We start from the raw sequence: 72,089 nt of genomic DNA on the forward strand, positions 1-72,089 counted from the left end.
CACAAAAATGACGGAAATTTTTTTCTTTTTTGCATTTTTGAGTCGCACATTACACACGAGTCATGTACATTGAGTCATGTCGTGTCATATCACATCGAGTGGAGTCTAACACATGTGTCAAACGCTTTGAGTCGAGTCATAGCAATGCAACGAGTCGAGCAACATATTAGGTCTTAGGTCAACCCTAAGATAACTAAAAAGAAAGGCAAAGTCCTATAGTCCGAAATATAGATGCAGGTACATTCCAGCGAGCAAGAATATTTCCGGATTTTTTCGAAAAACCGCAAATATAGATATATGAGATTCTTCCAAGATAAGAAGAGTTTGAGCAAATTATATGGATCAGTAAATTAGAGATGAAGAGCTTTAATTTGCAAAAGATTTGAGCAGATTTGGTTATAAGGAAACGACCAAAATTGAAAGTTCGGAGCGAAACCAGGCAGTGAACAACAGCAGAGGAAAATGAAGAAGAAAGGGAGGGTATTTAAAAAACCCGACCCTGTCACCAAACGACGAGTTTGTCGCATGGCGACAAAGCCTGTCGCTTAGCGACAAACAGAAATTCGCAGCGACAAGCACTTCTAGCTTGCACTGGTGCGGCGACAGGTCACGTGGCTTCATGATGTGGTCATATAGACCTTGTTCAGCAATTTGGGTTCCTTGGTACGCCAGTTAGCCCTTGTAAGAAATTTGACATGATTTACTAATCGGCTCGATTACAATCACATTGAGTGATCGACCTAAAAAAGATCGTCTCACTTAGCTTAAAGCGCCTAAATATTGTCTCATGGCAAAGGCACCGAAATAGTGGTTCATAAGCAATAGAAGCACCGACGTAACGGTTCACAAAACAATGGAAGCACCGACATATTGGTACAAGAGCAATATTAAAGATCAATACGTAAAGTGATCTTCGACGATGTCCCAACGTAGAGAGGAAATTGTCTAATGCCGAGATACTGCCGTGGCGAGATAATGTCACAAATTCTGAAGATGACGAGATATGGTCACCTTTGATGATCTCTCGAGATAAAGAAGAGATTGTCTATAATGGAGACGTACTGATGTGGCGACGTGCTGCCACAACCCTGAGAATGACGACGTGCGGTCATTTTCGACGATGTTCCCGAGATACTGTGGAGGATTGTCACCAAAAATATTGAAGATGACGACGTAATTTTACCTTCAATGATGTCGTTCACGAGATATTGTGGAGGTTGTCACAAACAACAAAATGCAACAACAAATCGATTACCTTCAGAGACGTGTGCTCGACGGTGCAAGATACGCGTTTCTTAACTCTCTTTATCTGTTTAACTAACATTAGTTTGCAGGTATCGGCGTTACAAGAATGATGGTACGTACGAGTTACGAAACCTTACTTTTAGTTGCATGTTTAAGGACGGATCGAGAACTTAGTATTATGTATAGGGATGACTGGGTTAAATTGTTTGGTTATACATTGTGAATTTCGTATGATGTGCACTATTCTATATTGCAAGTATTGTTTATGTTCTAATTATGCAAGGTGTGCTTAGAGGCAAAGGTATGTGATTGGTGAAATGATTTATTTATAACTCATCCATGATTATTGAAATAGGATTAGTAAAGGAAGAATTCAAGTCTTATAAGATGAGGTTAAGGTTTTGGGGTGCCTTATGCACTCAAGGTGTTTATATACCGCAGTAGTTAAAGGAATAAATAATAAATGTTGATTGTCATTAATAAATCAATGATTGAAATTGGAAAGTTATTTTACTTAGTTGAATTGATGATGGCTTGATTATATTGTTTGCATATGAGTCATCACCAAGTCTAAACTTGTAAATCACGTAAAGTGCAAGATGGATGAGAAATAAAACTCTGGATTGGTGCACATCTAGAGTAATTACAATCAGGGGTTGGGGTACACGGGGTATTAGCCGTGCACTTCTCTCGAGGTCGTCTGATCTACGAGTTTCTTATTTCAAATATTTTTCAAACTAGGAGTTAGGTGAGATCTCATACTAACTACGGTCACGGAGTCGCGCCCGTGGTCGTTGGATGTTTATTGATGTTTCCGAAAGGAGGCATCAGGTTTTTCTTTTATTGATGTTCCAAACGGAGCATGGGTTGGACAACCTTGTCTATTGCTTAATCCAAAGAAATAAATAAAATGAGTTAACTAGTGAAGTCTTAATAAAAATCGATAATTGAGTCGTGTGTTGAGTCTATAATTTAATGATGCATGATGATAGATTATTAGTAGCATGTTATGGATTCCTTATTTGTTTCACAACTTGTATGTACTCAGCTTTGCTGATTGCATGCTTTTGTGTGTGTCTTTCTTTGGTCATGGCCTTCGCCTTTCAATGACCCTGTGACGATCTAATTTCTACACTTGTAATATTGGGGAGCAAATTAACCATAGGTTTTTACACATGCAGCATCCGGATCCGGGTTGTGGGATTTTGAGTGGAGGGTTGGTTATTTTTCGCAGTTTATTTCTTTTGCAAGTTTGAATTTATTCTAACTCGGTTTTATTTTACACTACTTCTTTTGGTTTGAATTTATTTGAACTCTAGTTTTATTTACTTACTACTTGTAGACACCCATTTCTGTCTCCCCAAAACCAAACCCAGTGATGAATACCTTTCGCGTCGAACCATAATCGAATGAGGTGAAAGTGTAAAGATTCAAGTGTTGTGGATAGTTTTTATTAAAATTCTTTTCTTTCTGTTTTCGAAAACCCACCCTGTTTTTATGAAAATGTCCAGTCCAGTTTAGTTTGGTCCATGATAAGGGTCCAAAAAATGGTGTAGTTGGATGGGGTTTGAAAAGACCTTTCCAACGATATATTATAAGCCCAATTTCGATGAATAATGAGGAAGTTATGGCCAAAATACTAAACTGGGCCCAAACCGGATTTTACCTACGACCCAATGATCATGAGGAGGGTCCAAAGGTTTAATTCTATTTCTAAACTAATTAGGATTGATTAGAATATTCTATAAGATTCTAAAAGATCTTAATTATCCTTTTTTGAAAAGATAAGATCAAGGAATTTGATTTAAATAAAAACTTTCCTTCTTTAAAAACTTTCCTTTTTTAAATTCCTAATTCTATTCGAATTTAAATATGTTCAAAGACAGTCAGATATTATTTTCGTGCCTCATATTTTTATCCAAATTTTATATGGTTGGATAGATCTTGAAATTATCTTTCCAATGATATATTATAATAATAATTCCGAGCTATAACGAAAAAGATATGAAAAGAATACGAAACTTTATCCAAAACTGACACTGTCCTACTATTTCGGCCATATCTTTTTATCTTAAAAAGATTTTAATCTGATTCTAATTGGGTTAGAAATTAGACTTCAAGAGCTTTCCAACGACATATGATATGCCTTATTTGGACTTCTTGATCAAAAGATATGATAAAAACAAAATACACAAAAACTGCTGTCTACGAGTTTTATTTTGATTCGAATTCGGATTCTTTTCTTAATTCTTCGACCCTCTTTTTTCCTATAAATAGAGTCATATCTCCCCTTTTTCAATCATCAACTCTCATCAAGGATTCCTTGATTCTCTCTCTTTTTCTAGCTAGCCTTTTATCGAACACAATACCGCATTCACAAGATCTTGAAACACCTAGCCAAGTTCGAAGTTGCCTTCGCCCTAGACGTGAAAGGTTTATACTTTTCTAAGGGTTTGGTTCCAAATCCAGTCTAAACTTTTTAACTCTTTCTTTCAATTCTTTAATTCAATTCTTTAAATTTTATTATTTTCATTGAAGTTTACTAACGCGTGTATTTTGTTATTAGAAAGAGGTACGAGGCTTCAAAGTAAAAGATTAGCTTACTCTCTATATTATTTCAATGTAGAAAACATGTTTAGTTTTTATTTAATTCCTAGTATCATGTTAGGATGTTATTATTGCTTTCTAGAATCATGTTTAGGGTGCCTTTTATTCTTTCTAATAGCATGTTAGTATCATATTAGGTTTAAAGCTTCGATTTTTATTGCTTAGTGACATGCTAGGGTTTGTAATTAATCTTGTTAGTATCATGCCTAGGATCTTGCTATTATTATTTAAGCTTTATTATTAACATGCTTTTTATTATTATTATAATTGTTATTATTATGTTGCTTGATATATATTTATTATTGTTATTGCTTGACACGCCTTTTATGCATGTTGAAAGGGAATTTGTATTTGTAATCACGCTTAATAAGATAATTAATAATTTGGTTTAGGATAATATGATTTTAATTCAAGTGATCGCCAATAATAGTTTTGTTGGTGCATTAATATTCAACCAACATAGATAAAACAGGTTTAGGGTTAACCTAATGATTGCATGTTAGTCAAAAAGCGCACATGAATACGAGTAGAATAAAGTAGAGGCCTATTTTATAGGGCGAGTTCATTCTTCTGTAGATTGGATTCGTACCCTCATCCCCAAACCCTATTTGGTTCAAGACCTTTTGGAGTTGACGATCTCATGGATCGTTAAGGGGCGTAACCTTTACCTCGTGAACGGTTTACAAGTTCCTAACACTTGTTGGCGACTCTTTTTGCTCTCTTTTCTTTCCCTTTGGACGTCACCATACTTTAGTGTATGATCACATTGGGGTTCAAGCTTGGGATTATAATGCTTGAAATATTCCCTAGAATACTTTTGATGGGTTTTGAATAAGGGCTATAATGGTTCCGACTTGTAACACTTAATTTGGTTTTATTCATTGGTTTGAAACTTATTTATAACTGATTTAGTTTTTCCGCTGCTAATTTCTGATACAGCCTTAACGTTTGAACACGTGGCGGCAACACACCAGTAATTCACTTGGATTTTGTTTAGGTTATTCACAGGTTTAAAGAGAGAATTATTGGGGTGTTACAATTATTTTTAAATAGCAGGTCTATCAATTTTATTCTTAGAAGAAACATGTTTGTAGTATATAACAGGATATTAATGGAATAAAATAAAAAGAAATTTAAATACATAGTTTGATTCATTTCTTTGTACCAAACAATCACAGAGGAAATCAATGGGTAATTCATTCCGTTTCCTAGACACAACCAACCAACCAGGCCAAATCAGGGTTAACCCTTTTCGATCTCTTTCTTCCCTCTATGCATTCCATTCCCATTCCCCCTGTGCGAACCAAACAATCCCTTAGTAGATTAAAGAAAGAAACATACTCAGGGGCCGTTTAGTTGGAGTTAATTATCAAAGGGAATGGGTGTCGTTCCCTTTGTTGTTGTTTGCTTGTCCGTTTTTGTCATTCCCTTTCCCCCATTTTATTTTTGAGTTTACTCATTTTTATTCCAAATTGATTCCCTAGTATTCCCTTTCCCTACCCACCACTTCACCACCAGCCACAACCTTCTAACCAACCTTCACCACCCAGCCGCCCACCACCGCCTCTCCCCTGCCCACCGACACCCCTCCCTAGCCCATCGACACCCCTGAAAAATAGTCAGCCACCCCTCTCGAAATTATTCCCCCACCACACAACCACCCCATAGCCGAGCCACCCCACCTCTCGTCGCCGCTCCCCCTCGCCGCCCCTCCCCCACCTCTCGTCGCCCTCCCCCTCGCCGCCCTTCCTCTCCATCCCCCCCGAAATTAATTCATGAAAAAACCATAAAAATCCCTCCACCCCACGAAAACAGTCAGCCACCCCTCCTCCCACCCTCGAAACCCTCGCCTAAGGGTTTCGAAGGTGGGGGGATGGGTGGCCGACTATTTCCCGTGGAGGTGGAGGGGCTTTTAGGGTTTTTTCGTTGGTGGGGGATGGTTTTTCCGGGAAAGAAGATGGGTTTTTGGGGAGAGAAGGGGCGCTAAGGGGCCGGGGAGGGGCGGCGAGGGGTGGAGGAGGGGCGGCGAAGGTGGTGGTGGAGTGGGGTGGTTGGAAAAGTGAAAAAAGGGAAGGTGTTGTATTTGTAGTGGTGGTGGTGGGGTGGTGGTGTAGTGTTTAGAATGGTGGTTGAATTCTCTTTGTTTTTTTTATAATCAAACACCACAATTTGAATGGTTTTTCATTTTATTCTCTTTCTTTCCTATTGTTTATTCCATTCCGTTTACCCTATGTGAACCAAACGACCCCTCATATTAAACAATATAAAACAAAGTCAAAATCCGAATCCAATTAATAATTTGCGATACATAAATAAATACTCCGTACTCGATAAGACACAAGAATGAGAAGCCCAATCCAATCTCAATCAACAACAAAATCCAAAGCCCAAAAATCTTTTTTAAAAAAATAAAATTAGCGTCGTCTTCCTCATTTTCTCTCATCTTTGTATTCAATTTTTAGGTTTTTATTCAATTATTATTATTGATTATTAAAATCAAAATTATTATTGATTTTCTCACTTTCTCTCTCCTCTTTCTAGTTTGTTGGGGTTCCTTCCCATTTCGATCTTCCCCTTTGGTGGCTGCTAAATACACCAACCCCACCATAATTCCCTTAATCTTCTCTTTCAATTATAATCACAATCCTTTCTAAATTCATCAATACCCATAATTCTAATTCAATTTCCCTTCACTTAAATCTTCTCATCTCACCTTCCTCTTCACAAATTTCTGGGTTAAATCATCAAATTTCGATGAGAAATTTGTGAAAAAATGGTGGGATTTTGATGTGGGTTCTTAATTTTTTGATTAGTTTATGAGGTGGGGTTGTTTAAATGAGGGATCCAATGTGGGTGGATGATGCAAGTGCCCCATCAACCTCAAACACTTTGCCGCGTCCAATTTCAACCAATTCTGCTCCTCGACGCAGGTGGGTTTTTACTTTCGATTTCGAATTTTTGTTCTTGATCTTCTAATTTAATTTTTTTTTGATATAATTTTTACAATTTAGAATATGTTTTTGTGAATTTAACTTTACTTGAGCTGAAGATCTGGTAGATTTAGATGTTGAAAGCTTTGAGATTTTGTAAATTGGATTAGTTTTGGATAATTTGATCTTTGAAGTTGCATGTTGGTTTTATTTTTTAATTTCTTTATTTTGTATATTATATATACTTTGTATATTTTTATCTGTTATTATTACAAATAGGGTTAAGAAATTATATATGTGTTGTGAAAATGATTTACATTTAGTGAAGATATTTGAACATTTATATGGTAATTGTGTATTACAGTTGAAGATTTGTTCATATGGTAAATGGTGGAATTTCCTTGTGATTAATTTTCCTCTTTTAACTATTTTTAGTCATTGATTTCGTAGTAGACATGGTATTCTATAAGTGATTAAGTGGGGCTCCAAATTATTATGAATAACTATGCGTGTTGTTAGAGTCTTATGCCGGACTTAGCATTAAAGCCATTAATAGATCTCTACTGAATTTTGGGTATGCTATTGATTTTTAAGCAGTGGAGACAATGTATTCAACCTTTTAGCTCGTAGAGAGATCAATCCTCGAACAAAGCGTTCAACGAAAAGGTTGTGGGGTGAGAGTTCAGAGGGTGCTTTTGATGATCTTAGCCGTATATTTGAGGCCGGAAGAGATGCAAGACGTAGCCTCATATCATGGTAGTGCTTCTCATCTTCTTGGTGGCGACTCTTTTAGTTTCCTTTTATTAAAAAAAAAAAAACCTTGATGTATCTTTTTAACTCATATGAGTTGTATTCTCAGGGTTGAGGCAGAGTCCTTGCGTCATTTATCAGCCAAGTATTGCCCTCTCGTACCACCTCCTAGGTCAACAATTGCAGCAGCTTTCAGTCCAGATGGGAAGACACTTGCTTCCACACAGTATGTTTTCTTATAACCCGGACAAGTTTTGTAGATAGAGATGTAAGTATCATCTTAATGTTTTAAGTTTTTACTCATGCAGTGGAGATCATACTGTAAAGATAATTGATTGCCAAAGTGGAAACTGTCTGAAAGTGCTAAGTGGGCATCGGAGGACACCCTGGGTGGTAAGTTTCAGTCTCTATTAGTGTAAAGACTTTCAAAAACATTTAAACATGAGTCATTTCATTGTTTGATCCTTTTGTAGGTGATCACTTGCAGTCTGAATTTTTTAAATTCAAATTTATTAAGAGGGTTAAATTACTGTTCTGAGTGTCCTTAACATTATCTTTTAGCTTTGACAATATTTATATGTAAAACTTAACTCAAAAGTTAATTCAACATGAGCATTAAGGTGGTTGTTCTGATGTCTTTAAAGAATGGTGCTGGATATACTGTTAGCATTTCATTTAATGGAAACTTTTCCTGTACAATTTGGAAAGATTGCGGCACGAGGGCATGAGATGTTGAGGTTGCAACCTAATTATTCAGCGGAATTTGATTTGTTGGTGTCCATTTTAGGAAATTGAGGCTCTCTATTTTGCACATACATTTACCATTGTGCTCATGCATGTTGATGAATGACTATGTCAATCTTTTCTTTCCCTTGATAAGGAATGTGATTGCATTTTGAAATAACCTATATAATGCAGATATGATGTTAATATAGAATAGGGATATATGGTTGGCATTGCTACTTTCATATATCTACTTATATTGGCTAGGCCTTTGGTGATAGAAATTTAGTGAATTTAAGGTCTAGAAACACAGCTGCACACTGCACTTAACTTGTAGCTAGCAATTGCTGTATATAAGATTTGGTTTTGTAGAATTTGCCGATAAAAAGGGAAGATCACATGAAGTGAAAGTTTCTTTCCTTCTTTTGAGAAATAATTATGACCTTTTTTGCAAGGGAAATAATATGATAATGAATGGTACTAACATTAATGTGGTTAAGGAACAACTGTGATACTTTGGGGTTGCAAAGAGTATAAAAGAAAATAAAGCCAGACAATTTATAAGGCACAACTTTTGCAGAATACAACTGTGATACCTGGTTAAGTCACTTGCCAACATCAACTAATCAATATGATGATATAGCTGGCTTAACGAGTCCTAGGCTTGGGCTAGAATATTTTTAACAGGTTGAGGTTGTCATTCGAGAGAAGTTTTTAATTCCTGATTCTACATCTGTTTTGGAGTTCTTTCCGGGATCCATAGTAGTTGGGATGCGTTGTATGCCTTTCGGTAAGATGTATGTGAATATCAGAAATGTCATTTGTGACATCTTGACATAGATTGCGATTGAATTTCATCTTTAAGCATGACTTAGATTTTGTGTCTTTGTTTATGTAAATGTGGTTCAGTTTTATGCTTGTAATGTTTTGGCATTTTGTTCGTAGCTTGAAAGGACATGTGTTTAATTGACAAGGGTTAGAAGTTGTTTGCCAACTTGAATGAGATTGAATATTCTCATTCTGAAGGAATTGAAATTTGATTTTTCACTTGAAGTTTTGTTTTCTTGGTGATTGATTGATGTGCAGATTACATTTTATGGTTTCTGTCTTGATAAAATTGTTCTTATTTCGCCTTTTGGGAATTATTCAGGTTAGGTTCCATCCAACAATTCCAGGCTTGCTTGCTAGTGGCAGTTTAGACCATGAAGTTCGGCTTTGGGATGCAATTACAGCAGAATGTATTGGGTCACGGGATTTTTGTAATTACTTCTAGCTCTGATGGTTTATTTAAATGTTTGTAGTGCATTCTTTTCCTTTTTTAAGTTAATATCTCGTGTATAAAATATAAATAAATTAACCTATTTTCCCTGTTCTCTCTTTTACTCGAATAACTCCTAATCTGAATGTTTCATTTGTTGCAGACCGACCAATTGCTTCTATTGCTTTCCATGCCCAGGGTGAGCTGCTTGCAGTTGCTTCAGGACACAAGGTAAGAAAGCTTACTTTTCTAAATTATTTTGGGTTTTATGCTCAATCAAGTGATGCTGAAGTATAAATTCTGTCTTGGCTAGCTATACATATGGCACTATAATGAAAGAGGAGAAATGTCAATCCCTACTGTTGTCTTGAAGACACGGCGTTCATTACGTGCTGTTCACTTCCATCCACATGCTGCACCTTTTTTATTGACAGCTGAGGTAAGCTGGTTTCATTCAAGATGAAATTAATTATTGTGTCAGTATTTTTTGTTTACTCACGATTTTCTCGGCATGCAGGTCAATGACCTTGATTCTTCAGATTCATCAATGACACTTGCAACTTCTCAGGGTTATGTGCGATATCCACCTCCTACTGTATATGTTGCTAATGTTCATGCTTCTGATTGGTCTAGCTCAGCTGAGGAACTTCCTCTCATGTCCCTTCCTTTCTTGATCTGGCCTCCGCTCTCCAGAAATGATGGAAGAATATCTTTTCAGCACTCAGATGGAAATGCAGGTTCAAGTAGTATGCAGCAGAGGTTTGGTCCTTCTTCGTCGGTTAGGTTGCTAACATATTCAACCCCATCTGGACAGTATGAGCTCTTGTTGTCTCCCATTGAATCTAGTAACACTTCTTCGGTTCCGAATGATATGCGGCCTGTATCAGCAGAGGTGGAAGCTATTGCTCCGGAGTCTGCTGTGGATGTTATGGAAACATCTGATGTACAGCCAGAAGAAAGAAACAGTCAGTTTTTCCCTTTCGGAGACCCTGCATATTGGGATCTACCTTTCTTGCAGGGATGGTTAATTGGTCAAAGCCAAGCCGGACAACGCATGGTACGTCCTGCTAGTTCGCAAGAACCTCCTGCACAAAGTGAGATGATAATTCAGGATCCAGTGGCTTCATCAGCCATGCAAATGGGTACATCTTATACAAGGGGCAGCGGTCGGTCCAGTTCTCGACATCGTTCATCACGTTCCCGAGCAGCAGCTAGTACTCCTGCAGCGGAAGCAGCTGCTATTCCACAGGATGAAGGTGACCCTCATCTTGTCATTAGCAGAGTTCAATCTGAGCTTGCCACATCACTAGCAGCTGCCGCAGCAGCAGAGTTACCGTGCACGGTGAAACTTAGAATATGGCCATATGACATAAAAGATCCCTGTGCTCATCTTGATGCGGAGAAATGTCGTTTGATTATTCCTCATGCTGTACTCTGCAGGTGAGCTAATATATTGTTATATGTATTTTCTACCTGTTAAACAATCGAACTATATGAGATAGGCTTTGCTTTCCTGCTGCTAGGGTTTTATCGGTGAAGTTTTCATATATCAGAATAAAGCAATGAACCAACTGTTTTTTGATTTTTATTTATGCTCTCTATGTTGAATTTTTGCATCAAGTGACTTTGTTGTCCTATTAAATTTTGCAGTGAAATGGGTGCTCATTTTTCTCCATGTGGGAAATTTTTGGCTGCTTGTGTTGCATGCATGATGCCGCAGACAGAAGGTGAACCTGGAACTCAGACGCAGGCTCATCATGATGCATTAGGAGCTGCGACTTCACCAACAAGGCATCCAATCTCAGCTCAACCAGTTATGTATGAGCTACGGATATATTCCCTTGAGGAGGCAACGTATGTGATCTAATTATTGTTCTCTGTCTTTTTTTTTTTTTTTTTTTTTTTCCTGGTTAAATCACTTATCAATATGATTTTCTATTGTAATTATTTAGGTTTGGGTTAGTACTTGCGTCACGGGCAGTAAGAGCTGCCCACTGTTTGACGTCAATTCAGGTCTGTCATTGATATCCTTTCCCTCTGGCTTATCTGCTTTTTAGTAATTATGATTCTTGTTTGTGGAACATATGTGTCATGTTACAGTTGCTAACTGTTCACAGACTCTACTTTGACTAACTGTTGTGATTTATTGTCATGATAAAACATAGTCATGTAAGACATTGTTAGGATCATCCCAATGTACAGTTTTAGATATCAACTTTTTTATAATTTTTTCTATTTTATTTGAGATATGAATTGTTGAACTTGTGCGTTGGCAAACATGATAAAAGAAACGTGCGAACTAAAAAGAACATAGGAATTAAATAACCTAAGAAAGGCTAACAATTTTGCGAATAGATTTTTTTTAGACTTATGGAACTTTGACTTTAATGAAAATCTGTCTGTAATAGTTTTAACTCTGATCTGGCTGCTAGCATAAGGGAAAAATATTATTGAACACAACTTAAACAAGTGAACAAAACCACTAATATGAGTGACCTAACAGGCTAACATCACAAGCATATGATTATCTGTAATGGACTGAATTTTCAGGCTTAATATTGCCGATTTTGTAATGCAATAATAAAGATGAAAGCTTTAAGATTGATTGATAATGATGGAAGGGTTACAAAAGATAAGTTAATAGCTTAAGGCTTTTACTCTCAAATAGTGAGTTTAGCTCACAACTCTCCAAACAGGCTTTAGGCCATGACTCCTCTAGGTTTCCCTAATAAATTTTTGCCTACCTCTTCCTTTCCCCTCTCCCTCTATTCATACTAAGGCTATGATACTAAACTTTCCAAAGTGCCCCTCCTAAAGCTAGTTTATTACATTTATTGAGTTTGTCCTACCTTGTATGGAACTCTGTACATTGGGTATTGGCTCTGTTATGGACTTCAGAGAAAATGTAATGAGTTGCCCAAGCCCTTGTATTACTAAAAGAGAATGAATTGCTTGCTAAGAATTTTCTGCTGTACTAACTCAAAGGTAGGCAGCCAATTAGAAATCTGTCGTTCTAATAATAGAGATCAAACTAGTCAACCCGTTTTAGGGGCATCTAACCTTAAAAGTAGAGAATTAATGAAACATAATTTTTTTGTATATAATGAAGTTAATTTTTTGATAAGAAATTTATTTGTGAGGTGTTCTGGTTATAAGTTAAGGATACTAGATCTAGATTTCAAGTCAAATCCGTGATCTTTGATTTTTTCTATCTGTTTTGGGAACATGATGAGTAATTATATAATAGAGTAAGGTTTACTTCTGTCCTTGGTCTCTATTTCTTGGCACTATTGAATTGCCGGTGATCTTACAAGCTACGTTTCTCGGACTTAGCAAATTTTTTCTCGTGACACTGCACTGACATTTGTACGAGATCATTTTGGAGCAAGGCTTTATTGTTGTTGTATAGCTACTTTATACTTAACTTTAAATTTCATGTGCTATCTTATTAGTACACAAACAATTTTCATATTATTAGCACTTTTCCCAGTTTTAGAAACTGCCACACCCGACACCCGAATCCATACACATTCCCGACACTCAAATCCATGCTCATACTCGACACTCCTAAGCTACTCCAAGCAACTTAACTCACAAGTCATAACCTACAATGACCTTTTGAGATGTTGCATGCTGTTTGTTTTTCCTTTTAAGTTTGAACTACAATTTTTAGTTAATTTTTTTTTTTTTTTCTGTGGGGGGAAGTGGGGAAACTGTTGAGTATATTTTGCAGCTGTCACATATCTAGTATCTGCATAAAGGACTAGTTATGATAAAAAAAAAAAAAAAAAAAAGGCTAGTTATGTGATTGATAGGGATGAAATATGATTTAGGCAAAGTAAACATGATCACCCAAATTCTGTAGGGATTGGAGGATAAAGGGTTTCTATAACTCAAAATGAAAATTTCTTAAATGATTCAACCAAGCTGCTGTCTTTTATGGACGCATGACATTAAATGGCTGTGAAAAAGCTGTTGTTCGATATAGTTTGAGGCTCCCTAGTTGATAAACTTTCTCTTATCAGGTTTTGAACAAACTTAAATATTGCTTGACTTATGGATTGGCTTTTTTGCTTTTATGTTGCCTGTCTAATGCAATCCCACTCAATTTATCTGCATAGGACTAGTTGTGTTTGGGCATGGAAAGACTTCGTTCTCAGTGAAGCTCACTAATGGCTTTAATTCCCTCATGTCTGGCCTTGCCAGTTGTCACCCAAAATAAAAATAAAATAAATAAATAAAACCTTGTTGATTCAAATTTTCTCCTACCTGGTTTAAAACAAACTAAAATAAATAAAACTCATGTGTGTATATGGATTGACTTTTTTGCTTTAGCCTGTCTAATACAACCCCACTCTTTTTATTTGCTTGGGACTAGTTGTGTGTGGGGATGGAAAGACTTCTTACCAGTGAAGGTAACATACTTAGTTTCCTCCTTTCTGGTCCTCCCCAACCGGAAAAAAAAAGGGAGAAAACAGTACCGGTGTTAATAATTGTTTAACAATGTTACATTTTAGCCCCTTCTCTCACACTTAACACCATAGAAATTGAAAGATTGATGTACATGATTTTTAAGTGGTCTGGATATATATGATGGTAAAGATCTTGTAAGTTGATTTGTACTGGGACTATTGTTTGAGGCATCCAAGCCCTACCATCAGCTTATAAACTTTATTTACCTAGGTTTTTTATGTTCCATTTTCTTATTTTTTGTGCTTATGTCTTGGTGCTACCTTGCAGTTCTCACCGACATCAGAACACTTGTTGCTTGCCTATGGACGACGCCATAATTCTCTTCTCAAGAGTATTGTCTTTGATGGGGAGACTACAGTCCCCATTTACACGATTTTAGAGGTAATTTTGGGTATACAGAAGTAATCGTTTCACAAATCATGTATTCTTTTGGATGTGGTCATGTGTCTTGACTATTGACTATTGAATTTGATATCAAATATTGTACTCCATTTTCTTTAATATTTAGTCATCCTTTCTTTTAAGCAGGTCCTTCGTGCTTTCTATTTTTCTTTTATATAGAAAATTGGTCTTATTAACTCAACTAGATGTTACCTAATAACATTGCTTTTACTGTTTATGAGTCAGCTTTCTTCTCTATACTGTTGTACTTCTACTTCTAAAGTTTGGTTTAATCTTCCAGGTGTACAGAGTTTCTGATATGGAGCTGGTGAGAGTCCTACCTAGTGCGGAGGATGAAGTTAATGTTGCTTGTTTTCATCCTTCTGTTGGTAGCGGTCTTGTTTATGGCACCAAGGTGGAAATTTGGGATCCTTTTGTGTTATTATGTCATAATTCAATATTGTTGAATCTCTAATAATTTTTTACTGTTGTATGCAGGAGGGGAAGCTTAGGATTCTTCAATTTGACAGTTCCAATAGCCTTAACTGTACAACTTCTTGCTTTCCAGATGAAAACTTGTTGGAGGTAAGGATGGCACCAATTGCTAGTTTTGCTTTCCTAATGCTTGTTTTTGTTCATTTTAGGGCCTGGATTAGCACTGTAGCATTTGTTAACATACGTTTATTGTGTATAGTGCTATACAGCACAAAATACAGATTTTTATACAGAAACAAATATATGAGGAATAAAATACAGAAACAGATGATAAATATGCAGTCTGTTTTTTTTCAAAAAATAATTTTTTAAACCAAGTCGGGTTCTTAGGGAAGGGAAAGGAATTGTAGGGATCAAAATTTTGCATCCCCTTTTAATTAACCAAATCCCTCCATGGTCAGTCCCTCCCTCCCCCCACCTCCCTTCTTCTTCCCTACCCTTTCTCCAAACATAGTGTTGAGGATAATAACTTAATTTTTAAGACACTATACAACATACTTGCTCGGTTCCCCTAATATTTTAACAGTTAGGAAATTTCACAAATATTGCAACATATTCCTATTTGTACATGTTTTATCTCTTTCTCTCTCTTGATCACATGTGTCCTTATCTTTATTCCTCTCTTATCTCTCTCCTCTTAAAATCCATGTCCAACCTCCCATGTTGCAATAGTAGGGGAACGGAGGAAGTATATTTATGTAGGGACCAAAAAAACAGAAAGTACACAAGTATGAATTTTGAAAAGTAAGAAATCCCATAGATTTAGCCATTTAGGTATATGTGTAGAGCTAATTGGTATATATTCAATAAATAAACCAATTTTCTTGCTTGATACAACATGCTGATTATGCTCAAAGCAACAGAAAAGGGTTATGTGAGCAGTACCGAGACATTAGGATTCTGCTGTGCTTGCCTTTTGAATTCATGTATTTTATCATTATAGTTAGGCCACGTCATCTTTGTACTTACTCTAATCTTGTAGCTTGGAACAAATGGTTTGCAGGTTCCATCACATGCTTTAGAATGCTGACATTAGGAATGATTCTCACACCAGGGCATGCATCTGAGTTAAACTGGTTAGTTTTGTCCTTTATATGCCTATATTGAGACTGATTATAGTTTCTTGAATTTTATCGTTTTATAACCTCTCCAAGTGCTTCTCCTCTCCCTCTTCAGAAAAGGTTGGTGTTTATTATGGTTGGTGGAAAAGATTTTGAAAACTTGCTTGACATTTAGTAGTTTTTAATTCGAATTATATGCACATGTTTATTCTATGAGAAAGGTGGATTAGAAATACAAGGTTAGAATTAAATTATTTTGTTCTCTAGTTCCAGGAGCGCAGGGATGAAAATGGAGCCAAGGAATTGACGGTTGGGATGCCACAATGTGTTTTTGTTCCCATAAATGTGAGCGAGGTTATACATTTCTTGTAGCCTGTTTATACCAAAGCTGTTTTAAGAGCTGTCCTCTTAGAGCCTCACACTTTCTTTTCAAATCATTCCACTGCGACTAGTCAGAATGCCGCGCAAGTCAATCATATTTAAGCAAGTTTAGCTACTACTATTATACTCGGAGGATGGGTTTGTTGATTAAGATCAAGCTTTACAGCAGCTGTAGGGGAAGATGGAAGTATGTTTTTGCATTGTATCATTTGTAATTTAACAGGGCTCTGAGCAACTAGGAATCGGGCTCTCTCAAGATTCCAGGGTATAACAGTCAATGTATTAGTTGTATGTCTGTCTGTTCATTTGAAAATTGAAATGCCCGAAGATCTGCATATGGTCGAATGGGTAGTTGTAGCAACTGATGATGACACCGACGGTGTTAGTGGTGGCGTTGGTGATGTAGGAATGCTGTTCCATATAAAAATTGTTTTACTTTTGCTTACATGGAAAAGAAAAATGTAAAAAGAAAGTTGTTCCAGCTTGGAACTCATTGCTTTTCTGGCAAGTACTTGTGGAATGGCCATTTTACTCCGTATTACTTTTTTTATAATTTCCATTTTTCAAAGTTCTATAATTATTGATTAGGAAAAGGAAAAATTATCAAGAATAAGCCAACCTTTGTGCGATTAGCTCAAAATAAGTCAACTTTTTAATTAACTCAAAATAAGTCGACTTTTAAAAGATATTTTCTTTAAATAGGTCAAATGACTTACAACCCTACTAAACAAGTCATTTTCCTTTTAATTTTATTCAATATAAATTATAAAGAAAAATCAACCACCATTACAAACTAGTCGTCCAGCCCCTACTTCGCCACCGCACGCGCCTCCCCCATAATTCCTCCCACCATCTACCCCCACCCATGAGCTCCTTTGTTCTCTTCCGTCATCCCTCCCAACTCTCTGCCTCCTATAATAACACCTCCCCTGGCCGAAATTAAACCCACCTGAATACCACCATACCCACCTTGAATCCCCACCCTAACCTCCAAAATAACATCATATAAGGGGCCGAAAACCACCGCCTCATCACTAAAACCCACCTCCTAACCACCAATAACCCACTCCACACCCCGAATCGACCCAACCTGAAAACATTGAAAAAAAAAAACAGAGAGGTTGAGGAGCAAAGGAAGCGGTGGTAGGGGAGAAAGAGAAAGAAGTCGGCGATGGTGGGTGAAGTTTATCGGTGGTTTCTGGCGAGGGAGGGATGTGGCCGGCGAGCAGCGGGGGTAGAGGGTTGTTCTACGTGTAGGAGTTTATAAGTACTACGCAGCGGAAATAACATGAATCATATTCAATCAAGTACCTAAACCAAGGATCATTGCATAACACATAAAGAACACATAATTTTACCTTTGAAGCGTGATTCCATGTGCGATCGAGCAAGAACAAGGGGAGATAAAGAACCTCAAGCGTGATTCCTCTACTTGGTCCACGGGCATGGATTAAGACCTCCACTAATGCTAGTTAGTTGCAATTGAAACCTTCAATTGACCTTCTATGGAGAAGAGCGAGCAACGAACCACCATGAACCACCACGAACACCACACGCGCCACCTAGGGTGGCCGGCCGTATGGACGAGGGGAGGAGAAGGAAAGCCGTGAGTAGAGAGAGGGATAAGGTTTTTGGGATTGGTTGCCTTGATGTCAAATTCACTGTGTGTGAATTATGACTTTTACATCCAACCCTAGGTGTGGATCTTATTTATAGATCTCATCTCTAAATAAGAGCCCATGTCAAAAGCCCAAAACCTAATTCCAATCTAACTATGCTAGCCCAATCCAATTCATGATTAGTTAATTGCTCATGAGGCCCATTAATGGGCCTCTAACTTGTTTAACCCAATACCCTTGTATGTGACCTCATAGGATCCATTCTAGAGGGCTTTGGACTATTTGACTAGTCCAAAGATCATCTCTCATAGTCTAGCAACAGAGGATGACGCCCCAAAAGAACGAACTTATTATCTCCATAATAGTGATCCTTGATATATCTAGTAATTGCACTTATCGAAGACATAACTCCTTCAATCTCCCACTTGTCTGAGACAAGTGCGCAATATTCAAATTCCTTAAGTCAATGTGTGTCGATTTGATAATATGATTGCATCTTATGTCGTGATCATATTAATCTACAAATCTTTTCTTGAAATCTGAGTTAGAATTACAAAACAAATGATTACTATGTAATCCATTTGAGCACGGCCATGCATTTTCTGAATTCTCCCTCCTCAAGGGGCCAAGACACATTCCTAATTAAATAGGTAGACTCTATCCAATCTTGTGGCAACCAAAGCTCCCACTCAACTTCTGAAATAACCGGGAAACACCCTTTATAATCTCCAGTTACGTACGGGCAGACGTTTGAATGTACCACAGTTATAACATCCATTGAATGAGATCAATGTTCCACTCATGTCAAAGGAATCCACTAATATATCCAGAAGCTCTATACTTGAACTTCAAAGTAGGTCTATAGTTCGATCATGCATCATTCATGCATATCCATGTGATTGACCGAGCATCACTACGCTCCTATAGCCCATGAAACTGCGCTATCCAATCAATCTTAACATGCTAGTCCATTATTGGAAATCATTTATGTCCAGTTTAATGATTCCGAACTAGGAACTTAAATAATATATTAATTTAGTTCACCTGTGGGGTTTCATTCAAAAGGTCATCAACCTAGTGAGCCCATCAATTCATAATTATTTTGGACATTTTATTTAATCTTGAAACCACGATTAAATAAGATTGAAACTTTGTTTCAATTGATAAACATAATTTTGCAAATGAATGTATTACACATGTAACTTGTTTTTCTCCAAAAACAAATACAGCTTCTAATTACATCATTTGCCTCAATCCAGTTTCATTAACATGTTTCTCATGCTTTGGAAATGGAAGGGGTTTAGTAAGTAGAGTTCATGAGACATTCTCATAAACATGAATTTTGCGATTTCTAAGTTTTATAATCATTTTCATCTCCATACACTAAGGATTTTCCTTCGCCCTTTCGCAAGGAACTTAGGAATTTCTAATTTGTATTCCAACGTTACATTGGATTTCGATTGAAATCTACCACTACTTGTTCTAATTAAGAACACATGAATCAAATAGACGAGTATAGTCCATGGTATGCATGATGCATCCTTTGCAAATTGCATAAGGATCATCACTCAAAATCTTAATTTCATCAACCTTTCTCAAAGTATTGGATCATTAAGCAATGTGCCATGTTACATGGGATTGAAACTCTTTTCAATATAATGTTGAACCTTTTAAGAATCTTATCAATATAAGTTTCTTAACCAAACTCAAACATCCTTCGAGACCTATCTATATAGATCTTGAATCCCAAATGTACTCATCTTCTTCTTCAAGGTTTTCATACAAAATGCAATAGCCATCACTTGATCCTTCAATAATTGCTCTCTGTACTAGACCAAGAAGACTTCATAGCTCCCACTAAACATTTTGTACATACAAGACCTTTTCTTCATTTACAAGAACATCATACAATTTGATTAACTTACAAAATTAAGAACATTTACTCCCTGATGCTAACTTCAATCCATTATGGATCTTTTATGCATCCATAGGACTATTGGATCTCCAAACTTTTGATTGTATCATATACAAATCTTCTTTCATGAACAATTTCAAGAAAGCGTTTTGAAATCCATCTACCAAATCTTATAAGGTAGAAATCACTAAATATCTTTAATAGATCTTTGCAACATGACTAATGTAAAGGTTTCATCGTAGTCATAGTCATACTATGAATTTGTTGAATCCATTAACAAGTCTTTGCATTAGTTAGAAAACATTTTTCTTTCTTGTCTGTTTTGCTTACAATGGGTTTCACCCAATTAGGCAAATTATTCAAGTGTCATACACTTGCTTACAGACTTAAAATCTATTTCAGATTTTCTGGTTTTAAAACCACTTGGAGTCACAACTTGTCAAATCATCTTTATTACTTGCATAATCATCATGTTCCAAAATAAATGTTTTAGAACTCCTAGTCAATATGAAATCATATTTCTTTGGCTAAGTTTTACGTATGCTAGTCATCATTATGGGTTTTATGCAACAATTGAAACTCATACAACAACTTTGTTTAGCTTTCAATGAGAAATGACAATAGAGGATTTGTACTTGGAATGTACTACCTTCGACACATGGTTATTAATCCCATTACACTTAATGAGACCACGCGTTGTCATTCGTAACATGAGGTGAATCATGCTCATATTGTTGCTTTTATTCGATTACTTCTCAAATTTCTTCGAGATTTTCGAAATCACTTTTCTTGAACTCTTTTAAGGCTCTCGAACATTTCAAGATTCTTATACTCCCACTTGCCTTTTGAGGAGGCACATTTTGCATAGGGTGAACCAACCATGGTTTGAGCCATGTTTGTTTGTTGCTTTTCTCAAGCACTTTCGAGATTTACACTACTCCCACTTGACCTTTTGGAACAATTTCCATAAGGGCACCTACTTGAGCAACAAACATTTTGTGCTAAGTATGGTTTGTGTAGTAGTACCCCTTGCTCTATATATAGGAATCGAATGTGCATTAAACGTTTTAATACAACTTTTATTCCTTTCTTTGTAGAAAGACTTTATAAGAACGTTTCTTATCCATATCACATATGAAGCCTTGCTACATTTTGATTTGACCTATGTAGTTTTTGTTTAGTTTTGTAGCTTATTTTAAAAGTATATCCCTTGAACAATGGTTGGAAGATAGGTAATTTACATCCATTATCAAAATATATCTCATATAGATTGATAGCTCCCTTTCACTTCACAAGGTTTGCTTTCGGAGTTTGTTGTAAAACGATTTTATAACTCTTGGATGTTTATCAATGTCTTGGCTTAAATTCTCATTATTACGATCATATCGCAATATTTCGAATGTGTTTCCAAGTACATGTCTTGACTTAAATTTTCACAATTATAATCATATTGTAATGTAATCATTTTCTTGTCAAGTTGATACTGAACTTCATACTGAACATTTTGAACTTTTCAAAATTTTCACTTCCATGCTTCAACTAAGCATAAATAGTGATTGTGTCACAAATGAAGTTTCATTGACTGTCTCTAGCCTTTGAGCCTATGGTTTTCTTACATGACCTCGAGTTCACATCACATCATCATTTCTCTAAATGGTGACCTAGTCAAAATTTCAAATTAGAATGATAATTACATATATCAATAGATTCATAATCTAATTGATATTGAAAGTCCATCCCTTTGGATCTTTCGCATGCAATGTTCATTTTCATTCAAATTAATTGACATTTTTAGAGACAACTTGTATATATAGAGAAATGGTTTAATTATTTCTATCATATAGAACTTTAAACCTATTTAGCAATTTAAAACACATTATGACTCAATGAAGCATAGAATAACATTTATTCCATGTTTTTGAATCTTCGACGTTTATTCATTACTAATATTGAATGGTGTTTTGATAATGGCAAGAATGAATAACATTTATTTAACTCTAGCCAATTATTAGTGGTGAAATACTGGTTCTACTTGTAAAGTTGCAACTTTTGCTTCCAGACTCGTAGATTCTACTAGTGAAGTAGCAACATTTGCTTCTAACTTGTAGATTTATTCCTCCTTTAGCTAAATTCTTCCTTTAGTTCAACCAGATAGTGCAATGAGTGATCTAAACAAGACATCATATGTCCAAGAAGTAGCAATATGCTAAATCAATTTCTATAACATACTTCTTAAATTGGAACATTTCCATTCTTTTACCTTCCAACTATATGAGGTAGTTTCTAATCAATTGGAATTGGTCCATTTAATTTGAAACATTTGTTGTTCATAACAACTTTTAGCATGTAAGTAGTTCTAGGTTTGAGAAGCAACAACTTGTTTGCAATTCTTGACCTATAACTTCTTAATGCAATCCTCATATATTCCTAAACCTTTCCTATTTGAGCCACTTAGAACACTTCTCTTAGGTTCAAAATGATACTTTGCTTAACTTCTTTAAGCACTTTTCATGATTTTGCTAAGTCTATTCAATCATTATTCATATAAGAGTTTAATCAACTATTTAACTCTATTTAAAGTGGATGAAGAATAGCGTCATTTGATCAACTTTTGATCATAGAGATTTCCAATCACTTTCTTATATTCGATAATATTGAAGATAAGAGATTTTATTGGTCTTTTATACTTGTCTTTTAGAGGGTTTGTACCTTCCATCTCATTATATCCCTTGAAAACACTTTTCAAAATGAAGATGTGTTGGTATTTTACTCAAACATTTTGAATAAATCCAACCTTAGACATGTGACATGAATTTCTAAAACTTGCCTTTTAGAACAATCTTAGCAAAATTGGAATATAGGTTTATGGATTATCTTTTAAACTTTTTGAGAACGTTTCTCAACTTTATTTTCAATCGAGGAGATTATATAAAATAATAAAATGAGAACGACATGTTACTTATAAGTAAACGCAAAATTCAATTATGTTTATTAAAATTTAAAGTATCATAAGTAGGGGTGGGACTTTTCAAACCGAACCGTGAAACCGCCCGTTACCGAACCGAACCATCACGGACCGATCCTTTTATAAACCGATAAATATAAACCGAAAACCGAACTGAACCGTTCAATATCAAACCGAAACCGAATTGAACCGCTCAATGTCAACCCGTTACGGACCATAAACCGATAACAAACCAAACTGCGCAAATCCGAATCGAAACGAAACCGAACCGAATGGTTTATAAACCCGTTAATGACCCGAACCGTTTATTAACCGAAACCGTTTAAACCGAAAAAAAACCGTTTGAACCGAACCATTTGTAACCCGCTAACCGTTTAAACCGACCCGTTTATGAACGGAAACCGTTTAAACCGCACGTATAAACCTAACCGTTATAATCCGCTAACCGTCTAAACTGAACTGCCATAACCCGTTAAACCGTTAAAATCGAACTGTTTTCGAATCGCAACCTGTTTAAACTGATCCGATTACAAACTGCTTAATTCAAATTGAATTATTTACAACCTAAATGGCTAAATAGTAAATAAAATTAATGTTAATAAATGTAGATCTAATCAAACGGCTTAGGTTTATACAAAGGTTTATATCACCTAGATCTAGGCCAACGGCATTATTAATATCGTTTTAGATTACTTATTTATTTTAATTACAAGATATATCATTTGTATCATTTTCATTCCAGTAATAATGCTAGTCCACCCAAATTATCTTCATTGTTCCTTGATATTCATGATCGTCCAATAACACTCAAAGCCTCAAAGGTAACATAAGATTGGAGATGTATGAGATTGCGTTACACAAGTGGCATAAGCATTAGAATATTACTGTACTAGTCAATAAGGCGTACAATCATTCACATTATCACTTTATAAAACTTTCTTATACAAGTATTTTGCAAAGGGGAGGACTAAAATGTTTATAAAACACATTTTTTTAGCTTTTCTTAAATTAAACCAGATATTAAGTAAAAGAATTTTAATAAATACGGAGGCATCCCAAATCTGTAATCGTACATTAGTATTGCATAATGATTTCATCACCACTTTAATTAGTGATTTCGTGATTTCGTCCATTTAACTTATTAAGTTGTTTGAGTTAGTAATCTAAATAAAGTAACAAACTAAATAACGAATCCATTTAATCTCGTGTAAGTTATAATTTATAAGAAATGCAATGTTTGGAAATGGAAATTGATTCAATACGATATTGTTAATGTATATGTAATTATAGATTAATTATTATGTATATCATATCGTACGAATGTACGGTTGGTATCATTATCATACTATCATAAGTATCATTGTCTCATTGAATTATTGGTATGTACTACAATCGATAAACATATTGACATATCTGATTATTAAAACTTAAAAGTTTAAAACACTTGTTGATCAATCTAATTGAATACTTATACATTCTTAATTATCGATTTATCATATTATAAGTATCAACTCATTAAATCATGGTCATGACGTGATCTTTAAAACAATCATGAATTCATGACCCAAACCGCTTATAAACCGAACCGACATGATCCAAACCGTTCATAAACCGAACCAATTGAACTGTGTAAACCCTCTACTAAACCGGCCCATTTCAAACTGAACCGACATGATTCGCATCGTTTATAAACCGAACCGATATTGACCCGGGTAAATCCGCCCCTAAACCGACCCATTTCAAACCAAACCGGCTTGATCCAAACCGTTTGTAAACCGAACTGACATTGACCCGGGTAAACCCGCCCCTTAAACCGACCCGTATCAAACCGAACCGACATAATCTGAATCGTTTATAAACCGACCCGCTTATGACCCAAACCGAATTTAAACCGCAAAGAAATAAACCGAAACCAAACCGAGCCGTGACTAACCCAAACCGAACCAAACCGACCCGCCAGCTAAACTAAACCGTTTCAATCCGAACCTCTCCAAACCGAAACCGACTCAAACCGAGGTCAAACCGAACCGCCAGACCGAAGTCCCACCCCTAATCATAAGCGAATTAAATTGGTAACTTTAAAGCATTTATTCAATGTTAATTGATCCCAATTGAATTAAATGATTCCAAGATCCTTTATTCGTGCAATAATTGACCGGAATTTGGCCCTGCCATCAACCATTTCATTTTCAAGGTGAGTAAACTCTTTACTGATTACAACTCTTGTAATTCTTGGTTGAATAATTACCCATCACATGTTTAATTATTACCCTTAGCTTCAAGGTTCTAAACTTTATCTTTAGGTAACCTTGTTGAGTATAACCAATTAAAAGTGTAGAATTTATCCTACCCCCACTCCCCAATGAAAAATATGACGCCGAGCTTTGGCATGACCCATCATAAATGTCAAAGGTTTCATCGGGTTTTTAATTGGAAAAGCTGCCTCAATATTACTGGGACCTAGATTTATTATGTTGTGATTAAATAGTGAACTCTAGCGCATCATCACAAAACATCAATAAAATCTAACATGCATAAAATACTGAATGCATAAATAAGACATAGCATGGCCCCTAATCCTAAGAAAACTAATAAAGCAAAAAGCTCCCACTTGAATCTTCATGGATCTCATCCACCTTGCTCCTTTGGGCCTTCACTTCATGGGCTTCTTGGATTATCTGCAACCTATAATTCTATTCTATATTTACTACTTAAATAAAATAAAATAAAATTACAAAAATACTTTATCGATATGTAGACCGTACTTAGATTACAAAAATACATCACGATGCGCAGATCGTAATTAGCAATCTACTGGGCCATACTAGTCATTATATAGCAATAAACAACATCATATATTATAAAATTGCCACATAATAAATCACTCATCATGCTTTCCTAAACTACAACATCGAATGTTCACAATTAAGGAAACATGGCATCTAAATATCTCATATTTTAATTAGTGCAATTAGATAATATCATATATTATTCATGATCATCAATAAAATATCACATATTTTAAATTAGTCATGAGATAGAATCAAATCTTATTTTAATCTTAAAAGATAAATCATATTTATCCTCAAAGATTATCCTAACAAAGTTAGGAAATTCTATCCTAATTACTAGCCAATCACAAAATTTTAAATCAATTATATCCAAAAATAATTATGGGATAATCACATTATTTAAATCAATTATTATCCTTTTGGAATATGCTCAGAATATCCTAACAATTCTTATCCAAAATTAATCACTTTAATTATGGATAATTATTAAAATAACAACTTTAAATATGGATAAGATCAAACTTAACAACTTTTGAAAGATTTGATTTTATCCCATAATAAACAATATTTATCCAAAATAAAACTGATTTTATCCCAAAATAATTTTGTAATTATCTTGAAATAATTTTTCAAAATAGATTTTTTTTTTGAAAAACCGTACACCAGCCACCGTGGTGTGGCCAGCCTAAGCCGGCCACGGTGGTCGTACACCTTGCGGTGCATGCTGCCAAAGCAGCGGTGCAGCAGCAGCGGCAGCAGTGCCGCGCAACACTTTGCACGGTGCTGCTGCTGCTCTTTTGTTCTTGGACCCCTGCTGCCCTGCCCTGCCCCTCCCTCCGGACCACCTGCAGCGGCAGCCGACGTGGCAGCGCCACCCAGCCGCGGTTGCTGCTGCTAAAACCTTTTTTTTTTTTAGTTTTAATTTTAATTAACAACTTTTGTTAAATAAAATTAGTATGGTCCATGATAAATTAAAACATAACTTTTATGCTAATTCATCCTATTAAAATTAAATTCACAATCTAGTTTTAAAATCTAGGGTTCTTCATGAAAATAATCCCCAATTTAATTTAACTTTTAAATCAAATCATTGATCATGCAAAATTCATAATTTATACATGAAATCAACTAGATTAAAAACATGAAGCATGAAACAATCGAAATTATTCAAAAACAAAACACGAAATCAAAATTTTAGGGTTTAGGGTTTCGAAAAATTCGAATCTAGGGTTAGGGTTTTCGAAATTTTCGAGCATAATAGGGCAAAAAAACGGATCTCTTCATGGCTATTTTGAGCATTATTAAATCACATTTAATCAATTCCAAGAGTTAAATCACATTTAATATAATAATTGACTCATAATTAAATATTCTCCCTCCTAATTGAATTAAAATTGTGGACTATCAAAGAATTATAGTCAATATGCGTAAATGCAATAGGCTAACTGATACCACTGTAGGAGTTTATAGGTACTACGCAGCGGAAATAACATGAATCATATTCAATCAAGTACCTAAACCAAGGATCATTGCATAACACATAAAGAACACATAATTTTACCTTTGAAGCGTGATTCCACGTGCGATCGAGCAAGAACAAGGGGAGATAAAGAACCTCAAGCGTGATTCCTCTACTTGGTCACGGGCATGGATTAAGACCTCCACTAATGCTAGTTAGTTGCAATTGAAACCTTCAATTGACCTTCTATGGAGAAGAGCGAGCAACGAACCACCATGAACCACCACGAACACCACACACGCCACCTAGGGTGGCCGGCCGTATGGACGAGGGGAGGAGAAGGAAAGCCGTGAGTAGAGTGAGGGATAAGGTTTTTGGGATTGGTTGCCTTGATGTCAAAATTCACTGTGTGTGAATTATGACTCTTACATCCAACCCTAGGCATGGATCTTATTTATAGATCTCATCTCTAAATAAGAGCCCATGTCAAAAGCCCAAAACCTAATTCCAATCTAACTATGCTAGCCCAATCCAATTCATGATTAGTTAATTGCTCATGAGGCCCATTAATGGGCCTCTAACTTATTTAACCCAATACCCTTGTGTGTGACATCATAGGATCCATTCTAGAGGGCTTTGGACTATTTGACTAGTCCAAAGATCATCTCTCATAGTCTAGCAACAGAGGATGACGCCCCAAAAGAATGAACTTATTATCTCCATAATAGTGATCCTTGATATATCTAGTAATTGCACTTGTCGAAGACATAACTCCTTCACTACGGTGGGGGAAGGGGATGCTGAAAAAACTCATATTAAAAAATAAAGAATTAATTTTGATTAAAATTTTAAAAAGTTTAAACCAATAACATTAGAGCATGTGGCATAATTAACCTAAGCAACCGGTTTCCCCTAAAATCAACCGGTCATGATTTAGTTTGAGAAAATATCATATAAAGGTTGACTTATTTTTTGTTAACCAAAAGGTTGACTTATTTTAAACTAATCATATAAAGGTTGGTTTATTTTTGACAACTCAATTAAATTTAAACTAGATGAAGTTCGGGTGATGCACGGTTAATTTGAATTTTTTAAAACAATTTTTTTTAAAAAAATATATTTTTGTATGTATCTGCTAAAAGTTGTTATATATTTAGATAAAGTTCATAATATCAAAATTAATTTAAACTTAAATATCTCATTCGTCAATTTTGCTTACGTGGCATTTGAATCTCTCTCTCTCTCACACACACACACACACACACCCCACACACCCCACCCACACACACACACGGACGGAGTGTCAATGTGTTATGAATATCACCTATACTTTTTTCATTGTTGCAAAAGGCTAGTAATAAAAACAAAGTACTTAATCGTTATCATTCAAACAAAAAAAAATAGTAAATAAATAAATACAAGGATAGAAAATTAGAAATGAGGTATGCTGAAAATTTTTATGAGGCCGTAGATAAAAGGGAGACCTCACATAGATAATAATTTTAAGATTGTAATTCTTTTAGAGGGGCAACCTCTTTCCCTCCTTCATGGTGGAAACGTTTTTGGAGTCTTCCGCTTTTACCAAAATTTGCAGTGTTTTTGTTGGAAGCTTCTTTACAATGCCTTGCCGTTAACAATGATTCTACAAGTTCGGGGTATCCCTGTGGACTCAACTTGTGTTTTCTGCCTTGAAGGTCCTGAGACTATTGATCATTTGTTTCGAGATTGTCCTTTTGTCTCTTCTCTCTGGGTTTTAGTTCCTTTGTTTTCTTCAATCACAGCGGATCAAGATAAATCCTTGTCTACCTGGTTTGTAGAGTTGGTGGGTTCTTTGTGGCATTCTAAATCTTGGGAGGTTTTGGTCAGTTTGGTTTCTTTCTATTGGGCTATCTGGATTGCTCGGAATCACAAGGTGTTTTGCAGGTTGTTCTTTCTCCGGATTTGGTTCTTTTCTTTATGCAGGATTGGGTTTCGCGGAGTTTGGCAGTTTCTGACTTTAGAGTCTCCATATCTTTATCCAGTAATCGTTCTGGTGCTTCTCTTCGTCTGGCTCCTTTGTCTCTCTGTTTCATAGGAACTGTTGGGTCAGACTATGATATTACTTTGATATTTGATGGGGCGTTTAAAGCACGGGATCAATCAGCAGGTACGGGCTGGATTTTCAGACATTCTACCTCGGATTTGGTAATTGGGGGAGGTTCGAGAGCTTTTACTTCATCTTCTGCTATTCACTCGGAATTACAAGCTTGTCTTTGGGCTCTCCGTATAGCGGATCGCAGGGGTTTTCGTCGTTTGTCAGTCTACACAGATTGTTCGAACTTGGTTACTTATCTTCATGATAAGGGTTGTTCGGATATTTCTTGTTTATGGTTGCTTCAAGGCATTAGGGATGTCATTTCCAGGTTTTCTGCTTGCGAGCTTCGTAAGGTTCCTCGTCAGTGGGTTGCTCCGGCTCATTGGTTGGCTGCCAAAGCTTGTTAGCGACAGATTTTGTTCTGGTCTTTTTAGTTTTTTGTTTCTCTCTTTTGTTGTTGTTGTCTTCTTTCTTTTTAGTTCGTCTTGTCAAAAAAAAAAATAATAATAATAATTTATGATGTTATTATTCATTCAATTACAACTAATATTACGAGTAATGCTTATACACTAAGACTTTATTCACTTTTTCTTAAAAAAAGTAATATTAGTTAAAATGATTTATGGTTAGTAAAAATGAATTAAGTTTAGTAAAAATAATTTAAATTCAGAAACAAATCAGTACTCCCTCCATCCCTAAATTACATTCCTCCTTTCTATTTTTGGTATTCCAAAATTACATTCCTCCTTTCTATTTTTGGTAAGTTTTTTTTTAGTAAATCAACTCTCTTTTTCTGTTTTATATTTAATGCTTTCTCACTCATCCTTACCTAATCTCACTCATAATCCTTGTGCCAAATTACAATGAATATTATTGGTTAAAATTTTTTAATTAGGAGCATGTGATTGGTCCTTTTTTTTTTTGCAAAGGATTGATGACTTGTCATGAGTAATAACTAATCTATCTTTGTACTTCCCATTGCATTATCTAATTATTGTTATTTGTCTTATTCTTCCCTCCTTAATTCCCGTGTAAATTTCCAAAGAGGAATGTAATTTAGGGACGGAGGGAGTAACTTTAATGAAGAATTATAATAAAAAAAAAACCTATATCCCTTTATTTTTGTTTGTGGAGGGTAAGAGCAATTGTTACCTTAAGTTTTAGAGGGGTAGCAAATGGATGGAAACCATAACCTTTAAGGTAATAATAATTGTTACCCAAGCCTGCCAACTAAATACAATTACTTGATAGCGGTAATGGTTTTAGCTCGGTAAAAATAATTTCTATTTAACAAAAATAACTTCACTTTAATAAAAACAATTTCAATTTAGTAAAAATAAGGAAATTTTGACTTTTGCTACCTGGAAAAAGTTTTATTTTATCTTATTACCTATCAACTCCTTTTTTAAAAAAAAAATTTGCTACTAGTTAACTAAATTCGTTAAGTTTTTTATTTTATTTTATTTTATTTTATTTTATTTTTAAATAATAATAAATTTAAAAATTAAAAATAAAAAAAAGCAACCCCTCCCGTCAACCCCCCTCCCCCTCCCCTCTGCCGACGGCCGGCGTCCAAACCTCCTCCTCTCTGCTGGCGACCCCATCCCTCTCCCTTTTCCCCACAAACGCAGCCCAGCCATTCCTTTTTCCCCCTCGTTCTTGCTGCCCCGACCCCAACCACCACAGATTGCGTCTTCTATGGGAAAAAGGACTTCGACTTCGTCGGAAAATAGGGGTGCGGCTTCGTCAGCGAAGGTAACGATCTCGGGGCTGGTCAATTATCTTCAATTTTTGGGTCGATTTTGGGGGAAATCGATTTTTGGGCTGCGATAGTAGGGGAAGGGAGGGGGCTGCGTTGGTGGGGAAGGGAGGGGGCTGGGTTCGCCGGCGCCGGCTGCAGCTTTGGGGGCCGGGTGCCGGTAGGGGGCTGGGTGGCTAACGAGACTACATGAGGGCTGGGCTTGGTGGCTGGTTTTTTAATTTTAATTTTTTTTTTAAATTATGGTGGCTGAGGGGAAACATTTAGGGTGGCTAAGGAGTGGCAGAAGGTGGTAATGAGGGTGGCTGGATCTCACTAACGGAATTATTAACTGAAAACGTTAACTGGTAGCAAAAGTTAAAAAAAAGGGCATATGTTAGGTAGTAAAATAAAATAAAAGTTTTCATAGGTAGCAAAAATGAAATTGATATATTTGATAGGTAGTAAAAGTCAAAATTTCCTAAAAAAAAATTTTAGTTTCTTCCCCAAAAAAAAAAAAAAAAAAAAAAAAATCAATTCAATAAAAATAATTTAAATTTATTAAAAATAATACTTCCTCCGTTTCTTTTTACTTGCAACACAGCCTTGTGGCACGTGTTTTGAGGTCGAGTTTACGTAATGTAAACGGATAAATTATTCATTATAATCTTTACAAATGATATTTAACCCTATTCTAATCTTCGTGTAAAAATTATATTGATAAAATCGCTCGTCTACCCTCACTAATCATCTCCTAAAACTGCGTGCCTAAAAGGTGTGTTGCAAGTAAAAGAAAACGGAGGAAGTATCAGTTAATCGAAAATCCAAAATTAAGGTCTAATACCGTAGCTTAGAGCACTCTCATTCATGGGCAAAAAAATGCCCATGAGGAGAATTTAATGGTAAAAATGCTAAAAATGTTATCCCACTCATGAGCAAAAAAAAATATGCCCATGAGGAGAATATCAAATGCCCATAGGAATGGCAAAAATAAATTGCTACTGTACCTATGGGCCCATGAGTGTTTGTGAGAGAAAATATAGGAGAGATGGTGGTGTGGTTTTTTTTTTTTTTTGTTTAGCCCATGAGTGTGGGTTCTTAAATAAAATGCCCATAAAAAAAATGGAAAAGAGGAGTGAGAAAGTTAGTAGAGAGAGAGTGACATTTTTATTTTTTTGCCCATGAGTGAGAGTGGTCAAAGTGGAGAAACTATAGCCCGTTACCTGGTATGGACCCCCCTGTCCAATACCTGAATAAAAAAAAAATAATATTTGTGAATTAAAAAAAGGCAAAATAAAATAGGGGGTAAAATGAGAACGAGGGGTGGGTAAAAAAGAAAAAGGAGGAGAGAGAAATTATTTTCCCCTCTTTGTTGTTGTTTCCTGTGAAAAAATGACCGGCGCCGGACCGGAGCAGCAAATTTTGTGGTTGATAAAAGGTAGTATAATTGGAGGGCGGAGAAGGATTTTCAAGCTCTTTAAACATCTTGTTTTGGTCACGAGAGACGATGAATTCACCACCGGTGTGCAAATTTACGACTTTCTCCATGAAAAACGGTGAGTTCTTTGTTTGGTGTTGTCGAAGTTCGAAACAATTTGGATGTGAAGGAGTTGAAGATGACGACATTAATTGTTTGTCGGTGCTCTGTTATCATTAACGTGTATACTGTTATTTTATTTTGTATACTATTAATTCTTATTTGTATACCGTTATTGTTGAATTGTTTTGTATACTTTTTGGGTATATGATTATTGTAGGTTTGACTATACTGTTGTTATTGATTTTTATACTACTATGGTTGATTTATATACTAATATCATATGATTTTATACTGTTATTGTAGCTCTGGATATTATTATTACATATTCGATAGCGGTGGTGATGAGGACAATGTAGTAACCCACCGGCATTGTTGTTGATGAAGACGAAGATGATGATGGTGATGGTGATTTCTCTCTCCTCTCGCTTAAAGGTTTTCAAATTGATTTTCCGGTGAAAATTCTGGTCGAGATAAAAACTAGCCTTGAGGTCTTCGAATTACAAAGGAAAAGAGGTGAGAATTTTTTTTAAAAAAAAAGGTTTCCGGTGGAGAAAGAGGAGAGAGAGGGGGAAAGAGGAGAGAGAAGGGAAAAGAGGAGAGAGAGTATTTTTTACAGCTGGTAACAAAATAATTACTGTCTAAATATTTACTTAAAAGTACATTTTTGCCCCTAAGTATGGACCAAGGAGTCCATACCTGGTAGTGGTCCATCATGCCTCGTCAAAGTGAATTAAAATGATACTGTAGCTTTTCACTTGTAATCACTCCCTGTTCGACTGTCCCTTTTCTACACTGAGAGCATGTTTGGTATGGGCTTTTTATGGGGTTAGTAACGGAATCGGGCTACCGTTTCCGTTAGAAGATGTTTGGTTAAAGAGTTAAGTAATAGAAACCGTTTCCTTCCTCTAACCCATTCCATTACTTTGTTTCCACTGTAAAACTTGGGGAAACAAATCCCGTTTCTTTCCTCTATCTATTCTCTCTCCTCTCATACAATAGATCTCCCCACAATCCTCAACTTTGATCGATCGAAGCCACAAATTCGCTGAAGAATTCTAAATTTCGTACTTCAAATTTCCAGAAATCAACAAACTCAAGGTTTGATCTCTCACTTTTTTGTTGAAGAACCCTAGTTTTTGAGTTGTGTTGAATTTATAAAAATTTTGTCTTATTGATTGCGTTTTGATTTTTCTACTGTATATTGAAAGATTGCTATTTAATTTGATTTGCGATCTATATTTTTTCTTTGTGTTGATTGCTATTTTCGATTTATGGTGTTAATTAATTTCTAGGGTTTTCTATCCTAATTTTTCAGTTTTATTTGAGTTTTATTTTCTCCTGTTTTTTTGCTTCATGACATTATTGCTAACATGATATCAATTTCGATTTTATGAAATAATACTTACTGATGTTTTGTCATGCAAATTTCGATTTTATGCTATTATTATTTGGCTTCTTTTCCCCCAAATTTCGATTTTATGCTTAATAGTAATACTTACTGATGTTTTGATCTGCAAATCAGCTTTGTTTAGCAAATGTCAATGGTAAATAATCAGCTTTGTTAAGCGAAAATCAATGTTTTGAGGCAGATTGTTAATGTTGTTTGATTGCTATTGCTTTGCTGGTTTTTAAGGCATATTGGGTCTCTAATTCTTGTTACTTGATTGCTATTGTTTTGCTTATGGACAAATCGACAACCCATAAGTGCCAAGGAATTCTACTATTCCCCTGCTGTTGCCCCTCCCCCCTTCTGCTATTCCCCTACTGCTTCCCCCTTCCCCCTTCTGCTATTCCCCTGATGCTGCCCCTCCCCCCTGCTGCTATTACCAATTTTAGGTGAACTAGTCCTAATCTACATTACCAATCTGTGTACATCAAGACTTTGTCTAAAACTGTCAGTCATACGAAGTGTTGTTTATATGGTTGATATCAATTATTGCTTGTGTTAAGCATTATGTATATTGATACTATTGTATATTTTTTGGACTGGTTTTTCAAGGTTTCTACAATGCCCCGACTTATGCGTTCCATAAGGAAGAAAAAGCTAAAACAAATACAACTAGTTATTTCAATGGTTATTATTATTTTGATGATGTATTGGATGTGGCATATGATGTGTGTTGTTACAATAAGGGGTGTTCAATTAAAAGAAAGGAAAAGAAACAAAAAATTGCTACGAATGTTAGTTTTGAGAGGGCTTTATAGAGAGAGTGATGTGAAATGCAAGAGTGAGCTTCGCGTTAATAGAAGAACTTTCAATATTATTTGTGAGATGCTTAGAGACATTGGGGGTTTAAGTGGAACAAAAAACATGTCGCTTCAAGAGATCGTAGCCATGTTTTTATACACGTTAGCTCACCATAAGAAGAATAGATCTATTGGACAATATTTCTTTAGAAGTGGAGAAACCGTGAGCCGGCAATTTCACCTTTGTTTAAGGGCTTTTCTCAAGTTGCATGAAGTACTACTTTACAATCCCACGCCAATATCGGATGATTGTGAAGATGAAAGGTGGAAATCTTTCAAGGTATTGGTTTTTTCTAAGCCCTTTGCTAGGATTTTCTTATTTTTGCTTGTTTGTAAGTAATATTTTTCGTATTTTTGTAGAATTGTTTAGGGGCATTAGATGGGACTTACATTAATGTAAATGTGCCTTCACAAGAACGACCAAAGTATAGAACAAGAAAAGGAACAATTGCTATGAATGTATTGGGTGTTTGTGCACCGAATATGCAATTTATTTATGTTCTTCCTGGTTGGGAAGGTTCGGCCCATGATATGCGTGTACTTCGCAAATGCTCTCTCTAGACCAAACGGTTTTAGGGTACCTCGAGGTAAGTGAAGCTCATCATTCTTTTGTGAGTGTATAAGTTTTGTTAGTTTTGGTAGGTAGTAATCCGTTTCTTTAATAACTTTGAAGGTAATTATTATTTGGTTGATGCGGGATATACGAATTGTGAGGGATTTCTTGCTCCATATAGAGGTCAAAGATACCATTTAAAAGAATGGACGGATCAACAACCCGAAAGTGCCGAGGAGTTCTATAACATGAAACATGCTAGGGCGCGAAATGTCATTGAGAGATGTTTTGGCCTGCTTAAAGGAAGATGGAGTATTCTTAGAAGTCCTTCATTTTTTCCTATTAGAACTCATGGGCGTATCGTGATGGCTTGTTGCTTATTGCATAATCTAATTAGAAAATTCATGCCTACGGATGATATAAACGAAGATGAATTGAATGAATCCGATGATGATTCCGAAAGTGATTCCGATGATGAAAGGGAATTTATTACAAGTGTTGCTACTTCGGATCATTGGACCAATTTTAGAAATAAATTAGCCCAAGATATGTTTAATGATTGGAGAACGAGAGGTAGACACGGTCAATAGCAAACAATGTATGCTTTTTCTTTAATATATGTTTCTTCATATATCTGCTTGTGGCATTTTATTTTAGATTATTTTTGTTTAATAAGCTTACCATTAGCATATTGTACTCTGAAATTGGAATTATGCCTGTTTTATTATCCTGCCTCTTAATTTGTTTGCTCATGAATTGTGCCTTGATTTGTTCTGTGTCAAGGGGATGTTCTATTTTTTTGAATTGATTTTGAGTGTTTTTCTTTTTGGATGGGATGCTGAAAAGAAATTGTTGCAAGTAGACAAGGCCGTGTACGATGAATGGGTGAAGGTATGAACTGCTATTTATTACACTAACCTTCTTAGTTTCATACTAACTTTGTGAATGTATCTTGAAATCTTGACATAATGAGAAACAAATCAGTATTATTACCAGCAGATGACCATTCATCTAAATCTGTGTTCTGAGTTTTTCGAAAACTATATACTCACTTGACATGGTATACTAGCTATAATTCAGAAGAAAATTTAGACAGCAAGTATAGTATGATTAGTACGATTAGTATCCATGTTTTCAAGTTGCTTTTGCAAACTCTGAGCTGTTGGTGCCATCAGGTTACTGCTGCTGGTTCAGACTGTTGTTTGTTGCTTATGCTTTGTTTTTTGTGGTCGGTCTTGTTGCTTGTTGGTGGCTGTTGTCCTTATGTTGTTACTGCTGTGTTGTCTGTGAGTCTGCCTGCTGGTATCTGTCAGTGTGGTTGCTCTGTCTTTTGTTGCAGGCTATGATTTCAGGAGCATTTGTTTTGGTTTCCTGGTTGGTGTATGTTTGTAGGTGACTTTTTAGCTAATATTGGTGTCAATTGGTTTTGGCTGGTTTTCTTAGATTTATTCCTGAATTTTGTCCTATCCCTTGCAGTGAAGGGAGTAGTGTTTCGGTTGTACTTTATATGAGAATTAGTGCTTAATTTTACATTCTCTTATATGGCAGACTCATAAGAAAGCTAAGGGGTTGTATGGAGTTCCATTCGTTCATTATGAAACTCTAGCAGAAATATATGCAAAAGACAAAGCTACCGGAGATGTAAGTGAGTCATTCGTTGATGCCATAGAAGGTATTGATCAAGAGATTGATAAGCAACCATTGATTGTCGAGAGTGATGAAGAAGATGATGTGAATTCTACTAATTCGGACACTTATTCTTCTACAAGTCAATCCGGAAAACGCCCCGTGAAGATAGAGGATGATCATATAACTCCTTCAAAAATGGCAAAACGCTCTATAAAGGCAAAGGAGGTTAAGGTGAAAGGAAAGAACAAGGTAAATTTGAAGAGTTTGTATAGGAATGATGATGATGATTTGGTGGCCTCTCTCCATGATGTTTCCAACAATTTTGGGAAGATATTTGAAAATATCAATGTTAATCTCGGGACTATGGCTAGTGCATGGTCTAAAGCGGAAGAAAGGGAGCAAAGGATGGATGAAAAGGTGAACAAGGTATTGGATGAGGTGATGAAGTTAGATGGCATTTCTCCATCCGAAACTTTAGAGGTTGCTACTATTCTCATGGCGGAAGAACATAAGCTTCGTATCTTCTATCAAGCACCATTTAACATGAAAAAACAATATGCAATTGATCTTCTTAAGAAGAAGTAGCATTTGATTGTTGTCATGTCTTTGTTTTTTTGTTGAACATTTGCAACTTGAGCAATACAAGTTATGTGTTGGGATTATTCATATAATGATGGACATATTATTAGTCAATGTTTGGATAATTAATGAGTGCCAACTTTGCTTTGTATATATATATTGTTTTTTTAACCGTAAAATATGTAGCATAGACAATATTTTTTATCTAGGTTATTTTTTTATTTTTTTACCCGTAAAATATGAGCATAGACAATATTGTATTATTCATTCTTATTTTTCGTTTCCGTTTGTTATACCAAACAAAAGGAAACGGAATGGTGATAATTGTTTCCGTTTCCTTTGATGTACCAAACAACTACTAAGGGTAACACTATTTGTTACCCTTTCCCCTCCTAATTTATTTCCATTCCGTTTCCTACATTAACTCCATACCAAACACCCCCTGAGTATTTTTGCGACTACTCTGAATTCTCCATTGAAGCGGATTGTAAGCTTTCTCTGCTCCATTGAACAGTAGCATTGGTAAGTTGTTTTTTTAATCAGCGAATATCAGTTTTTCACTATATACTGTTGATTGTTAACTTAATTCAATTCAAGGTTCTTCTAAGGTGGATTGATTATTGAACTATTTCTCATAAATTAATACTGAAATGCAAGAATTTAGGTGTTCATATTGTTAAACAAGAAGAATTTAATTTGATAATTTAGTCAAACTTGGTTGCTAAATTTGTTGCAAAACCCTTAATGTTAGGACTGAACTATGAAACTGGAAAATTTATGCCTTTCAGGGACGAGATGATTTAATGTCTGTTTAGATTGAGGTTTTCCACATTTGATTTTGGTTTTTTTATGCAAATTTGAAATATGGATGAAATTATGGTGATTTTTACTTATTTAATTGGTGTACATGGGATATGGTGATTAATTATAGTTGAATCATCAATTCAGAAAATCAATTACAATGTAAATTACGTAGATTAACCTACAAACAAAAATAAATTTAAGCCATCAAATGTTATTTTGCATCAATTTCAGAAGCTTCAAATGAATTTATTGAATGAGGTAAATGAATTTATTGAATTAGCAGAACACTTGGTTAGTGTTATAGAGGATACCCTATTAGGGTAATAGGGGTTAGTAATAGTATATGGGTTACACTATTAGTGTTGTAGGAGTTACTTTGTTATTTTAGGGTTACTCAATAAGTGTAATAGGAGGTTACTCACTCAGTATAATAGGGGTTAGTCTATTAGTGTTATAGGGCGTGCTCCGTTTATTTACAAGTAGCCACACGGTGTAATCATCCGTACAAAAAAAACGCATTGGTAAAGAAATATACAAAGTATATAATAAAATAATAAAAAATAAATCTTGCAAAGTTTCAAAGAGACCACCAAATTGGTGTAGAAGTTGACTAGAATATCCTAGTACATAAGTAGAAGAACAAAAATTAGGTTTTTTGGTTTACATGTGCCAAATTCGATGAAATATTTGGCATTAATTTGCCCTGTCGTAATTCTAATACCTTAATGTTGCTAGAGGTATTTTTCCATCAATTATAGAAAAGGATCTTGTCAATACCAATATGGTAATCTGTCCAAAAATAGTGAGACATATTTTATATTGTTGCTAGCTTCAATGCTATAGGAATTGAATACCAAAAATCAGTTTTAAAAATACTTATCAGATTATTGATAGATTTATTTAAACTTTGCAACCGATGATTTAACTTATCTTTCTCTAGCTCCCTGAGAAGAAGAATTGACCCTTCTTCATTGTTCTGGTCTTTTCAGGTGAGTTTATATTTGAAACTTGAAATTCTGTTGCAAATTCAGTTTTTGCAAAGAAATGAAAACGACAGTGAAGCGAATCTGCATCCATGCTCATCTCATAAACCCACAGCCCATATCAGAATTCCTGGAAAAAGGTTAGGTCCTCTCTGTGTTCACTTCTGGTTTTGTGTTTTTATAAATTTATAGGTCATTTTTTCAATGTATTTTTTGGACAAGGTTTAGCTTCTGCCTACATAAAGCATTAATTCTTGCGATAATGGCTAACAGCTGAATCATTATTTTCTCTGTCTCTCTCAAAAGCAGCTAGATTCATAAGTTATGTGCCAACCCAAAAACAAGAACAGAGGGTTGAAGAAGTAAACTTGGACAGTGAAAGCATATTGAACAAGACATACTGGACAAGAAAAATTCATAAGCTATGTGCTATTGATGGAAATGTTGATGAGGCACTTTGTCTCTTGGACAGCATCCGTGTCCGAGGCTACTATCCTGATTCTCTAAATCTCAGCAGTATAATTCATGCCCTTTGTCGGTCTAAGCGTTATGCCGAGGCTCACCAGCGCTTCCTCTTCTTCATTGCCTCTCAATGTATTCCGGATGTGCGTACTTGCAATGTCCTCATTGCTAAATTACTTGATTCTCGAACCCCACACATTACATTTGATTTGGTTTGCAGTTTGATAAAAGAAAACCCTGAGTTTGTTCCATCTTTGAGCAATTATAACCGTTTGATTGATCAGTTTTGCAAGTCATCCGAGCCTCATGTAGCTCATAGAGTGTTGTTTGACATGGTTCACAGGGGGCATTGTCCAACTGTTGTTTCCTACACTACTTTGATTAACGGGTATTGTAAATATGGGGAGATGGGTTCTGCATTTAAGCTCTTTAACGAAATGTTTGAGAACAATGTAGTGCCTAATTCTCTGACTTTTAGTGTTTTGCTTGGTGGAGTTTTGGGGAGTGGTGATACACAGCGTGGGAAGGAATTGATTATTAAGCTTTGGGAGCAGATGAAAAATGTCATCAATCCATCTGTTAATTGTGCAGCATTTGCCAACCTTATGGATAGCTTGTGTAGGGAAGGATTATTTCATGAAGTTTTCCAAATTGCTGAAGATATGCCGCAAGGTAGAAGTGTTCCTGAGGAATTTGTTTATGCTCAGATGGTAGATTCTCTTTGCAGAGTTGGTAGGCATCATGGAGCTTCAAGGATAGCATATATAATGAAAAAAAGAGGGTTTACACCAAGCAAGACGGCATATAATTCTATAATCCACGGATTAAGCAAGGAGGGGGGATGTATGAGGGCTTTTCAGCTGTTTCAAGAAGGAATTGTATTTGGCTATGTGCCATCTGAATATACATACAAGATCTTGGTAGAAAGTCTTTGTCTAGAGGGTGATGTACCCAAGGCAAAGGAAGTTCTGCAATCCGTTCTCAAGCTGAGAAATGTGGACCAAACTAGAATCTATAATATATATATTAGAGCTCTATGTCTTATCAACAATGCAACAGAGCTCCTAAATACACTTGTTTTTATGCTGCAGGCACAATGTAAGCCTGATGTGATCACCCTTAATACTGTTACTAATGGTTTATGTAAAATGGGAAGGATCCAAGATGCAATGGAAATATTTTATGACATGATGCTGGGTAAATTTTGTGCACCTGATGCCATAACTTTCACTGTTGTTATTGGTGGATTATTGAATGCTGGAAAAGTCAAAGAAGCTCTTGTTCTGTTGCATGAGAAAATGCCAGAAAGACAACTCAGGCCCAGTGTCGTGACCTATAATGCTGTTCTTCGAGGATTATTTAATCTCAAGAAGGCTAATGAAGCTATGGAGATCTATAGAGCCATGGTAGCCCAACGTTTAAATGCTGATAGCACCACTTATAGTATAGTTATTGACGGGCTTTGTGAGGCTGGTCGCTTAGATGACGCCAAAAGATTTTGGGATGAAGTAATATGGCCTTCCCAGATTCATGACAATTTTGTTTATGCTTCCATATTGAAAGGGCTTTGCCAGTGTGGTAGGTTGGATGAGGCCTCCGACTTCTTATATGAGCTGGTAGATTGTGGTGTATCGCCTAATATTTACAATTATAACATTTTAATTGACTGCGCTTGTAAGTTGGGCTTGAAGAAGCAAGCTTACCAGATCGTTGGGGAGATGAGGAAGAATGGGTTATCTCCAGATGCTGTCACTTGGAGGATACTTGACAAGCTACATAGGAACTTCCATATGGAAGAAAAAGAAGGCAAACATCAACATCCGAACGTAGAACCTTTAGAGGGCAGGGTTTCAGAATTCAACAATGTTGGCAGCAATATGGAAATGTAAGAACAAGTACTTGTATATTTTTATATTCTCTAATTATCTAATCAAAAGGGGGTTTGTGAATCTATTAGAAAATTTTTAAGTTTCTAATCTGATGATTGGCTTGCATTTTGATATTTTCGTACTGAGACATGGGTTTTCTTTGGTCAGGGCTGTCTTCCATCCTCACTTTCATATTAGAGAAATGGAAACCGAAAGCATCTAGCTTAGAAAAATGTTGTCTTTGACTACATTTAAAGGAGCTTAGAAAAATGCTGTCTTTGACAAAACCTTAAAGGGTTTTACACCAGTGATAGAATAAAGAAAAAAAAAGAATCAAAGAGTGCTTTGGTGTTTGCCCTGTCTGAGAGATCATATCTTTGGATAGTAGAGGTAACTATTATTTTGCAGGAGACAACTGTGATGCCTTGGTTAAGTCACTTGCCATAACCAACAAATCAAAATAATAACTGGCATAGTGAGTCCTATAGGTTTGGTCAGGATAGTTGTAACAGGTTGAGGCTGTCACTCAAGAGAAGTTTATAATTCCTGATTCTACATCTATTTCGCTGGCCTTTTCTTTTCGGGATCCAAATTAGTTTCAAGAATTTGAAAATAGGATGCTACGTATGCCTTTCTATTTGTAAGATGTATGTGAATCTTTGAAATGTCATTTGTGACATCTTTGCATAGGTTGCGATTGGATTTCATCTGTATGCATGACTTAAATTTTGTTTGTCTTTGTTTTTGAAAATGTGGTGTAGTTTTATGCTTGTAATGTTTTGTCATTGTGTTCTTAGCTTGAAAGGAAAAATGTGTTAAACAGACAAGGATCAGAAGTTGTTTGCCAACTTGAGTGAGATTGAATAATTCATTCAAAAGGACTTGAGATTTTTTGTTTTCAATTTCATGGTGATTGATTGATGTGCAGATTACATTTATGGTTTCTATCTTGATTTAAATTGTTCTTATTTGTGCCTTTTGGGAACTATTCAGGTTAGGTTCCATCCAACAATTCCAGGCTTGTTTGCTAGTGGGAGTCTAGATCATGAAGTTCGGCTTTGGGTGCAATTACAGCAGAATTTATTCGGTCATGGGATATTTGTAATTGCTTCTATCTCTGATTGTTTATTTCAATGTTTGTAGTTCATTCTTTTTCTTTTATTATGTTAATACTTTGTATCCTGTATAAAATATAAATAAATTAACGTATTTGGCCCGTTCTCTCTTTTTCTTTAAGTCCTAGTCTGAATGCTTCATTTGTTACAGACTGACCAATTGCTCGTATTGCTTTCCATGTCCAGGGGGAACTGCTTGCAGTTGCTCAATCAAGTGATGGCGTGATGCTGAAGTGTATATTCTGTTTTGGCTAGCTATACATATGGCTAATGACACTATAATGAATGAGGAGAATTGTCTATCCCTACTGTTGTCCTGAAGACACGGCATTCATTACATGCTTTTCACTTCCATCTACATGCTTCACCTTTTTTATTGATAGCTGAGGTAAGCTGGTTTCAATGAAGTAGAAATTAATTATCTTTCAAAAGAAAAAAAAAATAATAATTAATTTGTTAGGTCTTCTCACAACTTTCTTGGCATGCAGGCAGGTCAATGGCCTTGATTCTTCGGATTCATCAATGACACTTGCAACTTCTCAGGGTAACTATGATATCCACCTTCAACTGTATATGTTGCTAATGTTCATGCTTCTGATTGGTCTAGCTTAGCTTCCTCTCATATCCCTTCCCATCCTGATCTGGCCTGCGCTCTCCGGAAATAATGGAAGAATATCTTTTCAGCACTTAGATGGAAATGCAGGTTCAGGTAGTTTGAAGCAGAGGTTTGGTCCTTCGTCGGTGAGGTTGCTAAGCTCTTGTTTTCTCGCATTGAATCTAGTAACATTTCTTCGGTTCCGAATGAAATACGGCCTGTGTCAGCTGAGGTGGAAAGCTATTGCTCCCGAGTTTGCTGTTGATGTTATGGAATCATCTGATGTACTGCCTGAAGAAAGAAATACTCGGTTTTTCCCTGTTGGAGACCCTGCATATTAGGATCTACCTTTTTGCAAGTATGGTTAGTTGGTCATAACCAAACTGGACAATGCATGATATGTCCTGTAAATTCTAGTTCGCAACTCGCAAGAACCTTCTTCTGCGCAAAGTGGGATGTCAATTCAGGATCTGGTGGCTTTGTCAGCCATGCAAAAAGGTACGTCATATACACGGGGTACCAGTCAATCCAATTCTTGGCATCATTCATCACGTTCTTGAGCAGCAGCTAGTACTGCTGCAGCAGAAGCAACTGTTATTCCACAGGATGAAGTGACCCTCATCCTGTCATTAGTAGAGTTCAATCACATCATTAGCAGCTGCCGCATCAGCAGAGTTGCCGTTCACTGTGAAACTTAGAATATGACCATATGACATAAAAAATCTCTGTGCTCATCTTGATCCAGAGAAATGTCGTTTGATTATTCCTCTTGCTATCCTTTGCAGGTGAGCTAATATATAGCTATATGCATTTTCTACCTGCTAAACAATTGTTTGTTATGTGAGATGGCCTTTTGCTTTCCTGCTGCTTGGGCTTCATTGGTGAAGTTTTCGTAAATTGGGATTAAGCAAGAGTTAAATGTTTTTTAATTTATGTATATTCAGTATATTGATTTTTTGCATCAAGTGACTGTTGCGCTCACTGTTTTTGCAGTGAAATGGGTGCTAATTTTTTTCCACATGGCAAACTTTTGGCTGTTTGTGTTTCATGTATGTTGCTGCAGGCAAGTGTTACCTGGAATTAAGAAGCAGGCTCACCATGATGCGTTAGGAGCTGCAACTTCACCCACAAGGCATCCAATTTCAGCTCAACTAGTTATGTATGAACTACTGATATTCCTTTGAGGCAACATATGTGGTTTAATTATTGTTCTTTGTCCATTTTGTTTCTGGTTAAATGTTATTTGGTTTCTATTGCAATGATTTAGGTTTGGGGTAGTACTTGCATCACGGGTATTAAGGGTTGCCCGCTGTTTGATGTCAATTCAGGTCTGTTTTTGATGTGCTTTTCTTTGGCAAATCTGCCTTTTAGTAATTATGATTCTTGTTCATGGAACATGATGTGATGTTACTGTAGCTAGTATAATACTTCATTCCTTTTTTCGTTGAAATGTTTTGACAATGCTCACAAACTCTACTTTGACTAGCTTTTGTGATCTATAGTCATGATAATAGTCATGTACTCCCTCCATCCCTAAAAGAACGACCCTTTTGGGGAGTTTTCACGGGTATTAAGAATTTAAATGGGAAATACAAGTGTATGGAAAAGCTAATAAAAGTGCATTGAAAAAGTAATTTTACATGGGTTGCAAAAAAATAGAGAGAGAAAGTAATAAAAGTATATGGAAAAAGCAAAATTTACATGGGGAAGCTAATTTTGCACAAATATTATTGTAAATTGGAAGGTATTTTAATGTAGATGGGATGAACATTTTGGGGCTAAAATTAGGCTAAAAGGGTCGTTCTTTTAGGGACAGAGGGAGTAGGATTTTGTTAAAATGATATCAATTTTTTTATATACTTCCTCTATTTTTTTTATACTTGCAACACACCTTTTGTCACGCTTATGGATGAAGTCATTAAACTAGGTGAACGAATGAATTAAGCTATGAAATTTAAACCGTAGCAACTTATCCCTTTCTTCTTATAGGTGTTTTGTAAATTAATTTATCCGTTTACATAGTCTAATATCTTCCTTAACATGCGTGTCAAAGGGGTGTGTTGCAACTAAATAAAAACGGAGTAAGTATATATTTATTCGTTGATAATATTTCTGCTATGCTCCTTTTGCTCACTTTACTCACCCTTTTTTCAAATTCTTTCAAATGATTAGCTTGTTATGTCCCTTTCTTTATATCGTACTCCGTTTGGTTCCTTATGACGATTTATATTAGCCAACCCCAAATCAAAGCTTTGTTGTTGCTGTTGTATTCGTTAAATAATTGGAGACATTAATTTTTAAACATGTGCGTTGGAAACGTGATAAAAGAAATGTGTTAACTAAAAAGAGTAGTAGTAGTAACCTAAGAAAGGCTCACTATCTTGCGGTTTAGATTGTTTCGGCTCACTTGTTATGGAATTTATGGGATTAAGGCTTTGATTGATTGATTTTTGCTATTAGTTTCTTTGATATTCTGGCTGCTTGTATAAGGGGAATATATTATACATCTGTCCAACTATTGATCATAATTTGAACAAGTGGATTAAACCACTTATATGAGTGACCTAACAGGCTTACATCACAAGCATACGATTGTCAAGCGTACCCTACTTAGTATGGAGCACTATACTTTGGGTATTAGCTCTATTATGGACTTAAGAGCTAATATAATGAGTTGCCCAAGCCCTAGTCTTACTAAGAGAGAATTAATTCATTGCTAAGAATTTTCTGCTGTACTAACTCAAAGAGGCGTATTGGATGCTTGTTAGCAACCTGTTTTAATATTAGAGATCAAACTGTCAACCTGTTTTAGGGGCATTAAACCTTCAAAGTGCGGAATTAGTGAAGCATAAATTCTTGTAGATAATAAAGTTTATATTGAGAATTTTGCTTGAGAGGTGTTCTGGTTATTATTTTTTTTATTTGAAACCAGGTTATTATTTAAGGATATAATAGATCTAGAATTTCAAGTCAAATCCTTGATCTTTGATTTCTATCTGTTTTGAGAACTTGTTGAGTAATTATTTATTAAGTAGGGGTTTCCCTCTGTCTTTAGTTTCTACTTCGTGGCACTATTGAATTCCTGGTGATCTAGCTATGTTTCCTGGACTTGGCAATTTTTTTCTCTTCTTGGAACACTGCACTATGTGTATGAGATCCAAGTCGGATTGGGTCGGTATCACTCGGACATGGCTACTTCAGATTTTTGGTCATGGAAACCCTATGTTTACAAATAGAAGAATCAATTTTATGAGAAACAAGAGTTAGAGAATTTTGGCTTTTGGTCACCCGAGGGAAATTCCATGGTGGTATTCTCAGCACTTGCCTGCCAGTGATCAAAGAGAGTGTGGACATGGGCGGGAAAACAGAGGAACCTGGAAAAAAAAATCAGATATGCAAAGAGATATGGAGAATGTGGGGGTAGAGAAGTCATAACCTACAATGGAGGTTGTCCACTTGAGATGTTGAATGCCCTTTCTTTTTCCTTTTAAGTTCGAATTCCAGTATTTTTTTATTTTTTATTTTTTTTGTTTTGTTTTGTGGTGCTGAGCATATTTTGCAGCTGTCACACATCTACATACAGGTCTAGTTGCATGATTGATAGGGATGAAATAGCTCCTCCGTTTTCTTTTACTCTTGTCGTTTTGATTTTTATGTTGCCTGTCTAATGCAATCCCACTCATTTATCTGCATAGGACTAGTGTTTGGGCATGGAAAAGATTTCATTCTCAGTGAAGCTCACCTATGGCTTTAATTCCCTCCTGTCTGGCCTCGCCAGTTGCCAACCCAAAAAAAAAAAAAAAAAAAAAAAAAAACCACCTTGTTGATTTAAATTTGCTCCTACCTCGTTTAGAACAAACTTAAGGAAAAAAAAAAAAAAAAGATACTTTGTGTGTTTGAAGTAAGGATTGCCTTTTTTTGCTATTTATTGCCTGTCTAATGCAACCCCACTCATTTTATTTGCTTGGAACTAGTTGTGTCTGGGGATGGAAAAGACTTCCTCAATCACTTTATCTGTGAAGCTCACTAGTTCCCTCCTTTCTGGTCCACTCAAAGAAATTGATAGAAGAAAGAAGTATCAGTGTCAATTGTTAAACAATGTTACATTTTGTTTTTATCCCCCTCTTACATTTAACCCCGTAAGAAATTGAAACAACCAAGATTTAATGTACATGATTATTAATTGGTCTGGATTTATATGATGGTTAGATCTTGTGATTGGATTTGTACTGGGACTATTGAGGCATCCAAGCGCTATTATCAGATTACAAGAGCAACAGGCACAAGGTTTCTTTATGTTGAATTTTGTTGTTTCTGTGTAGTGTGTACCCTCGTTCTAGTTATACTTTTCTGTTGGATAAGATGATAAGGTTTACTAGCTGACATATCTTCTGGTATCTCCTCGTTCAATTTTAGTTTAACAATTTTTTTTTTTTTTTTTTAATTCTTCTGGTATAGGCATGGCTGAAAATCTGGGCAGAATAAATTTGGTTGTTGATAATCTTAATAGCAATTTAGCCTAGCTAGTGGTGTTCATCAACAATCTCCTGTTTCCTATCTACACTTTTGACGATTGTTTTATTGCTGGAAGGCTTTGAAGAATTGAAGTTATTGCTGGAAGGCTTTGAAGAATTGAAGGTGTCTGTCCGAATTCAGAATGATTGTGACAGACTATTGTGACAGAAAGGAGACTAGTAAGTAGCTATACTTTGATCTTACAGATCAGCTGATGGGCAAACTTATTCTAATCTGAACAGCTGCGCCTCAGCGCCTGTAATCTTATTGATCTGAACAGCTGCGCCTGTAATCTTATTCTGATCAGAACAGCAGCTTTTCAGTTATGAAGTGGAAAATGAAACGAATTCGTCGATTTTTGTTTTTAAGATTCGGAGCAAGACAGATTTTGGTCAAGGTTGAACAAGAAAGAGAAGCTCTGTTTAGTTTTGATAAAATTGTATATTAAGTACAAAACTCTATCACCTTTCAAAAAAAAAAAAAAAGTACAAAACTCTATCATTATTCTGTTTTGTATCTTGTAACATTTATGATTTGCTGTTTATATATAAACTAAATGGTGTTATTCGAATTATATCTTTGTATAGTCTAATACTATTACAAATAATTTACTGTTGAATATAAAGCATATTTGCTCAGCATATTTGTATTTCTTCACTACAGAGAATCTAGCAAATTTCACAAAACTATTTTGAATAGCATCCAATTTCCAATCCTCCTGTCAATCTGTAAAAACTGATACAACTAAAATTATAATACAAACCCTACAAAATCAACAATCTATAAATGTGGTATAACCTAATTAGTAATAACAACAAACGTCAAAAAAAAATAATAATAAATAAATAAATAAAAAAAGTAACAACAAAGTAAAACCAATAGAATAAAAGATATTGACAGCAAATTAGCATAACACAAACGTCAGCAATCAAAAATACAAAACAACAAACGCTGCAACAGAGCAATTAACTAAGAAAAGCGATATACTATTAATCTGAAAATGTTGATTACAAAATTTCCTAAACCTAATTAGCAGTAATTACATCAATTAAATTGATCTGAAACAGTCACTAGTGCCTAAATTTCACGACATCATCATTTATAGTTAGCTAGCTGAATAATCGAAACGACAAAGCGGGCATGTTCGTTTCCTCTGGAACCACCTTCGTATGCAACTCTCGTGAAAGCCATGGTTGCAACTCAAAACACACTTAAGAGCATGTTTGGTATGGGCTTTTTATGGGGTTAGTAACGGAATCGGGTTACCGTTTCCGTTAGAAGATGTTTGGTTAAAGAGTTAAGTAATAGAAACCGTTTCCTTCCTCTAACCCATTCCATTACTTTGTTTCCACTGTAAAACTTGGGGAAACAAATCCAGTTTCTTTCCTCTATCTATTCTCTCTCCTCTCATACAACAGATCTCCCCACAATCCTCAACTTTGATCGATCGAAGCCACAAATTCGCTGAAGAATTCTAAATTTCGTACTTCAAATTTCCAGAAATCAACAAACTCAAGGTTTGATCTCTCACTTTTTTGTTGAAGAACCCTAGTTTTTGAGTTGTGTTGAATTTATAAAAATTTTGTCTTATTGATTGCGTTTTGATTTTTCTACTGTATATTGAAAGATTGCTATTTAATTTGATTTGCGATCTATATTTTTTCTTTATGTTGATTGCTATTTTCGATTTATGGTGTTAATTAATTTCTAGGGTTTTCTATCCTAATTTTTCAGTTTTATTTGAGTTTTATTTTCTCCTGTTTTTTGCTTCATGACATTATTGCTAACATGATATCAATTTCGATTTTATGAAATAATACTTACTGATGTTTTGTCATGCAAATTTCGATTTTATGCTATTATAATTTGCTATTATTATTTGGCTTCTTTTTCCCCCAAATTTCGATTTTATGCTTAATAGTAATACTTACTGATGTTTTGATCTGCAAATCAGATTTGTTTAGCAAATGTCAATGGTAAATAATCAGCTTTGTTAAGCGAAAATCAATGTTTTGAGGCAGATTGTTAATGTTGTTTGATTGCTATTGCTTTGCTGGTTTTTAAGGCATATTGGGTCTCTAATTCTTGTTACTTGATTGCTATTGTTTTGCTTATGGACAAATCGACAACCCATAAGTGCCAAGGAATTCTACTATTCCCCTGCTGTTGCCCCTCCCCCCTTCTGCTATTCCCCTACTGCTTCCCCCTTCCCCCTTCTGCTATTCCCCTGATGCTGCCCCTCCCCCCTGCTGCTATTACCAATTTTAGGTGAACTAGTCCTAATCTACATTACCAATCTGTGTACATCAAGACTTTGTCTAAAACTGTCAGTCATACGAAGTGTTGTTTATATGGTTGATATCAATTATTGCTTGTGTTAAGCATTATGTATATTGATACTATTGTATATTTTTTGGACTGGTTTTTCAAGGTTTCTACAATGCCCCGACTTATGCGTTCCATAAGGAAGAAAAAGCTAAAACAAATACAACTAGTTATTTCAATGGTTATTATTATTTTGATGATGTATTGGATGTGGCATATGATGTGTGTTGTTACAATAAGGGGTGTTCAATTAAAAGAAAGGAAAAGAAACAAAAAATTGCTACGAATGTTAGTTTTGAGAGGGCTTTATAGAGAGAGTGATGTGAAATGCAAGAGTGAGCTTCGCGTTAATAGAAGAACTTTCAATATTATTTGTGAGATGCTTAGAGACATTGGGGGTTTAAGTGGAACAAAAAACATGTCGCTTCAAGAGATCGTAGCCATGTTTTTATACACGTTAGCTCACCATAAGAAGAATAGATCTATTGGACAATATTTCTTTAGAAGTGGAGAAACCGTAAGCCGGCAATTTCACCTTTGTTTAAGGGCTTTTCTCAAGTTGCATGAAGTACTACTTTACAATCCCACGCCAATATCGGATGATTGTGAAGATGAAAGGTGGAAATCTTTCAAGGTATTGGTTTTTTCTAAGCCCTTTGCTAGGATTTTCTTATTTTTGCTTGTTTGTAAGTAATATTTTTCGTATTTTTGTAGAATTGTTTAGGGGCATTAGATGGGACTTACATTAATGTCAATGTGCCTTCACAAGAACGACCAAAGTATAGAACAAGAAAAGGAACAATTGCTATGAATGTATTGGGTGTTTGTGCACCGAATATGCAATTTATTTATGTTCTTCCTGGTTGGGAAGGTTCGGCCCATGATATGCGTGTACTTTTGTGAGTGTATAAGTTTTGTTAGTTTTGGTAGGTAGTAATCCGTTTCTTTAATAACTTTGAAGGTAATTATTATTTGGTTGATGCAGGATATACGAATTGTGAGGGCTTTCTTGCTCCATATAGAGGTCAAAGATACAATTTAAAAGAATGGACGGATCAACAACCCGAAAGTGCCGAGGAGTTCTATAACATGAAACATGCTAGGGCGCGAAATGTCATTGAGAGATGTTTTGGCCTGCTTAAAGGAAGATGGAGTATTCTTAGAAGTCCTTCATTTTTTCCTATTAGAACTCATGGGCGTATCGTGATGGCTTGTTGCTTATTGCATAATCTAATTAGAAAATTCATGCCTACGGATGATATAAACGAAGATGAATTGAATGAATCCGATGATGATTCCGAAAGTGATTCCGATGATGAAAGGGAATTTATTACAAGTGTTGCTACTTCGGATCATTGGACCAATTTTAGAAATAAATTAGCCCAAGATATGTTTAATGATTGGAGGGCGAGAGGTGAAAAATTGTTGTGAATTGACATAATGAGAAACAAATCAGTATTATTACCAGTAGATGACCATTCATCTAAATCTGTGTTCTGAGTTTTTCGAAAACTATATACTCACTTGACATGGTATACTAGCTATAATTCAGAAGAAAATTTAGACAGCAAGTATAGTATGATTAGTACGATTAGTATCCATGTTTTCAAGTTGCTTTTGCAAACTCTGAGCTGTTGGTGCCATCAGGTTACTGCTGCTGGTTCAGACTGTTGTTTGTTGCTTATGCTTTGTTTTTTGTGGTCGGTCTTGTTGCTTGTTGGTGGCTGTTGTCCTTATGTTGTTACTGCTGTGTTGTCTGTGAGTCTGCCTGCTGGTATCTGTCAGTGTGGTTGCTCTGTCTTTTGTTGCAGGCTATGATTTCAGGAGCATTTGTTTTGGTTTCCTGGTTGGTGTATGTTTGTAGGTGACTTTTTAGCTAATATTGGTGTCAATTGGTTTTGGCTGGTTTTCTTAGATTTATTCCTGAATTTTGTCCTATCCCTTGCAGTGAAGGGAGTAGTGTTTCGGTTGTACTTTATATGAGAATTAGTGCTTAATTTTACATTCTCTTATATGGCAGACTCATAAGAAAGCTAAGGGGTTGTATGGAGTTCCATTCGTTCATTATGAAACTCTAGCAGAAATATATGCAAAAGACAAAGCTACCGGAGATGTAAGTGAGTCATTCGTTGATGCCATAGAAGGTATTGATCAAGAGATTGATAAGCAACCATTGATTGTCGAGAGTGATGAAGAAGATGATGTGAATTCTACTAATTCGGACACTTATTCTTCTACAAGTCAATCCGGAAAACGCCCCGTGAAGATAGAGGATGATCATATAACTCCTTCAAAAATGGCAAAACGCTCTATAAAGGCAAAGGAGGTTAAGGTGAAAGGAAAGAACAAGGTAAATTTGAAGAGTTTGTGTAGGAATGATGATGATGATTTGGTGGCCTCTCTCCATGATGTTTCCAACAATTTTGGGAAGATATTTGAAAATATCAATGTTAATCTCGGGACTATGGCTAGTGCATGGTCTAAAGCGGAAGAAAGGGAGCAAAGGATGGATGAAAAGGTGAACAAGGTATTGGATGAGGTGATGAAGTTAGATGGCATTTCTCCATCCGAAGCTTTAGAGGTTGCTACTATTCTCATGGTGGAAGAACATAAGCTTCGTATCTTCTATCAAGCACCATTTAACATGAAAAAACAATATGCAATTGATCTTCTTAAGAAGAAGTAGCATTTGATTGTTGTCATGTCTTTGTTTTTTTGTTGAACATTTGCAACTTGAGCAATACAAGTTATGTGTTGGGATTATTCATATAATGATGGACATATTATTAGTCAATGTTTGGATAATTAATGAGTGCCAACTTTGCTTTGTATATATATATTGTTTTTTTTAACCGTAAAATATGTAGCATAGACAATATTTTTTATCTAGGTTATTTTTTTATTTTTTTACCCGTAAAATATGAGCATAGACAATATTGTATTATTCATTCTTATTTTTCGTTTCCGTTTGTTATACCAAACAAAAGGAAACGGAATGGTGATAATTGTTTCCGTTTCCTTTGATGTACCAAACAACTACTAAGGGTAACACTATTTGTTACCCTTTCCCCTCCTAATTTATTTCCATTCCGTTTCCTACATTAACTCCATACCAAACACCCTTAATGTTTTCAGTGACCTCATCTAGGCAAATCGAACAAATCTCATCGCATTCCTCAACCGTTACCCTCTTAAAATCTGCCAGAACATCGGCTTCTTCATGATTGATCCCGTCAACAACGACTGCCACATCTTCATCATGATTGTTCCCGCCAAAAAGGACTGCCACATCTTCTTCATGATTGTTCCCGCCAAAAAGGACTGCCAAATCTTCATGATTGTTCCCGCCAACAAGGGCTGCCATATCTTCATGATTGATCTCGGCAACAAGGGTTTCCATGGTTGCTAAACTTGCGATCATCGATGCTAATCGTGCTCGTCCCTCTCTGATGTAGTTGTCCAATGTCGCGAAATCACTCAAACTAGTGAGGTCGATATCAGCAGGGTATGAAGTAGTACGAAAGGAGTCGACTTGAGAAATCGACATGTTAGAATTGGCTAATATAAATTTGTTGACACAACAATCTGAATTTGTTTTTCTGACTAATTTTGGAAAGTATGAATGTAAGATACTAAGATTACTGATAAGCATATTTATAGGAATTGCATAGTCGGTCGATTTCAAAATTCGACCGTTGGTGTTATACGCGGTCAAATTGCAAAGACCCGTTATTTTTTTCCCGTTTCCCTCCACTGCACATACGCGGCAAATCTTTTGATTTTAGAGGTAAATCTTTTGGTTTTGGAGGTAAATCTTTTTTTTCAGATATTTAAAAGATATGTTTTTTATTTATTTATTTTTTTTTTGAAGAAAAAAAGATATGTTTTTATTGTGGTGGGAAAAGATTGTTAAAAAAATTAAATGGCATTTAATCTTGTTGCCAACCGTAGCGGATGTAGAATATTTAGTGTGGAGGGACACTAAATAAAAATAAATAAACAAAATGCTTGTATAGGGGCTTGAACCTAAGACTTTTAGTCCAAACTCAATGCATTACCACTATGAGTCTATGACAAAGCTAATTTTATGTTATTTATTGCATTAAAATTGTATTTAACCTAAAAATTTACACATTTACTTAAATAAAAAATTAAAAAATTTGGGGGGGGGGGAGCGGTGCCACCTAGGCCCCTTCATAGATCCGCCAATGACTTACCAATGGCATTTAATCTTGTTACCCATTTACGCGTACACTTTGTATTACTTCGTATTAAATAAATAATTATTGTCTTCTTTAAAAAAAAATATTCTTAAATATTCTATTTTTTTAAGGAAAATTTGTTAAACAAAACATTTTAAATGCCTCATTTTGCAAGAAAAAACCTTTTAAAAGAATATTTGTTAAAAAAAAACCACTACGATCACTTTTTTGCTTAGCTTAATGAAACCTCCACCATCTTTTTCCGGCATTGACTCTACTTTTCGGGCGTTGACTCGTTAATTTCCCTACTTGCAGCCTACTATTGGTTAATTTGCCCTCTTTTATTTGGCTCTCTAATTTTTTCTCTATATATAACTTTGGGCAAACCTCCCCAAATCAATTGAAAAAAAAATAGTGCAAACATCCAAAAATCAAATCAATTGAAAGGTAAATTAGGGTTCTTAATCTATTTCTTCCACAATTGTATTGACTTCACCATTGTAGTGCTTAGTCCAGCGTTCTTCTCTTCTTGTATGTTCTTCTCTATTCTCAAATAGTTCTCTTCTGTTTCGTTCTTCTCTCTTCTCTTCAACTCAACAAATTCAACAATCCATCAAAGTTTGCGGGTTTGGAATAAAGATTTTTTGACACTTAGCACCTACGATAGTTGTTGTTTTAGCAATTACCACCTAGCTACAAGTTTTTTTTTTTTTTTTTTAATTTTGCCACATACTATTTTATAAAACACAAAAATTTCCTCCTACTAATTAGCTCCGAACTGAAGTGTGATGTCATGTGGGACCCATTAACTAGTAACTACCTTCTCACCCTATTTCCCTCCTTTTCTTTCTTTCGCGCACGATTTCTCATTCCCCTATATTGTACTCGTCTCGAAATTGGAAAAAGAAAATCTTAATAATAAAGGTAACATTGATAATAACAATGTTGCAAGTCTTACTCCAAAATCTTCTAATCTGAGATGTCTGGGATTAAGAAGTCTTTTGGTGATAATTGTCAAAGTCGAGTTAAGGAAGGCCCTTTTGGGAAAACATGCATGGAAGCAAAAGTAAACTCAATAGTCTTTTGGGGATATGCAAGATTCAAAATTTTTAAATCAAACCTCCACTTCAAAATCCAAGAATAGCAATGGTAGTCTGAATTTAAGTGTTACTCAAGAAAACAATCTTTTGCCTTCTACTACTATCTCAAACCACATGCAAAAGACCTTTTATGTATCGTGGAGGACATGATTCTTGATATTCCTCTTACAACATGCACAATGTGAGGAAAACAAAAAATTCCTCACCACTCTCTCTCTTTAAATATTTCTCTCCTTCACATAAGCTTTTTTGTGAGGGGATTTATTTTATCCCTCAATGAAGAAACCAAAACTTTTCTCTCCAATGTCTCTCCTACTTTTTTTTTCAATACCCCATTTTCTCTCTCTTATATTATTTTATAATTTTGATAAATAAGAATATTTATTTATTTTATATGAAATTGTCAGTAACTAATTAATTTGTTATTAATTTTATAATTACGTAATTAAGGGATTATTATTCAATAATGAGTTAGTTATTATTTCCTAATGACATGATTTAATTATTACTTTTCATCTCACTTTTACAATTTTTAATAATTCAATAATGAATAATTTGCAAATAAAATATGTAATGAGCACATATGAAATGAAAATGCAATTACTTTTAATTTGTCACCTATTATATAAATCAATTATTTATTTGTGGGCTATGTTCGTGTATTATTAGGCTTTTTTTATTATTTTGGTGGTTTTGAAAAGGAATTATTATTTACTCGCAATAATTTTTCTTACACTTTGTTTGAATAGAAGAAAATGGTAGAAAAAGAAGGGAAGAGAAAGGGAGGGACATAAAATTAATAATTAATAATTTCTTAATATCAATTTGGTGCTATTGATCGAGTGCACTCTATCTCACTTAATAATTTGTGATGTATAGAGTGCACCCGATCAAGATAGTGCTATTCTATGCACCGAACCATAATTATCGTTATTAAAGTCAATAATGCCTTTAGTTTAACGTAATAAAAATTAATGTTATTATAAGGTTGATGTGTTCAAAAATAATAAAAAAGGTTGACATAATAAAAGCGGACGATCTAAAAGTTGACTTACAAATTTTTCTATTTTTACAATTTATTTTAATTTTCAATTTAAATTTTCCAATTAATTTTTCATAATTTTTTATATTACTAAATCCCTAATTATCAATTGTAATTTAATTTTCTTTTTAGTTTCGTTATTAAGGGACTGGAAAATTAAGTCAAATTAGTATTTTGTAGATTTAATGTCTCTAAAAATGATTGGAAAAATAAGAGGGAAAAATATATGGGAGAAATAAATCTAATATATATAAATAAATTAAGCATTTTTGGAGAGTATATATTCGGCGCGCCACATAAGTAAAGGTATATTTTTTACCAATGAAAAATTAGATTTCTCTTTTATTTTAGAATTAAAAAATTTACTTGCCTCCTAGATAAAAGCGACGAATGAGATTTAAGAAATTTGCCACGTAGGTAAAAACAACGAATAATGATTTATTAAGATTTAATTTATTTAAAAATAAAAAATTGTCTTTCAAGAAAAACATCTTAAGATATAGGATTTATATAACTAAGATAATTTTAAAGTGTTTTTGATAAAAAAAATAAAGGAAAAATTGTAAATAGAAATCCCAACTTCGCCCCATTTTGTTTTAATAATCCCAACTTTAGATTATTCTGGAATAATCCCAACTTTGGGGGTTGTTTACTTTCTTCAATCCCTTTGACCGGTTACCAGTTGAAAAGGTTAAATTTCTTTTTTTTTTCATAAATGCCACGTGTCTAATCCTAATTAGCTAAAAATATTATTTTAAAAAAAAGAAACTCAAAAAACCCACCCAGCCCCCACTTCCCTGACTTCCCCAACACCGCCGCCCACGGCCCACCGGAATCCCGAACCCAGCCACCTTATTCCCCTTACCCCGTCGGAAAACTAACCTCAATCCTCCCGTCGGCCAGCCCCCACTTTCCTGACTTCCTCCTCTCGTCCTGATGCCCCTCTCCTTCCTTCCCCTTAAACCACTTCATCCCTTCCCGTCAAGCTACTTTCTCCTCGAAACACCAACTAAAATCCTCCCACGTCCCTCCAAACTCCCATGAAATCCCTCCCACCGCCATTAATCTCTTCAAACCCTATCAACAACACTCCAAAGAAAACCCGTTCAAATTCATTACAAAATTCAAAAAAAAAAAAAAATCCAAAAAAATTGACAAAATTCCTCAACAAATTAGAGAGAAAAGATGTAGAAATGAAAGGAAATAAAAAAATTAAAAAAAAAATAAATTAAAAAAAAAAAAAAAACTAACATAAAGATGTTACTATGCGAGAGGTACAGAAGAAGAAGGTGCGAAAATGGCACAGCGAACTCGCATCAATGAGAAAGAGAGCGTAAACTAAACTTTCTAGGTTGGGGTGGGTTTACCGGTGGGGTAAGCCAGATTGGGGTGGTTGGTGTTTGGGATTTCAGTACGGTAAGAGGGATTGGAGTGGCTGGTGTTTGGGATTCCGGTGGCGGTGGAGGAGGGGTTGGGTGGGGGTTTAAATTTTTTTATTTTTTCTTTTTATTTTCATTTTTTGTTTTATGGACCAATCACAATGTGACACGTGTCATGTAACTTGTGATAGCAGATCAATGACTTTTGTTGACCGGTTCGGGATTAAAGAAAGTAAACAGCCCCTAAAGTTGGGATTATTCCAGAATAATCCAAAGTTGGGATTATTAAAAGAAAATGGACAAAGTTGGGATTATTATTTTTCCAAAAATAAAAATTATTCCTTAGTTATAATTAAATTAAAATTTGTGATGCCTAGCACTATAAATTGGCGCATCCTGCAACACCAATAAAATTTCATAGCAATATTATATAAAACTAAATCAAGCGAATTTGTGTTAGTTGTGTCAATTTTAGGTCATCAATGGTTGTGTAATTCTTAGTTTAATTTTTAAAACCCATGTTTAGATGTGTATTTGTGATTATTACTTACATTGTGTTTATTTAGAATACTTAATGATTATATGTTTATGCTTTGTTTACTAAATTTTGTTTTTACATGTAGATCAGACTTAATCAGATAAAATTTCGAGCAAAAATGATTGGAAAATCAAAGTAGGATGAGGTATTATATACCTTTATAAATCGTTTACATATATTAAATTTTTTATAAGACTTTTTAGTTTTTACTAATTAATTTTATGTTTAAAACAATTTTTTTTGTGATTTAGGTAGCATAATCAAGTCATCAAATTAACTTAATTTTTATTTTCAATTACAGGGTGATTGCATCCATGCCCCAATTAAAGCCAACTTTGTACACTTTCATCCAAAATTAATTGAAAAAAATGTTTACACCATTAGATACTTTTCAATCGTTACAAATAAGAAGCAATATCGCACGCATTGTCAGTGACAACAAAATAATGATTTAACTTTTCAAAATACTATTGTTCGGGCGATTGGGAACGATGAAAAAATTGTAATGCATAGATTTGACTTTGTACAATTAAAATGTTTAGATCAATTCACAACAATTTTTCACTTCTCGATAAATATATATTTTGATTTATTTTATAAGACTATAAAGATTAATTTTATATAAATTTTATTTTTGCTAACATGTTTTATTTATTTATTTTGATTCGATGGAAGAGATTTGGGTGTGTATGAAGTTGGTGATTCTATTAAAATAGAAGATAAATAGTATACATGTTTTTATTATTTTTTAATATTTTTATTTTTTAAAAACAACCAATAATGATTTAAGATTTAAGTTATTAAAAAACTAAAAAAAAAAAAAAATCTTTTCACATTAAAGAATTTTTCCTAATATATAACCGATAAAATATCATATTTACAATTTTTTTTTGGAAAGATATCATATTTACAATTTATTCATATTTTTAAATTCAATTGTCATATAATTAACAGGCACAAATAAAATACAAAACTACAATAAATAAAGTCGCATTATAAATTACATTAAAAAAATATATACTTTTGCAATAGGCAATAACACGTTAATTAAAATATTATGTGTCTTTTTGTCTGAAATTATTAAATAGTAAAGTAAATCAAATAATTAAAAAAAAAACTTAGAATGTATACGAAAATGTATTTTCTTGAGATTTATATATGTAAAAACCATGCATCGCACGAGCTTTCAACTAGTAAATAAATAAATTAAACCATGACAACCATTAAATTAGATATGATTAGTTTGCCAGAACTTTTTTTTTTTTAAGTCAATTGTTGCCGAAGGTTTTTTTTTTTATAACCAAATAACCGCTTGAGTAAACTTCTTCTGACCAAATTATCCATTGAGTAATTTTTTTTTTTTTACCATATTGTCGTTAAAAGGTCTTTTTTTTTTCCTTTTACCAATTTGGTCGCTAAAAGGCCTCATAGTATAATATTGTACTAGACAATGATTAATTTTAAGAAATTGTATTAAGTGGAGTATTAATCCTTTCATTTCATTTCCACATATATTGAAGTTATTATCACAAAAATACATATAATATACACGTTCTCCAATACATAAAATATGAAGTATATACAATTAGAGAGTTTCCATCATGAGGTAGTTCTCCTAATGTATACTAAGCATATACTATACATCATATAATAAAAGAAATTTATTAACTTAAATTAAGACACTGAACAAGTAGGCATGTACATACATATGCAGATCAAAGCAACAAGTGATTTTATCTCCATCACTGGCATATACGAGTAGACTCGTTACAATTTATGTTTTCGTCGCAACACCAACCATCTGCACAAGATTCCCCAAGCTTTGCGCATGACATAAAACCAGCGTTTCCAGTGGCTAACATCATGAAAACAATGGCAATGATAACCAGAAGAGCCTCAACAAATTTCTTTGCCTTCATTATGTTTATTTGCTAATTGCTACTATAGTAAGTCTTTTATTTTGTGTATAGTACTACTCCATTGGTTTTCTATTTATAGCCTTCAATTTCAACGTCTTTCGTTCCTAACATAATAATTGAGGTTTTTATTTATTTATTTATTTTAATAATGTATTCATTTCAATACATCTTCTTTAGTCTAAACATGGACATGGGTTGGCATTATTATCGTGAGATGCCGTTATTCGAACTTGGTGTTCATATTCCAATCTTATTATTGTTATAATCATTATCATTATTATTGACTTTGTTTTGAAAGTCAAATTTATGAACTTATGACTTTGGACCTTGTAATGTAAGGAAATTATCACTAATGAATTTCGGAGCCTGATGCATGTACATTATATGCTCTTGATTAATGTTCTTTCCAATATTTTTGTAAGTTCTTTTTATCATACTTTCATGTCCTATATTGTTACATACTTTTGTATTTTCGTTTATCATATTCCGTAGTATAGATATTCATGATTTCTAATGAATGATGATGATGTATTAGTATGCACTTTAATCTAGTTTTATGTTTACATTGATTCCCCATGTTTCTCAGCCTATATATTTAAGTATTTCCTCTTTTTATTTTAATTGCAACACTTCCTTAAAACAATCTTTTACTTAATGAGAAACTATTTTATGAGGCTTGCCTCACCAATAGCTTCTTGAGGCAAGTCTCAAAACAAGTAGTCCAACTTATTATAATTGACATTATAAAACAAATAGAGTATATATTACCTAACCTATAATTGATATTATCCATTTATCAATCATTCAATAATAGATGATATCATAAACACAATAAATGATGTCATCCACCTTATAAATGATATTATAAAACCAACTGACAATATCATCCAACCTATATATAATATCATCCAACCTATATATGATATCATCCAAGCAATTAATGATATCATAGACATAATAGATGATATCATCCAACCTATATATAATATCATCGAACAAAAAACGATATCACAGATTATATATCATTAGATGATATACCATAGATGATATCATCCAAACAATAAAGGAAATCATCCAAGCAATGGATGATATCATACACACAATATTTATATGAACCATGTAGCCTATAAATTATATTGTTTGGGCCTAGTCCGTGTCCTAAGCCCAATATTGCTGAAATGATGGAAATACCCCTCCATGATCACCCCGTCATCATTAACCATCCATTAATAATTATCACAAAGTACAAATTTACCCCTAATTAATCTATAATAAAGTATAGCTTTGCCACTTATAAGTATATCTATAAATAGCCAACTAATGATTAATGATGGTAACTTTTTCTAATCTCTCTTCTTCTCTCTCTAGAAAGTGCTTATCTCTCTACTTTCTCTCTCTAGATAGTGCTCTCTACTTTCTCATCTCTTGAAAGTACATTTCGCTGACTTAAGCACCGGAGAGACTTTTACGGGTCATACCCCCATAGCAGCTAATTTAACCTTATCTTTCTTGCAGGCAAGGCTCTCCAATACTCTTGCAAGGCGGAGCTCAAGAATTTATTGGACAATTGGACATAACTCTAGGACATCTTGATATACCCAAAATACCCTAACACGCCCATGAGAAGTTTGTTTCCAGAAAAAGATATCATCCGACTTATACTTCCTCCGTTTTCTTTTACTTGCAACACTTCCCTAAAAAGGAAATGTCACAATACTTGCAACACACTATAAAAGGAAAGTTACTTTAGGGAAAAACTATACTATATCCCTTATTTAAAGCACATGTGATCGAGGGTTGAAAGTAGGTCGTTGGTCTACTACCCCTAATCAAATTAATTATTTATAACCTAAACTACCCTAATACAAGTATAGGGGTAAGTAAAGGGTCGAACCACGAAGACTAAGTGTATCAATTTATGCCAATTAGACTAGTAGGAAAGGTTGTGAGATAGAGAGAGGTTAAACTAAACACAACTAAAAGCAAACAACCTAAACTAGGGAAAGTGGAATCCAATTACATCAATGCATTCAACAACATCATACAATTAGATGAAAATGACCTCGATTAGGAATAATCAACACATTTAACCCACTCTCGCACAATTAAGCATGTTAATTATCCTACTAAACTAATTCACTCTCGTGCAACTAGCCTAGCAAAGATATGGAAGAATTTAGGGCTCTCAACCAACTCACTCTCGCACAATTGATTGAAAGCACAATTAAGAACATAGAATCAATTAGCTAGAAAGATTCTAATCCATAAAAGCATCATCCATACACAATAATCAAGAAACAATTTCATACTAATCACAATCAATCATTCAATTCATTAATATAACCTTCATCCAATTCCCTAGAACAAGATCTAAGCAAACATAATGAACATAAACATGGAAAACAAGGTAAAACAAGAATAAAAGCTAGAACTAAACAACTAAACTAATTAATCTACTCAAATGAACAAACAAATAAGCAAAAACAATAATAAATGAAAGCAATAAAGGTGAGAGAAAGTTAGGAAGACTCATTGAATAAATGAGAAGAAAATCCACAAATTGCTTCTTCAGCCTCTCAAAACTCCATGAAAAATCCAAGCTTTCTCTCTCTAAGCTACTCCTAAACTAGAGAGAGAAAATCTTAATCTAACCCTAAGAGAGAGAAAATAAAAGAGCTAAACTAATCTAATCTAATCTAGGGTAGAATAAAATTGTTAAGAGCCAAGAGAGTACTAAACCCCCAAAGGGTATTTATATTACAAGGAAAATAAAAGACAAAAGAAAATAAAAAGAAAAACTAATTAAAACAAATTAAACTAATTAAATAACAAACTATATTAAAAGAAGAAAACTAAAATGGGAAATAACCCCAAAAGCCCCAAAATCCCCATCAGACCCACCGAATTCTCACCATTTAGTGGCTGCTCAAAATCGCATCATCAACATCACCACGCATCATCACCATCAAACGGCATCATCAAATTTCATCTCCAATTGATCGTCAATCATGGCCGTTCAATTTCAATAAGAACCTCCATTCACGAGCAAATCACGTGATAATTAAGAAAATCAAGACCCACGAAGGAGCGGCCGCGGCTAGGCATCTCCTCGGCATCTACCGAAATATGGACAAGGCTGGAGAATAGAGAGCAGCCGCGCCCGCGGTTAACTGGGTTGCTCCTCGCTGCTGCGGTGCTGCTACGATTGGTGATTGGAGGGGCTGCCGCTGCTGTTGTTGTTGGCGCTGTGTGATGGTGTATCGGGGATGAATTGGAGGTGGTTTGGTTGTGAATTGGTGCTGATGTAGTGTTGGAGAATTAGCGGGCTGCTGTGGACAGTGGTTTTGGTGGCAGGCAAGGGTGAAGCAGGGGAGTAGCGAGTTGTTGTTAGTGCCGATTGTGGTGGAGGAGTGGTTGCAGCGGTGAATGGAGATGAATTGGAGGTGAGTTGGAGTTGAGGTGGTTCGTGGTGTTGTGTTTGTTGCTGTTGCTGTTGGTGTTGTTGAGGAACGCAGGGGTGCGTGAATTGGTGGGTGCGTGAATTGGTGGTCTGATTTGTGTGAGGTTGATGTGGTGGAGGATAAGGAAGGTGGGGGTGAAGGACAAGCGTGGCAGCAAAAGGAGGGGTGAGATGTGCCTCGAACCTTGATCCTCCGAACACCAATATGACTTTGAAACCCGGAACACCTACAACCAAAAACACGAGGGTATTACCAAAAGATAAAATAAAATAAAATAAAGATAAAATAAAATAAAACAAGTTTAAAATAAAATCAAAAGAAAATAAATAAAATATTTATTTACCCCTAGAGGGAGTCAGCCTGAGAATATTAGAGTGTGTGATTTGATACACTTACCCACGGCTTCATGGAATGTGGCTAAGGTAAAGGAGCTATTTTTACCGTTTGAGCAAGAACGTATTCTTAGTATTCCGCTGAGTGTGCGCTTGCTTAATGACTCTATATGCTGGGATTTGGAGAAAGGAGGTGATTATTCGGTTCGTTCTGCTTACCGAGCTATTTTTGGGGATTATGAGGCTGAGATCAGGACTTCGGGGTCAAGCTCTTCGAATTTTTGGGGGAGGATGTGGGCTGCTGCCACGTTACCAAGGGTGAAGGTGTTCTTCTGGCGAGCACGTAGAGGGGCGTTACCAACTTTGGTGGGCTTGAGCAAGAGAATTCCGGGGAAAAATATTGTTTGCTCGGTGTGTAGAGTAGAGGATGAGTCGGAGCTACATTGCTTGAGGGATTGCATCACAGCTCGTCTTCTGTGGGATGAGTGTGATCTGGGAAGTGCAATGACTGGTTGTTTTCAGTCATTTGGGGAGCTAGCTGCTGCTTGTTTTGAAAGGTTGCCTAGAGAAGAGCACGGGTTGTTCATGACAGTCTGCTGGGAGATTTGGGGGGCGAGAAATAGGTGGATATTTGAGGGGGAGCGGTGTGATCCGAGGCGATCCATGGATTATGTGACTAAATTAATCAGTGAGCTGAAAGGGGAAGAGGGGAAAGGGGGGTGTGTTGTTGGAAGGGCAAGACAGAGGTGGATCCCTCCTCCTGCAGGATGGGCGAAGCTCAATGTTGATGGAGGAGTGTGTGAAGGGCTGGGGTCGAGTGCAGGTGCTGTGATCCGTGATGAGAAGGGGATGGCTTTGCTCGCTGCTGCTTGGAGTTTCGAAGATTTGTGGGAGCCTCGTATAGCCGAGGCAAAGGCCTTACTCCTGGGAGTCAAGGCTGCAGTTGAAGCTGGTTTTGTGCGAGTTGTGGTGGAGAGCGGTTGTCAGGGCCTGATCAACGCAATGAAGTCTCAGGAGGATGGCAGAAGTTGCTTTCATATGATTTTGGATGACACTCGTCATTTTTGTAGCTTGTTAGGAAGTGTGTCTTGGAGTTTTGTTCGAAGGGAAGGGAATAGAGTTGCTCATGTGCTTGCTCATAGCATGCCATGGGAAGTAGGGGGTCGGGTTTGGGTAGCTGATTTTCCCTCTACTGTTTGCTCTACTCTAACTGTTTACTTATCTATGAATGAAAGCTAAGAGCTCCTGCTGGAGCTTTTCCTAAAAAAAAAAAAAAAAAAGAAAATAAATAAAATAAAGAAAACAAAAATGAAAATACGATAAAATAAGAAAATGAGAGAAACTAGGAATTATTAATTAAAAATACGAAAATAAGCTAAAAACTATTAAAAACTACAAAAATACTCAAAATAAAGATAAAAGTGAGAATAAGCAAATAAAAGAAATAAAGGATAAAAATGGTTAAATTATTGGAAAAATAAGCTAAAAAACGAATCAATAAACACCCTAAAAGTGACATAAAAGTCACTTATCAACATGACCCACTAAATTACACTCCTAACAACCACTCATCCTATTTTAAATTTTATTATATCATGTAAACCCCACCTTTCTTAATTACCATGCTAAAGGGTGTGTTGCATCTAAAAGAAAACGGAGGAAGTATAAGATATCATAGATACAATATAGGATATTATTTAGCTTATATATGATATCATCCAAGCATTGGAACAACCTATAGACGATATAATCAAACAATGGATGATGTCAAACAAAATAAATGGATGATATCATATAACCAATGGAATATCTATGTAATTTATAAAGAGAAGTGACGTTTTTTGTTGGGAAATTTTGAATGGACCATTTTACCCTCTCAAGAATTTATTATACCTACTAAAAAATTAAAATTTACTTAAAGTCTAACCTAGAAATTAAAAATAACTTTCATTTTAACTACTCCACCCATAAATGTTCTTGAATGTAAAAACTAACTCCTTTTATGGTAGTTATTTTTTATCAAATCAAATAATTCCTTATGTTAGACTATATATATTAGTTTAATTTGTGAATTTTCATTTGATGATATAAATTTAAACTTAGTGTTTAAAAAGTTGGTGTTTGTAATTGTGCATATGGTTTTTCAAATTTTTATAAGTATAACACAACGTACTGTAATTTAACTATTAGTGCAAATATTTATACTGTGCACATAGTTTACAAGTATGTATAGTTTAAATGATATAAAAACAACTATAAAAAATGATATAAATGCAAAAACTTATTTTACAATTATGTATGATTTAATTGATATATTTATACAATGAAATTTATTTTAGGTCGTGTATTTCTTAAAGTAATATATTTAAGCTCGTGTTAAAGTGAATTGTAGGAATTTTTTTTTTAAAAAAAAATAAAATGGCTTTTTCTAATAGATCATCTCTTAATTAGATTTTTACATCGACTAATTATAAAAAAAAATACATAGTAATTGATTATGTCAATATGCTGCCATTTATGCAAACATAAAAACTTGTAAATAATAGACTTAACTAATATTTTATAGTAAGAAATAAACTATAGACTTTTATAAAGTAATATAAAATAGAATGCAAAAAAACTTAAAATAAAGTTAACTAAAATTAACATGATTGATTTTATATAACTTGTAAAATTATAATTATTTCACAACTTTGATCAATATGTATGATTTGCCCTTATGCGACAATCATAAAGAGAATAATTTTGATTTATCACTGTAAAAAAAATAAAAAAATAAAAACACAAAAACACATTATTAAACCTACAAGAATAAATCTGGAAAGAAACAAATAAATAAAATCAAATCAATTAATTAGAAGCTAATTGAATAACTATCTTGATTTTTCTAATGGTGTCATTTATATTGTGACTCTTGTCCAAATTTAAGATAATGATGAAGTAATGTGCTAGAGACGCAAATAAGAATGCAAATAAAAAATAAAGGCAACAAAGAAAATATAGTAATGTTTCTACTATAGGTTGTAATCATGTTGTAGACACCCATTTGTGTCTCCCCAAAACCAAACCCAGTGATGAATACCTTTCGCGTCAAACCATAATCGAATGAGGTGAAAGTGTGAAAAGTCTAGTGTTGCGGTTAGTTTTTATTAAAATCTTTCTTTCTGTTTTTGAAAACAACTCTATTTTGTAAAAATAGCCAATCCAATTATGATTGGTCCGTGACAAGGATCCAATAAGAGTGTAGTTGGATGGGGCTTGCAAAGAGCTTTCCAACGATATATTATAAGCCTAATTCCGATGAATAATGAGGAAGTTATGGTCAAAATATTAAATTGGGCCCGGTTTGTTGATTATTATTTCTAAAATTATTAGGATTAATTATAGTCTTCTAGAATTCTCTAGAAGGTTCTTTTAAATTCTAACAGAGTTAGGATTAATGATTATTATGATGAATTTTATTTGGAATAAAATATTATTATTTTATTATTTTATTAAAATACGATTTTAGCTTCTGTACGGATTCCATAGATCAAATTTGGTTAAAGATTGGATTTCGCGTGGAAAGCACGTGAAAACCAAGCTGTCGCCAAAAGACAGGGCCACGCTCTGTCGCCAAGCGACAGAGTGGTTTTGCGGCGACAACTTGTAGTTTTATTCCTTATCAAATTCTATGTTTTTTTCGGACTATTTTTATTATAAATAGGGTCATGAAACTCCGTTTTTATTCAATCAACAATCAATTTAATTCTCTCTTAATTCTCTCTCTCTCTTTCTAAACTAGTTTTTCATAAACACAATACCGCATTCACAAGATCTTGAAACACCTAGCCAAGTTCGAAGTTGCCTTCGCCCTAGACGTGAAAGGTTTATACTTTTCTGATGGTTTGGTCCCAAATCCAGTCTAAACTTTTTAACTCTTTTTCTTTCAATTATTTAATTTAATTCTTTGATTTATTATTTTCATTGAAGTTTACTAACGCGTATATTTTGTTATTAGAAAGAGGTACGAGGCATCAAAGTAAGTAAATTAGCTTACTCCCTATTTTAATTCAATAATGTAGAAAGCATGCTTATATTGTTTCAATATTCCTAGTATCATGTTAGGATCTATTTATTGTTTTCTAGAATCATATTTAGGTTGCCTCTTATTCTTTCTAATAGCATGTTTAAAGGGAATTTGTACTTGAAATCATGCTTAATAAGATAATCAATAATTTGGTTTAGGCTAATATGATTTTAATTCAAGTGATCACCAACATAGATTAAACAGGTTTAGGGCTAATATGATGTTTACATGTTAGTCAAAAAGCGCACATGAATACGAGTAGAATAAAGTAGAGGCCTATTTTATGGGGCGGGTCCTTTCTTTTGTAGATTGGATTCGTACCCTCATCACCGAACCCTATTTGGTTCAAGACCTTATGGAGTTGACGATCTCATGGATCGTTAAGGGGTGTAATCTTCACCTCGTGAACAGTTTACAAGTTCCTAAAACTTGTTGGCGACTCTTTTGCTCTCTTTTCTTTTCCTTTGGACGCCACCATACTTAAGTGTATGATCACAGTGGGGTTCAAGCTTGGGGTTATGATGCTTGAAATATTTCCTACAGTTTTTTGGCGACTCAACTTGGGAGGATTTCTATTTTAATTCCTGAAATTTATATTGGCAATGATTTAGAATGAGCAGATGAGACTCGAAAAGTTCTAAGTTTTCATGTGCGTAATTTTGATTAACATTATTGTCATATGCATAAAAAAAGGTCCTCATTGGATAGGCCATCCGAAATGCGTCAAAAACATAGGATTTTTACACGTAGGAAATTTGAGAAATATCTTTCACAACTAGAATCAAAATAATACTGCGAAATCTGAAAAATTCTAAGAACACAGATACCTGCCAAGGCATGTAGGAACTAGCATCTAGAAAACAGGGCTTGTCGCTAGTAAAGAGCTTCTGTCGCTTGGCGACAGGGGTTCTTTTGCGGCGACAGTCCCTGTAGTCTGGCGCCAAGTTCTTCCAATACGGAGCCAGAACTCTGCCTTCTTGTTTTGACCATTTCTAGCACTGTTGGCTCGATTCTACTTCCTGATTGAGTTTTTCTCTCTTTTCTGAAACCTATATGTGTTCTACATATGGCCATAACCTCTGGGGGTTCACGCTTCATCTACCCAATCGAACGCTCCTGGCAACGACGGGTACATCCGAGTTTGTGAATCCACCAAACTGTGGAAGCAAGTTTCTAACTTGCGGGGTCCCATCCATACGCGCCAACCCTTCCAAAGGTAAGGCTTCCGCGCGATGCATCCGGATTCATAACCATGGACCCTCTTTGACTAACCCATATCCTTGAACTTTAGAGAACTAGAGGCATGGTTAGGTTGCAAACTCATTGCATCATGTTGTGACTATTTGAACTACTTGTGCATTCCTTGCTTGTGCATACTCTATATGTGCTAACCATTTATTTGACTTGTGTTTAAGTCTAAATAAACCAATTAATGACTAAAAAGGACTTTGTCTAATTAATTAATTAATTAGACCAATTAAAGTCTAATAAATTAATAAATCTAACTTAGTACGACTTTAGGCCAGTCCCCTTAGAGTGAAATTACTGGAAACAGTCCAGATTAATGTTCCAACAATGGCGCAAAAATTTGGGCTGTGGTGCCTCTGTTTACTGTCTGTCGCCTGGCGACAACTCTGTCGTTTGGTGACAGGGTTTAAATAGTGGCGACAGTTCTGTTGTTCCGGCGACAGTTCATATTCTCACTCGAGTCATCACGACGAGTCTAATTAAACAGTTTTCTAGTCAGCTTAATCGATTTATTATTGGTTTTAGCCATGTTTAAGTTTTTAATTGAGTCTAGGCACTTAGTCCCATGGTCATACACGAGAGTCTTAACATGTCACCTACACTCACTAGTCTTAGCACACACTTTGCATATGTCATCATAACCATGTCTTAGGTCCATGCATGAGTCGTTTTTCCGTCTTTTGAGTCGAGGGTCCATTCCATTCCATGTTCTCTTCTTACCTATTGCATGTTGAGTAGAGCTTGAGTCAACACATAATAAAATAAAACTTACCCCTAATTTCCCTTTCCACAATACTTGGTCAAGGAGAGAAGGGCGATTAATCAAGGACAACACTTTCATTCAAGTCTCACTTTTTGATAAGCCAATTGGTCGGAAAAGGAAAGCTAAGAAGATAATGGCAAGTCAAGAAGAACTCAACGAGCTTAGGAGTCAAGTGGCTAACATAACTGAAGAGTTGAAAACTTTAAGTCTTCAAATCAATGACCCTGTGAAGCAACAACAAATGGAGCACATGCAAGAAATCTTAGGAAAACTCTCTAATTATTATAGATTCCAGGGCATTAACTCACAATGGGTCTCAGTGGACAAGGAACTTCTTCCGCATAATAAGTTCAATGCCAATGACATCCCTAAGTTCAAGCCAACGGACAACCCTTATTTTCATTTAAGATCCTTTGAGACTATAATGGATATTAAGGGAATAGACAAGAAAGCTTTTCATTCTTTGTTCTCACTATCTTTAGAAACTGTTTGTCAACATTGGTTCTTCTCTCTTGATAAAGAGAAAATCTCTACTTGGGATGGAGTAAAAAACGCTTTCATTGATAGATATAAGTGTAATATTCAAGTCAAAACCGACTATAGACAACTTGAGATGCTAAGGCAAGAAGAGAATAAAGGCTTTACTTCTTTCTTTAATAAATGGAGGGAAGATTCCGCTAAGATGATTGAGGTGCCCACCGAAAAAGAATCTGTAAGGATGTTTATCAAGAATCTCCAAGAGAAGTATTCGAAGCATTTGAAATATCAACATAACTTGAATATTTTCAAGGCCGTCTATGACATAGGTATAGACATCAAAGATGACCTTGCAAAGCAAAAAGCTACTAATAATGGTAACCACAGTGGCTGGAGAGGGAAGAACGGCAATCCTTCTTCTTCCGAAAACGCCCACTCTAGTAACAATGTTGGTACCTTTGATCATAACGATGTCTTAGCCATGGATAATCAAGGATCTAAGAAAAAACCCAAAAGAGAGCTCACACCCATTGGAATGACCTATGATGTTGCTTTCGATCTTCTATATGGTCAAGGATTAATCAGACCCATTGGCCCTACTGAAGACCCAACGCCAGAAAAGCGATCTTCGAGGTGGAATCCCAACTCTTACTGCAAGTACCATCAAGGAGATGGTCATACCACGGATGAATATTAAAGATTTCAAAATCTCAATCAAGATATCATAAAAGCAAACAAGATCCCATTACCTCTGGCTAGCCAGAAGACCGGGTGATGATAAAGCAAACGACACAAGGCGAGCTTCAACGACAAGATTTCATGACCTCTTTTTCTGTTTCTTTTTTTATTCCTTTCCTTAACAAGTCTAGCATAGGCACCTTTTGTTTTCCTTTAGATTTTTTTGTAGGTTTTTTCTTTTCCTTTTAATAAAATGAGCATTTTATTTCTTGGATATGATCATTACATTGCATTGTCAAAAAAAAAAAAAACGCCGAATTAAGAACAAGGTATACCAATGATTGGAGGCACCCCTTGTAGCCATATCATATCATCTCTCACCCTTCAAATATGTAATCACTTTTCTTTTTGATAAACCACTTTGAGTCTCGTCTAACGATAGACCTTTTATTTTTCAACCCACATCTACCTAACCTTGGGATAGGGATGGTGTGCAACATATGCAAGTTCAAAGAACAAAAGCTTGAATGATCTCAAAAAAATAAAATAAAAATATAAAAATAAATAAAAGTGTACAAAAGGGCAAGTGTTCCAATGTCTATGATATGAAAATATCTTTGATAAGAACACGTCTCAGATTGTGTTTCTTATCGAGTGCTCTACCGTGCCTGAGAAACATGAATGCCAAGTGAGTGATAGACCACATGATCGGGATTGCCCACACTTACAAAAAAAAAATCAAATAAAAAATGCAAAAGCAAAAGAGAGAGCAAAAAAAAAAATAGAAAAAACAAAAAAGA

The 72,089-nt window shown here is 35.0% G+C and overlaps 2 protein-coding genes across 9 annotated transcripts; both read left to right on the plus strand.

The window, feature by feature from the left end:
- Positions 1–6,331: 6,331 nt before the first annotated feature.
- On the plus strand, positions 6,332–16,852 carry LOC110692503. 2 transcript variants are annotated; one of them, XM_021869522.1, is made up of 15 exons: positions 6,332–6,782; positions 7,377–7,538; positions 7,642–7,758; positions 7,841–7,925; positions 9,406–9,514; positions 9,677–9,744; positions 9,827–9,952; positions 10,031–10,953; positions 11,164–11,367; positions 11,466–11,526; positions 14,254–14,367; positions 14,669–14,782; positions 14,866–14,952; positions 15,866–15,938; positions 16,191–16,852. In XM_021869522.1, the coding sequence occupies exons 1-14, from the start codon at positions 6,688–6,690 to the stop codon at positions 15,890–15,892; spliced, it is 2,292 nt and encodes a 763-aa protein (XP_021725214.1). In that variant the 5' UTR covers positions 6,332–6,687; the 3' UTR covers positions 15,893–15,938; positions 16,191–16,852. The 2 variants fall into 2 exon arrangements, with proteins under 2 accessions (XP_021725214.1, XP_021725215.1); XM_021869523.1 differs by having other exon boundaries at positions 6,333–6,782; positions 7,380–7,538.
- Positions 16,853–33,178: 16,326 nt separating this feature from the next.
- Positions 33,179–52,884, plus strand: LOC110692504 (pentatricopeptide repeat-containing protein At3g18020-like). Of its 7 annotated transcripts, none has more exons than XM_021869528.1 (10): positions 33,179–33,504; positions 34,406–34,933; positions 35,014–36,097; positions 36,755–37,936; positions 39,208–39,341; positions 39,508–41,548; positions 42,525–42,632; positions 42,833–43,034; positions 43,135–49,273; positions 52,102–52,884. In XM_021869528.1, the coding sequence occupies exons 5-7, from the start codon at positions 39,263–39,265 to the stop codon at positions 42,571–42,573; spliced, it is 2,169 nt and encodes a 722-aa protein (XP_021725220.1). In that variant the 5' UTR covers positions 33,179–33,504; positions 34,406–34,933; positions 35,014–36,097; positions 36,755–37,936; positions 39,208–39,262; the 3' UTR covers positions 42,574–42,632; positions 42,833–43,034; positions 43,135–49,273; positions 52,102–52,884. The 7 variants fall into 7 exon arrangements, with proteins under 7 accessions (XP_021725220.1, XP_021725219.1, XP_021725217.1 ...); XM_021869527.1 differs by lacking the exon at positions 52,102–52,884 and having other exon boundaries at positions 43,135–44,400; positions 47,833–48,330; XM_021869525.1 differs by lacking the exon at positions 52,102–52,884 and having other exon boundaries at positions 43,135–44,026; positions 44,305–48,330.
- The last annotated feature ends 19,205 nt before the right edge of the window (positions 52,885–72,089 follow it).

Source organism: Chenopodium quinoa, unplaced genomic scaffold (genome assembly GCF_001683475.1).
Source record: "Chenopodium quinoa cultivar QQ74 unplaced genomic scaffold, ASM168347v1, whole genome shotgun sequence".
Taxonomy (NCBI): Eukaryota; Viridiplantae; Streptophyta; class Magnoliopsida; order Caryophyllales; family Amaranthaceae; genus Chenopodium; species Chenopodium quinoa.

Bases quoted from the DNA above. Each gene is read 5' to 3' on its own strand.
- LOC110692503 (XM_021869522.1), top strand. From the start codon at position 6,688: ATGAGGGATCCAATGTGGGTGGATGATGCAAGTGCCCCATCAACCTCA. The intron at 7,759-7,840 runs GTATGTTTTCTT...TTACTCATGCAG, and splicing joins AAGACACTTGCTTCCACACA to TGGAGATCATACTGTAAAGA. The intron at 14,368-14,668 runs GTAATTTTGGGT...TTAATCTTCCAG, and splicing joins CCATTTACACGATTTTAGAG to GTGTACAGAGTTTCTGATAT.
- LOC110692504 (XM_021869528.1), top strand. From the start codon at position 39,263: ATGAAAACGACAGTGAAGCGAATCTGCATCCATGCTCATCTCATAAAC. The intron at 39,342-39,507 runs GTTAGGTCCTCT...CTCTCTCAAAAG, and splicing joins ATCAGAATTCCTGGAAAAAG to CAGCTAGATTCATAAGTTAT. The intron at 41,549-42,524 runs GTAAGAACAAGT...GGAACTATTCAG, and splicing joins GTTGGCAGCAATATGGAAAT to GTTAGGTTCCATCCAACAAT.